Source organism: Pelophylax lessonae (genome assembly GCF_965119305.1).
Source record: "Pelophylax lessonae genome assembly, chromosome: 2".
Classification (NCBI taxonomy): domain Eukaryota; kingdom Metazoa; phylum Chordata; class Amphibia; order Anura; family Ranidae; genus Pelophylax; species Pelophylax lessonae.
The window spans coordinates 680,984,848-681,056,936 of NC_138769.1; the positions used below are offsets into that span (position 1 = coordinate 680,984,848).

The 72,089-nt window shown below is 46.8% G+C and overlaps 1 protein-coding gene across 1 annotated transcript; it reads right to left on the reverse strand.

Moving 5' to 3' along the window:
• Window positions 1-15,807: 15,807 nt before the first annotated feature.
• Window positions 15,808-55,791, reverse strand: ENDOD1 (endonuclease domain containing 1). The gene is made up of 2 exons (XM_082245637.1): window positions 55,325-55,791; window positions 15,808-17,093 (listed from the first exon to the last, which is right to left on the reverse strand). The coding sequence occupies exons 1-2, from the start codon at window positions 55,628-55,630 to the stop codon at window positions 16,044-16,046; spliced, it is 1,356 nt and encodes a 451-aa protein (XP_082101763.1). The 5' UTR covers window positions 55,631-55,791; the 3' UTR covers window positions 15,808-16,043.
• Between the last annotated feature and the right edge of the window lie 16,298 nt (window positions 55,792-72,089).

Genomic DNA, 72,089 nt, shown 5'->3' on the forward strand with positions numbered 1-72,089 from the left:
TGATTACCAACCCCTTCTGCTACTTAACTGACCAGATCAATATCCCAGATGTTTAATTAACTTGATGCTATATCCTGATTAAAAAGTGTTCCTTTTCATTCTTCCATTTTTTTGAAAAGTCGATGTGGGTTTCTCCGCATCCAATTCGCATGACAGGAGACTGTGACTGGTTACAGGGCGGCCTGAAATGCAGAAGGGTTCTGTGCATCTTCTGGTTTGTTTCAGGTCTGAGTTCAGGCAAAAACTCGGACCCGATTCGCACCTGAAACAACAGGGACGCATGGGACCCCATGCTGTGAGCCGTAGCTGCAGCTAGTGTGAACCCAGCCTTACACCCGGAACAATACAGAGTCTGGCTGGTCACCGCTCAGGCATTCATAGGCAGTTTCGTATTGTGTAAATGAATATAAAGCCTACTCTGATTGGCTGAGTGGGAGGGGTGGGCTAATGACATCACACTCTCAGACTCAGCCAATCAGAGGAATACTGGAAATCCCTTCGTTTTTAATCAGAGGAAGAGTTGCAGTCATTTACAGAATACAAAGCTGCCTATGAATGGCTAAGCGGCGCTCTGCCAGACTGATTTGTTTCAGGTGTGACACAGGAGGTCTTGGTCTCGCAAACTATGTACGGTATATACAGCATGTAACTTTAGCTACATAGTGTTTAACCACTTGCCTACAGTGCACTTTCACCCCCTTCCTGCCCAGACCGATTTTCAGCTTTCAGCGCTCTCACACTTTGACTGAGAATTACTCAGTCATGCAACACTGTACCCATACAAAAATTGTGTCCTTTTTTTCACACAAATAGAGCTTTCTTTTGATGGTATTTGATCAATACTGGGTTTTTTATTTTTTGTGCTATAAATAAAAAAAGACTGAAAATATCGTGAAAAAACGAATTTTTCTTTGTTTCTGTCATAAAATTTTACAAATTAGTCATTTTTCTTCACAAATTTTGGCCAAAATTTATACTGCTACTTATCTTTGGTAAAAATAACCTAAGTAAGTGTATATTATTTGGTCTTTGTGAAAGTTATAGAGTCCACAAGCTATGGTGCGAATCATTGAAAATTGATCACACTTGATCCCACCTGATGTACTGAAGGCCTATCTCATTTCTTGAGACACTAAAAAGTCAGGAAAGTACAAATACCCCCCAAATGACCCCTTTTTGGAAAGTAGACATTCCAAGGTATTTAATAAGGGGCATGGAGAGTTTTTTGAAGTTGTCATTTTTTCCCACAACTCTTTGCAAAATGAAGATTTTTTTTTTTTTTTTTTTTTTTTTTTACAAATTGCCATATTAACAGGTTATTTCTCTCACACAGCACATGTATACTTGCAACTACACCCCAAAACACATTCTACTACTCCTCCTGAGTATGGCGATACCACATGTGTGAGACTTTTTCACAGCCTGGCCACATACAGAGGCCTAACATTCAAGTAGCAGCGTCCGGCATTCTAGGAGCACAAATTACACATATAATTTCCTGACAACCTATCGCACTTTTGAAGGCCCTGGAGCACCAGGACAATGGAAACCCCCATAAAATGACCCCATTTTGGAAAGCAAACAGCCCAACGTATAATTTTTGAGGCATAATGAGTCTTTTGAATATGTCATTTTTTTCCACAAGTTTTTGGAAAATGTGGAAAGAAAATGAAAACACATTTTTTTTTACACAAAGCTGTCCATTTATGCAATATTTCTAACACATAGCATGTACATAGCAAAAATTGCACCCCAAAATACATTCTGCTATTCCTCCTGAGTATGGCGATACCACATGTGTAACACTTTTTCACAGCCTGGCCACATACATAGGCCTAACATCCAAGTAGCGCTTTACACAAAGTTGTCCATTTATCCACTTTAAGACCGGGCCTATTTTTGACACTTGGTGTTTACAAGCTAAAATCATTTTTTTTGCTAGAAAATTACTTGGAACCCCCAAACATTATATATTTTTTTTTAGCAGAGACCCTAGAGAATAAAATGGAGATCGTTGCAATATTTTTTATCACACCATATTTGCGCAGCAGTCTTCCAGATGCGATTTTTTTGAAAAAAATTCACTTTTTTTAACTAAAAAATAAGAAAACAGTAAATTTAGCACAATTTTTTTCCATAATGTGAAAGATAATATTACGCCGAGTAATTAGATACCCAACATGTCATGCTTCAAAATTGCGCATGCTCACAGAATGGCGCCAAACATTGGTACTTAAAAATCCCCATAGGCAACATTTTAAAAATTTCTGCAGGTTACTAGCTTAGAGTTACAGAGGAGGTCTAGGGCTCAAATTATTGCTCTCGCTCTAACGATCGCGGCGATACCTCACATGTATGGTTTGAACATCGTTTACATATGTGGGCGGGAATTGCGTATGCGTTTGCTTCTGCGCGCGAGCTAACGGGGACAGGGCGCTTTAATTTTTTTTTTTTTTTTTTTTTCCTATTTATTTTATTTATTATTTTTTTATTTTTACACAGTTTAAAAAAAAAAAATGTTTTGATCATTTTTATTCCTATTACAAGGAATGTAAACATCCCTTGTAATAGAAATAGGCATGACAGGTGCTCTTTATTGTGAGATCTGGGGTCAAAAAGACCTCACACCTCACAACTACACTAAAAAAGAAAAGAAAAAAAAAAAAATTGTTGAAAGAGGAAAAAAAAAAAAAGAAAAAAAAAAAGCGGCCCTTTAAACCGGTTGCTAGGCAACGTCTTTTGACGTAGCTCCGGTCCTCCAAGACCATAGAGTTGAGTGAGGGCCATCTTGCCCTCACTCGACTTCCTGTCTCTGAGGATCCGGGACCGGATAGTTTTCCCCGCTGCCGGCTGGTCCGGTAAGCTGGGAAAACGTCTGGGACGCGGCAGGAGGGGGGGGGGCACCTCTTCCCCTGCACCGTAAGGGTAATTCCGCGGCGAATCCGCCACTGGGACCACCCTTATCTGAAAGCCGACCGCCCGCCGTTTCAAAAAATACCGGGGTTATGGGGGCTATCTGCTGCCATAACCCCAGTATTTAGCTTTTAATGGCCGACGCATATAGTCGTTAGGCGATCAGTAAGTGATTGCATGTATATGGCAAACAGGTGACGATGACTGATGGGGTGACAGGTGACGATGACTGATGGGGTGACAGGTGACGATGACTGATGGGGTGACAGGTGACGATGACTGATGGGGTGACAGGTGACGATGACTGATGAGGTGACAGGTGACGATGATTGATGAGGTGACAAGTGACAATGATTGATGGGGTGACAGATGACAATCACTGACGGGGTGACATGTGACGATGATTGATGGGGTGACAAGTGAGGATCACTGATGGGGTGTCAAGTGACGATGATTGATAGGGTGACAGATGACGGTGACTGATGGGGTGACAGGTGACGATGACTGATGGGGTGACAGGTGACGGTGATTGATGGGGTGACGGGCGATGGTCACTGATGGGTGACAGGTGACGGGCGATGGTCACTGATGGGTGACAGGTGACGGGCGATGGTGCACGGCGGTACTGATGGCAGTCTCTGGTGACCGGTGAACTTTAGGCTATGTTCACATGTGAGCGTAGCGATCACGGGCAGAATCACTGCGATTCTGCCCGCGATCCAGAAATCATTGCAAATTGCGGGACGCCTATGCGTTGCCCGTGATTTGCAATAGCACCCCAAACGCTGTGCGATGTTGCTGCGATTTCTGCCTGCCGAATTGAGGTAACATCACGCAAACAACGCATGACGCCCCAAAGAAGCTCTTGTACCTTTTTTGGGCGTCATGCGTTGTTTGCGCGATGTTACCGCGATTCGGCAGGCGGAAATGGTGGCAACATCGCACAGCGTTTGGGGTGCTATTGCAAAAAACGGGCAACGCACAGGCGTCCCGCAATTTGCAATGATTTCCGGATCGCGGGCAGAATCGCGGTGATTCTGCCTGCGATCGCTGCGCTCACATGTGAACGTTATGGGTGTCAATTTCTGGGCACTGATGAGGTGACTGTTGGGTGACAGGTGACATTGGGGGGGGGCTGAGGACTGTGTGGGGGGACCTTTATTAGTGTGACTTTTACTTTTACATGTGTACAGAGCAGTAACTCACTATTTCTAGCTCTTCTCCCCTCATACTGGAAGCTGTATGAGGAGAGAAGAGCTAGTAACACTGAGTTACTGCTCTTTGTTTACATTTTCTGATCGGCTGTGAATGGATTCACAGCCGATCACATAGTAAACAGTCACTGTCAGTGACTGTTTACTACCGCCGGTGACAGCTGTGTTCCTACGGAACACAGTGCCACCGACATGACCGCGCTGCGCGCTCCCGATCGCGCATGCGCGGTCATCTCCCGGCCGCCTCCATTGTGATCGGCTGTGTCATTGGAACACAGCCGATCACGTGGGCAACAGCCACGCCCAGTGGCTGTTTCCCCCCTGCCGGTGACGGGGGGTGTCCCGGGGACACCCCGACACCGGCAGTGCACGGCGGCGCGCCCGCGATCGCGCGCCTGCCGTGCATTTCCTGGGTCACGTCATATGACGTCCGCCCAGGATAATAGCCGCACCGTCCCGCCGTCATATGACGGCGGGCGGGCGGTAAGTGGTTAAAGACACTGCAGCACTTAGTGAAGAAAATTGTTCATTTTGACCAGCCTGGTCCAAACAAACTATTTAAAATGACATGGACAACAGCTTTAATTAAAATTCGGCCTATAGATATCATTAAGGCCACCACACAGACTAAGCCAAATTTAAAAAAAAAAAAAGGAAATAAGGAGACAGTGTCTTATGTTGTTTATTTTTCTTGTAGTCATACATTTGAAAAAGTAGAACAGAAACATATATTTTACATACAGGACATAGTAAATGACCACATGACAGGTTTCACCAAGGGAGGGATATATAGCACAAGCACACCGGTCAATTCAGTGAGGTCTATTTAAATTGCTCTGCAGCAGATGGCAGTCTAAATTTGTGTCTGCACCACCCCATTGAAAAGCAACCTATGAGGTGACTTGATAGTGAACACTATTATATTGCTCATCTACTAGCGACACACAAGATTAGTATGCATCAATGTCATTGCTACGACTGCACTAGCCAGCCACTGCAGCAGTTCAGGCACCAAGATGGTGCTAGTATTTTAAAGAAGGCCTGTGGCCTATGTATTAAAGCAGCCATTTTTTATGCCGGGAAACCTTTTTGTCAGCTGGGCCAACATGGAGAATGCAGCTGCGCAAAAATGAAAAAACCTCACTTGTTCTTAAAGGTTAACGCCACCTTTTAGAAAATGTTACACCCATATGTATGAAACATGGTGCCAGTTTGGCCAGTCCCTGCTAATTGTGATTAGTATATGATCAGCCTTAGCCTTTAAAGCCCAACCTCAGGGTAAACCTTTTTTTTTTATTGAGTGGGAAGTTTACAACCTGCCAGGTGTGAACGCTTAAAGAGAGAAACAAATACAGGTAAGAATGGAAAACCAAAGTCCAATGAAGTATGAAATAAGGGACAAGGACTCACTGCTCAAGGTGGTGTAATTGCCTGATGACTCACACAGGTGCATGCCCCGGCTTGCCTCCGTGAAAACTTGATAAAGGAATTGGCAGTTTCCTTTATCAAGAATGAAATCATGTAGCCACCAAGGAGCATGATTTTTTAGAAATACTTTTGTTAAGAAGCTTTTGCAGTGTTTTTAGAAAAGCCATCTCCCTGGTTTATTACCTGGCTGGGGGATAGGTATAAGGCCTAAACATTTAAAGATTCCTGTCCTCACAGGTGTCTTCATGTGGAATTTAAATGACTGGAGGGAGACAATGTCGTGTAAAACAGGTGTGTAGGCGCTACAAACCTTCCCACATAACATCTCCACCCGGTGCTCAGACCTCGAGGCTGCCAACACCTCCAACATACCAGAATAAAGAAAAGGGGTGGTCAGCACTCAGGAGGACATCCAAAAATACTATTTCTTTATTGAAAAGACATGTACAAATGCTGTAAAAACAGCTAGGCTGTGTCTTTTCAATAAAGAAATACAATTTACTTATTTACCACAGTGTCATGTGTTGGGTGGTGATTCAGAAAAACGTTCTGATGTAATCACGAGGAATGCATGTTTGTGCATAAGGAATTTTGGACCTGGAATCGAACTCCGGCCTACAAGTCATCAATACATTTAGTGGCTCCTGCAAGTGAGGAGAGAAAAACAGTGGGGTAGAATATCAAGAACCTAGAAATTAAAGCCGTACACACACAACGAATTTCCGCCGACAGCTCATTCATCTTTTGTCCAGAGTGGTGTCTGTTGGTTGGAATGTGCTCTAGACTGCACACGAATTTTCCCGCACGACAGAATTCTACTTCAAGTGATGTCATGTGTTGGATTGCTTTGTATGTGTTCTTTCATCTCTGAGCATGCCTAGTCTTGCTCATAAGATTTTTCCCCATCGAAATCTGTACTAATGAGACGAAAATCGGATGTGTTTTGACAGTCGACAAAAATTATATAGCCTGCACAGCAGGATTTTTTAGGGCGAAAAGTCGGAGTCGGTTGTCGGAAGCATCATACTAACAAGCCGAAAATCGGCAGATCGGTCGGACGAAATTTCCCGGCCGAATTTCTACTCGTGTGTACGGGGCTTAAGGTAGGGGGCCTCTGTAAAGTAAGAGGAAAAGCAGTTTATGGCTCTTCACTGCAAAGAAAGTCACAAGCCAAGCAAGCAACCAACAAACAAAGCAAGAGTTGAAGGGTCAGGTGGTTGGACGCAAGGACGAGCAATCAAAGCTGCCGAACCTGAGAATCCACTGAGAAAGCCAGAAACCTAACCTGAAGATCCAGGCCATGAAAATGCAGCCCGTTCAGCTCATGAGGCAGATGAAAGATTGCAAGAGTTGAGGGTCAGATGGTCGAAAACAAGTCAAACAAGCAGTAAAAGCTTCTGAAACTCAAAATTCACAGACAAAACAGCAAACGTAACAGTGAAGTTCACCCTTTTGAAATAAATTATATAAATTACACATTTTTGCTGGGAAGAGTGCAGAGCATTGCACTTGCAATCAGCAGATCGTGGGTGCAGTGTCAGGTTGCTGTCAGCTTTGTGCCCATACCTCCGTATGGGCTTTCAGTTACAAAGCTGGGGGAAGAATGAAAGAGGAGCAGTTTCTTAGCGAAGCACAATCTCTTGTTTGCATGTCTAAGATAAGGATAGATGGATTTCAGGAAGTAATCCTCTTCATCTGCCCTTACTCAAGATGGCCACAGCCAGAAATACTAAGGAGGTGCTTTTTTTTTTCAAAGTGATTTCTCAACAAAATAAAGCATGGAAACATAGATGGATGAGTTTTCTTAGATTATTAAAAATGAATTAAATCCTGATTTTGGTTTGTGCTGCTTGGACGAAGTGTAGTTCTGCTTTAATCTAAAGATCCAATTCATGAGAATGCAGCGGGTTCAATTTATAAGGCAAGAGCTGGAAGGTCAGATGGGTGTACTTAAGAAAAGTACAGGCAGTCAAAATTCTGAATCCACTGAAAGAACAGCTAACAAGGCAAGAGTTGGAGGGTGACATGGCTAAACTGAAAGAAAAGAAGCTGAAGGTGAAGTCAAAGCATGTGGAACTATGAGAATCTGCCGAGAACCCAGCTACGAGGCAAGAGTTGGAGGATCACATGGCCAAACTGAAGGAAGTAGCTGAAGGGACATTCACAGCATATGGAACTGTGAGAATCTACTGAGAAAACAGCTACGAGGCAAGAGTTGGAGGATCACATGGCCAAACTGAAGGAAGTAGCTGAAGGGACATTCACAGCATATGGAACTGTGAGAATCTACTGAGAAAACAGCTACGAGGCAAGAGTTGGAGGATCACATGGCCAAACTGAAGAAAGTAGCTGAAGGGACAGTCACAGCATATGGAACTATGAGAATCTGCTGAGAAAACAGCTAACTAGGCAAGAGTTGGAGGGTCCCATAGCCAAACTGAAGAAAGTAGCTGAAGGGGAAGTCAAAGCACGTGGGACTATTAGAATCCATTGAGAAAACGTCTAACTTAACCTGGAGGTCTAGGTGATGCAAACGCAGCAGGTTCAGCTTATGAGGCCAATGAATGGATTCTGAGAAATTTTAAGAAAGAAAAATGCCATGTGTGGACTTTTAGATATTTAATACACAGAAGAGGAATGTGTTTTGTGACCATCAGTTGAGTGAGTGTGAATAAAGTTTGAATTCTGGACCTGGTATCACATTCCTGCTCGTGATCCTTTACTATAGACAATAGAGTTCCACAAGAAATAAATGGTTGGGTGTGTGAAGAAAACTATAGCTTTTCACCGCAGTCTTTCCTCCATTAGAGAGATTTCTCCTGAAACACAGACAACAAAAATATACATTTGAACCCTTTCACTCTTTAAAGAACACATTTCAGTACAAAATGGCTCCTTTATCTAGAAAATGGCTGCTTTAGGCTGAATACTGCCTTGGCTCAAATAATGGCTGCCTGCGCCAGAGGCCTACTTTAAACCTGACAAAAAAAAAAAACTCTTCTAAGAAAAGGACTCCTAGGTCCAGAAATGGTGGAATATAAAAGTTTACATGACAAACTTTACAAGTTATTTACAGCCATAATCCGCCCAGGATCCCCTCCCTTTGTAATTCGCTCCCCGTGCTACACTTGCTGCGTATAAACTAGAACTTGTAAAAGCACAGACGAGAAAGGACACTAAACCCATAAACTAGACAGACAAGAAGCGGTTATCGTCAGGTCAACTTCAATTACCAGAACGATTTAACACTGACTAGACGGCACATGGAGGAACCAATTACCTGGCTGCGGTTGGCTGCCCTCACATTGGGGCTCCGTTTTTTTTATTTAATTCAGCCACCGCGGCAAACTGGTAGCAATATTGCTTAGTGACAGAAACAGAGCATTTGTGTGGAGTATAAAAATATTCTCAAAAGATGGGACTAACTAACTAATTTACCCCAGACTTTATTAAAGCATCTCCCCATTGGCCAGGTGTTTTTGGTTAAAGGGTTAGCTCGCCTTTTCACAAAACATGATAGATGAACATCCTCGGACGATTATCTTTTACTGCCCACAGTACCTGATGTAACGGTCCAGCCATCTGACAGCCACGCTGTTCAATCTCTTTTTTCAAGGACAGCTCACGTGATGGCGCTGACGAATGCCCACTTACCATCGTTAGCATTATGATGCTACATAGCCTCCAGACCACTACCTCAGCTGGTGTGGGCATCAGAAGATAATCAATGAAGAAGGTAAAACGGGACCAGGGATGTGAGGAGAGGAGGGTGCTGGGAGTTCAGTTTTTCAAAAAGGTGAATTAACCCTTTAAAGATAACTCACACGGTAAGTTCTTGTGGCAATTCATACAGAAAGTTTGTTCTTGCGTCAACGGGTTTTTGATGATCTTTGACTGCCCACGGTCTAATCCTTGAGCCCTCGTTCACACAGAATGCGGCTTTGAAATCTTGTGACTTCATCTGAAAATCACACGATTTGAAAGCTGGAGGTGTAACTTCAGGTGCGACTTAGAAGACGTGTGTGGCTTGCGGGTAGTATGGTGGCTTTCAAAAGACTCTTAGACTTACATCTCAAGGATCAGAACATTCAGGGGTATGAGAGATGATTATGGCCACACACACCTACACAGGTTGAACTGGATGGACTATTGTCTTTTTTCAACCTCACCTACTATGTAACTATGTTACTATGCACTGATGTCTGTGCAAATCCCACCCAAAATTGCCAAAAGTAGTGCAGGAAATACTTTTTCAAATTGATGCGGCACCACAAAGACGGCGCCGTGCCCATTTGAACAGTGCCATTGCCAACGATAGGGTGCGACTTGTCAAAATGCATGGCAAGTTGCTCTGGTGTGAACGGGGGCTTAAAGGTAACACATACAAGTCTTTATGCGGTGACGACGGGCTTTGGTTGACTTGAAGTGTTTTCTATTCCCATACAGGTCTACGAGAATACAAATCCCTCTTAAAGCAGATCAAACGCACCTGTCAATGTACGAAGAATGAACTCATTTTGAGGCCATGAACACAAGTCCAAAGCCCATTAACAAAGGCGCCTACTGTCACCAAAAGCAAGTTTTAAAAAGTATTTAACCCGTTTTATACAGTGCTTATACAGTAAACCCCCTTTATATCGCGGTTCCGTTTTTGCGGTCCCAGTATATTGCGTTTTTTTTTCTGTAAGACCCATTACTGTAATATTTTACTAATTAAATCATTGTTAATTAAATATTTTTGTGTTTTCCATTGCTCTTGCTCTGTCTCTCAGTATCTTTTTTATGCGTTTAAATGTGTTTCTATTGTTTTAAAAGTGTGTTTAAAGAGGAAGTTGTACCTATAGGTACTGTAAATATCTCCTAAACATGTACCGTTACATGCAGCCAGTGACGTCACTGGCGCATGCGCTCTGAAGGAACGGCCGCTGGTGCCGTTTCTTCAGAGCCCCGTGCCTTGACCGTCGTCTCCCGCGTGCGTGCGCGGGAGTGATGTCACCGCGGCTCCGGCCAATCAGATGGCCGGATGCCGCGATCCCAAAAGACGGGCGACTGGACATGTCGCCCGTCATACAGGTAAGCGGACGGCACGGTGGGGGCTCGTTCTAAGGTAAGTATTTCATAATGAGCTAGTAAGCGGTGCATACTAGTTCATAATGTGTTTCTCTTTCAGGTTGCAAAAAGAAAAAAAACATTTTTGGGGGGTTTACAACCTCTTTAAAGACCTAAAATGCTTTTAAAAAAGTACAGTGAAAGTTATAAAAACATGCCTACAGTTTATTTAAATAGGGTCTATTTCGCGGGTGGGTCCAGAACGTAACCCCCGCGATGGAGGGGGGTTTACTGTATTTTTACTCAGTCTTCATTCCATTTTCAGCACTTTTTGAACAAATATAAACAATAAAATGAACTGAATGCAGAACCAAAAAAAACAAAAATGTGAACAAGATTAAAAACTGCATCATGCCGCAGCTTTAAAAAACAGGTAAAACATTGAGGCCTTGTTTACATCATGTTGGTTCACCTGTGTTTGTCTGCGTACCTCTGCACATGTATAGTGTGAACGGGGCACATAGAAAACACTGGTGTGCAGAAAAAAAGCAACTCAAGGGACATGGAATTAACAAGCTTTAATAAATAAAATCAGTGCGAAATAGGCAAAATAAAAATGTGTAATGCTGCAGTTTTCCTCCTGCTTTTAGGCCTCCTGCACACAGATGTAATAATTTACGGATGTTTACATTCAGGATTTTCCTGGCAGAAATATCTTGAGTAAAAAAAAAATTAAAATAAAAAATGCAAATTACTTTGCAGTTTACACACATATGTGCATAAATGGGCCTCATTCTCACCAGTGCATCGATCGGTACATTCGTACAAAAGGCCACCTTCAGCCACCTGGGATGTACAAGTGTTCAGTGCCGGCAGCCTATTGAAATCAATGACAGGCAGCCTTGCTTATCCCAAAGTGCACATCTGGATGCACATAGACTGTGTTCCGACCTATGAATCGAACTAACATGGATGTGCAATCCAGGATGTGCATGAAGGTCTGTATAATCGGCGTCTTGTCACTGATTTCAACAGCCTGCCTGCACAGATCCTATGCACTGGGGTATGCCCTTGTGAAGGAGTTTTGCTCTGAAGAAGGAGCTATATTCCCCGAAATGCGTCAACTGGTATGATGTTTGTTTGGACCTTACAAGTTCCATCGTATGAAAGATCTTTTTGGTTCCTGGGTCACACACAACGATGTTTCACTATTTACTCCTGCAAGTATGTACTCTTTTATCCTTTAATCAAGTGCTGTTGATAATGCACTAGGCCTTTGCATCCTTTTATTTTTATTTTGTTTGTGCCCGTGTAACTGAGGCCATATACTTGTGTATACATGAAAATAACTGCATTCAAACTTTTTTTTTTTTTTACCACTCTGAACACATTGCTGCATTAGGCCCCTTTCACACTTCTGCGACTTGTCATGAAATTTGTGCCTTCAAAAATCGCATGACAAGTCGTTCTCCATTATTTCCAATGAGTACCATTCATATTTGTGCGACTTGAATTCGCACCGACTTCAAAGTAGTCCCTGCACTACTTTGGCACGATTTTGATGTGTTTTGAGGTCCAAAGACATTCAAGCTCAGTCAAACTCGCATCAAATTCGCAGCAACAAAGTCGCGTCAAAGTCACAGTAAAATTGTGCGCCTTTGAAGTCGTACAAGTGTCTTTAGCAGCTGTGTGCATTGTCCCATAGACTACAACGCACTTGTGTTCAGATCTGTAAAAAAAAAATAAGACTACAAAACGCCCGTGTGCAAGAGGCCTTAAGGGAAACGCAAGCAAACTCCATCTGCTTGCAAGTAAACAAAAGGAGGATATGTGTCGAAAAAGGGTGTGTTACAAAACAGATGCCAATTTGGAGGTTGGACTTGTTTTCTCATTCCTCATCAGGGTGAGACTGCCAAAAGAAGGAATTTTGTTTGTTGTCAGCTCACATTCATACACTCATTTCCTTGTCTTTTTGCATGTCTGCTTAAAATGGAATAATCTATTCCCCATTAGTCGCATCACTGAGCAAGCAATATTTTTATTGGCAAGAGCCTTTGGTAGCGGGAAGTGCACATGAAGGAACTGGTTGGCTCCAGCAATGTTTCATAAACAACTCCCGCACAATACAACTATTACACTAGCTGCAAAGGCCATGCATAAAACAGTTGACAAAGCAATTGATAGGTCATATGAATAGCGTTTAAACCACCCTAGCAATTACTCCCGTGAATTATTTCTGTGCCGAAAGAAATAAGGCACACCCACTTAAAACTAAGCTTTAAAAGAGCCACTCCACCCAAAAGGTAGCTGGAAAGGTAATCACCTAACTTTTTTTTTTTTTTATGGGACTCTGGTGGAAGGATCTCGGTGACCAAGTTTCTGAGCCTTCGACAACCACAAAAGGGGGTTTCAACTGTCAAGGGAGTCTTCAAAGATACAAGAAACTAGCTGGTATTGTTGCCAACCAGGCTCAGTAACTGAAAAAATCCTTGGTGGATAAACCCTTTCACTCAGCTAATCTATTTATATTGATAGGCTTTGTATCTTCAAGTAAATGTATTACTATACACTAAGCAAATAGTCCTTGTGTGATGAGTAATATACATTTTTTTCCCATTCACAAAATGCTTGATGGCCTTGTAGCCATATGTCCCCATTGGGCCACAACTGGGAGCCTCACATGCTTTACCAAAACCATTTCAATTTTCCCTGACCCAAGTTGAGTAGAAAGCATGCCTTGTCCACAGAGGAGGGCCAAATGCTTTACTAAACCCTCTAAATATTCTCCAACCCAGGTTGGGTAGAGAGCATGCCTTGTCCCCAGAGAGGGCCAAAGGTGGAAGCCTGAAGTGTTTTACTAAAACCTCTTGAATGTTCCCTGACCCGGGTGGGGTTAAGATCATCCCTTGTCCCCAGAGAGGGCCAAACCTGGGAGCCTGAAGTGTTTTACTAAACCCTCTGAATGTTCCCTGACCCGGGTGGGGTTAAGATCATCCCTTGTCCCCCAGAGAGGGCCAAACCTGGGAGCCTGAAGTGTTTTACTAAACCCTCTGAATGTTTCCTGACCCGGGTGGGGTTAAGATCATCCCTTGTCCCCAGAGAGGGCCAAACCTGGGAGCCTGAAGTGTTTTACTAAACCCTCTGAATGTTCCCTGAGCCGGGTGGGGTTAAGATCATCCCTTGTCCCCAGACAGGGCCAAACCTGGCAGCCTGAAGTGTTTTACTAAACCCTCTGAATGTTCCCTGACCCGGGTTGGCTAGAGCGCATGCCTCAATGTTTTAAAGCATTCAGGAAAGCATTTAATCCACTGCATGCTACAAAGCGCTACAGTCAATGCAGGTTTCAAAGTCTTTAGTTCTCGTTCTTGAGCCTGAATATAATGCTGAAGCCAGGCCAGGGAGTTCAAATACACAAAGCTGAGTGTGCTGTACCCCACGTGCCTTTGTGGGAAGAGAAAAAAGCCCTCTTAGATGCACAAGGTTCAAGATCCCATTTAGTTATGTGTTCTGCACGTTTAATGGAAACCTGTACACAAAGCAATATTGAAGCCACCATAAAAAATTATATAGTCCTGCGAGCAACCAAGATGTGTAAAAATTAATGCTGCAGGCACTCCACTATCTCATAAGTTTAAGCAAATCTTCCCAAATAATGCCGTGCAATAAATAAAATAAATACAGGCTGTGTTTTAACCTTAAGTGCCGGTTCACACTACGTCTCTCCGACTTAGGGGGCGACCTGTGAAGTCGCGTGCATCGCGACTTCGGCGCGACTTGCACGGACTTCATAAATTTAATGCCTATGCAAGTTGCCTCCAGGTCGCCCCGAAGTAGTACAGGACCCTTTTTCTAAGTCGGAGCGACTTGTGTCGCTCCTATTAGAACCGGTCCTGTACTACTCAATGGACCGCGACGGTGCACGACTTGCCAGGCTGACCAAGTCGTATTAGTGTGAACCGGCACTTAAACATAGCCTGTACTTATTTTATTTATTGCGCAGCATTATTTTGGAATATTGAAGCCACAGCTGCTGATCATCTTCTAAAAATGCTAGTTACCTGGATGCCAGTCTTCAATACTTTGGGACACATGCAGACAGGTCAGGAAAGTCAAAAGTGACTTTACATATGGAAATCTGCATTATCCCAAGTCAATGATACAGAAAGTACTGAAGCTGTAAGATAAGCATACAGTCAGGAAATCTACATTTTCAGATCTAAAGATCAACAATGCCACTACTGGCTTTCTTTAGATCAGGGGTCTTCAAACTATGGCCCTCCAGTTGTTCAGGAACTACAATTCCCATCATGCCTAGTCATGTCTGTGAATGCCAGAGTTTTACAATGCCTCATGGGATGTGTAGTTCAGAGGGCTGGAGGGCCGTAGTTTGGAGGTCCCTGCTTTAGATAAAAGTAGATTCCCCCCCCCCCCACCATTAGGACCTCTCTATGGAGAGAGATGAAAGCTCTCCCAAATCATGGTCCGACCCCATAAAAGACAAACTGACCCCTACTTCTTCCCCAGACTAAAAAGCTGCCCACACCCCAGATAACCTTCACTCTGGAATCCAATGGCCATTTTAGCCCTCCAGAAAAGACACTTAAACCTAATACCAGTTATAAATGGACTGATCCTTTAACTTTATCATGAAAGAACTGCTGAACTAGGACTATCAGATGAATTCATAAAAAGATAACACTTAAGTACATTTTGTATCTGTGTAGATGAACAACGCAGCACTAAAACTGCAAACTTGCTCCACACAGAGGCAATCTTCACAGGAGAGGTACTTGGAATATGAAGATGATGCAAATTTAAAAATTTTCCTAAACTAACATTAATAAAGAGAACACCCATATGACATTAACTTACAAAACAATTGCACAAGTTTGGTTTTTTTTTTGTTCTAAAAAATAAATTAAACAGGCGATGCAAAGTCATGTCAAAATCCCCTCTCATAAAACATAAGCAAGTTACCTGTCTCGTTGATCCGCCTGCCAATACTGGCTCAACCTGGCTTTTCCCATGCATGTACCATATATATATATATATATATATATATATATATATATATTATACACACACATGTATTTTTTTATTACTCAGAGCTCGAACAGTGTATTTCAAACTACCATTGCAGAAGCTGAATTTTACAGCCATCCTCTGTCTATGAATAAACAGAAACTCAGTCATACCGGTGACATCTCAAAATCGGATGATGAGCTCCAAAGCTAGCTGGTTGTTTCTATTGAATATAATAAAGAAGCCAGTGTTCCTGGTGCCTAAACATGTTTAACTCCTGCGGAAGTACAATATTCTGATAGGATTAAAAGAAAAAGCAAATTTGATCTAATTTCCACAGGAAATTCAAATGACTTGCAGGAAAGTGCTAGCACATCAATCAGCGGTATGGTCACGGTTCTAGGTTAGTGAGACTAGTTAGTTTTCATAACCCTCAGACTGTCCAATTAACTTTGAGAAAAAACTGTTGCCCGCAAAGGAAGCCACAGAGAATGAGCCCCCAAAGGCGCCAAACACAGCATGGAACCCCAAAGCGATCACACCCCAGATACCACTTAGTATGTCAATGCCCACGTCTGGGATGGCACAAATTGTATAATATGGAAAGCAGGCCATGTCACACAAGAATCTTGTCGGCAGCCTAAGTACCAGGCAAACAGCAGAAAACACATTGTTAAGAATGCGGAAAAAGCCACAGAGGATATTTGCGAGAACTCTGAGGATGTCACATGGGATGTTCAACAAAACTTTGCTCAGAGCAAAAATGTAAGTGGTGGCTGCAGTCCAGATCCAGTACAGTCTTCCATAAACTAAATTAAGGACTTGTTTGACCAGGAACCACACTAGACTCAAGATGTTCTTCACAACCTCATAGACGATGCAGAAAAGGAGCTGGAAGAACCTAGAAAAGGCTCCGGGCCCAGCAGGACCCTCGTCTTCGGTTTGGGTGGCAGATTCAGATGTTCTTTGTTCAGCAGCCATAGCTCCTTCCCCATCCTGGCTGGAGAATAACTTTACATCATCACCAGGCAACCTTCTTTCCAGTTCTTCTAAAGTGACCTGTTCCAGACCATCTACATCTCCGACTGTCTTGATGACTCCTAAAGACCATGCCTCAGGAACACTGCAAAAAGCTGCAAGCCAGACATATTCTGGAATGCTCACTTTGTCTTTCATTTTATTACTAGACGGAACAGCGCCGGCAATAATATGCAAGTTCCCTTCGCTGCCACATTGAGGCATTACCTTCTCCTTAATCAGCTCATCCACATCCGTGGCCCATTTCTCCTTGAAGTTCTGAGGGAGTGGCACAGCATTAGTAAGCATGGCTGGAGCTCTGTGAAAGAGCAGTCCTGGCTGGTAATCCGTTGAGGCGTAATCTTCCTCTAAGGCCTGGTTAGTACCAAGTCCTTCAGTCTGCTCCGAGCCTTTGGTGGCTTCATCCAAACTGCTCTTTGAATCATCCAACTGCAGAAATAAGAACAAAAAGTTCTAAGCATGTCCTTAAAATACATACATAAAATACATTTTAAAAAGGTAATACCAGCTTTGAGAACTTACAAAAAAAAATATATACAGTAAAAAACTAGACCTTGTTTAAGAGCCGGTTCAACACTGGGGTTGACGCGGGTCGCCTGCCATAGATTAGCACAGGACCCGTTGTAATAGGAGCAACACAAGTCGCTCCGACTTAGGGTCCTGAGCTACTTTGGGGCGACCTGGAGCGACCTGCATTGACTTCAATGATATGAAGTCCGTGCATGCCGCTCCAAGGTCGCGGTGCGAGCTGCGCACCGTGACTTCACAGGTCGCCCGGCAAAGTCGGGTCGCGCCTATGTGAACCGGCTCTAAAAGTGATACTAAACAGAAAGCAAACAAACTAAAAATAGCAAGTGAATCAGCGCTTCATTGAAATACAGATTGCAAAATGATAGAACAGTCTATATAGTCCATAAATTGGCAAAGAAGACAGTGGGGGGTGGAATGACTGGATGTTAAATTAAGAGAAGGCAGCTCCTTATCAAGGTCTGGGAGTCCCTTATGAGCATATAAAGATATCAAAGAGGTGAAAGATCAGCATGGGCTAAAAGTAGTGATCGACCGATATCGGTTTTCCGTTGCCAATGCCGATATTTTGGTCAATGCATATCGGTATCGGCCGATATTTTCATACAAAAAACAAACCATTTTTTTTTTTTTTTTATTTGACAGGTACTCTTGTAGAGGGATCTGGGGGTCTAAAAGACCCCAAACCCCTCCTCTGCACTTAAAAGCATTCAAAACACCAAGTTTGGCTGTTTTAAAGGCTGTCATTTTTTTTAAATCTGGCGCCAGACAGTACCCACAAGTGATGTCACTCATGACGTCACTTCCGGGTTTTTACAGGGAGACCCGAATGCGGCTTTGATCGGGTCTTCGGCGGCCGTGCAGGCTGGTTGCCTGGGACTCCTGGTGGGACAGAAGACCCGGGCATGCCGCGGAAGGCGGCGGGGGGGTGACGTCCCCTCCCGCCCCTTGTAATGACAGCCGAGCGGCATCTCAGCAGCATCGGTTGTCATTACAAGACAGCTGATCGTCGGCTATGGACGCCGGTACCGGGGTGATGCCTCTAGCTGCAGGCTTCACTCGAGTACAAGCACTTTCCCGAAATATCGGCAATATCGGTAACCTCAGGGGTCGATTACGATATATCCGGGAAAGTGCATATCGGCCCTCCATATATCGGCTTTGCCGATGATCGGTCGATCTCTAGTTAAAACAACATACATTTATTGCAATCTGCAATAAATGTATGCTGCTTTTAACCCATGTTGATCTGGTGCCCTTTCTATTGCTTCTGATACTAAACACACACTGTTTATTTTTCTTGTCCCTTCTAGTTCTGTATATGGATGATGGCACTGTAATTATAATTTAAAAAAAAAAAAAAACATACCATCTAAGTACATTTTTCCTAATCTATATATTACAGCTGTCACATGACCCAGCTTTTTCCCAGCATGTCTGCAGGGAAACATAAGCAGGATGAGCTTCTAGTCCTCTATTTCTGGTCACATGTTCAAAAAAAAGAAAAAAAAAAAACCTTTGGAATATAGAGTAAAAAAAAATATCAATAAAAGGTTTTAAATTGGCATAAATATACGCTGCTCAAAAAAAAATTAAGAAACACTTTGAAAACACATCAGATCTCAATGAGGAAAAATATCATGCTGGATATCTATACTGGTATGGACTGGGTAGTGTTTTTCCGATCTAAAGGGTGCCCCATTGTTTGATGGAAATTAAAATTATCAACTCACAGAGGGCTGAATTCAAAGATACCCCGAAAATCTAAGTGAAAAAATGATGCAGCAGTCTAGTCCAATTTGATGAAATATTTCATTGCAGTAACTCAAAAATGGTACTCAGTAGTTTGTATGGCCCTCACACGCTTGTGTTGGGGCATACTCCTAATGAGACGACGGATGGTGTCCTGTGGTATTTCCTCCCAGATCTGGACCAGGGCATCACTGAGCTCCTGAACAGACTGAGGTGCAACCTGGCGGCGTCGGATGGACCGAAACATAATGTCCCAGAGGTGTGCTATTGGATTTAGGTCAGGCAAGCGTGGGGGTATCAATTCCTTCATCCTCCAGGAACTGGCTGCATACTTTCTCCAAATTTGTCCAGGCATTGTGGTGCACCAGAAGGAACCCAGGACCCCAGCATAGGGTCTGACAATGGGTCCAAGGATTTAATCCAGATACCTAATGGCAGTCAGGGTGCCATTGTCTAGCCTGTAGAGGTCTGTGCGTCCCTCCATAGATATCCCTCCCCAGACTATCACTGACCCACCACCAAACCGGTCATGCTGAACGATGTTACAGGCAGCATAACATTCTTCACGGCTTCTCCAGAACCTTTCATGTCTGTCACATGTGCTCAGGGTGAACCTGCTCTCATCTGTGAAAAGCACATGGCGCCAGGGGCCGACCTGCCAATTCTATAGTTCAATGGCAAATGCCAATTGTGCTCCACGGTACTGGCCAATGAGCACAGAGACCATTAGAGGAGGTTGGGCCCTTAGGCCACCCTCATGAATTCAGTTTCTGATTGTTTGTTCAGAGACATGTACATAAGTGGCCTGCTGGAGGTAATTTTGTAGGGCTCTGACAGTACTCATCCTGTTCCTCCTTGCACAGAGGAGCCGATACCGGTCCTGCTGTTGGGTTAAGGACCTTTTATGGCCCTGTCCATCTCTCCTAGAGTAACTGCCTGTCTCCTGGAATCTCCTCCATGTTCTTGAGACTGTGCTGGGAGACACAGCAAACCTTCTGGCAATGGCACATATTAATTTGCCATCCTGGAGGAGTTGGACTGCCTGTGCAACCTCTATAGCAGTTGTACCACAGATGATTTGGAACTACATTTCCCATGATGCTCAACTGCAGAGTGCATGAGCATCATGGGAAATGTAGTTCCAAAACATCTGGGGTGCCAAGGTTCACCATCACTTCTCTATAGGGTCACCTAATGCCAACAATAGTGACACTGACCCTAGCCAAATGCAAAACGAGTGAAAAAAATGTTTTGCCCATCTATTGCACCTGTTTATTTTATTAACACCAAAGCAGCTGAAACTGATTACCAACCCCCTCTGCTACTTAACTGACCAGATCAATATCCCAGGAGTTTAATTGATTTGATCCGATACTTTGATTAAAAAGTGCTCCTTTAACTGGTTTGAGCAGAATAGAATCAAATCTTTATTATTTTGAGGAAATAACATGGTGTGAGCAGATTTCTGACAGCAGCAGACACACACATCCATAGGTTGACCTGGATGGACTGTGTTCTTTTTTCAATCTCATTATGTAACTATGTACCAGACTGTGACACGTCCCTCCAGCCTGTGTTTTAGAATTAAGGGGAGGTGAAGCCACCATTAATCTACATGCAATATCCCACCCATATTGTGTTTAGCTGGTTAGTGGGCATGGAGGAGGAGTAGGGAGGTAGTGGACTGTTATTTACCACTGTATATACGCCCACGTGTGACTCTATAGTCACATGTGCTGCTCAGATATGACAAGGAGGAAATGCTCAGCATAGAAACTCACTGCAAACTGAGCATGTGCAGAATTGCCACCACATCTGTAAAAGCCCTAGCTGAATTGGGCACATGAACAGAAGGTGGAGAGTGTGCAGCAGAATCAACTAGACTTTTTGCAGAATACAGAAAACAAATCCCATAGTGACTGAGTGAGTATGAACAATATATAATACACCATTTATTGATAGTTTTTTTATGATTTGCGATTGCGTGCCAAATTTGCCTAAAAGCGTATGTATAGTTAAGTTGCCTCATTGAGGAGATCTCACTTACTATTCCAGAGATGCAACAGAAAGCCAGAGGAAATTTTCGATAAAAAAAGGCAAAATTTCCCATCACTGGAAAAGGTTTCCCCATTGGAAGATCAACGCTCAGCACTTATTCTAGTGACAACTCTAAAATTGTGTATCCCCCTCATTTTCTGTTCCAAGATCAATGGTCACCAAGGCAAACAGATGGTTAAATCTCCCCAGCAGGGACGCAATGACAAAAAAAAAAAATCCACCCAGCAAGAAACCACCATGTGGAGAATGCAAGTTCGAAAAGAAGATTGCAAACAGATGGGTAAGTTTGAGACGCAGAGCCTGTCTGCACCCAATTTTATTTATTTTATTTTTTTTTAAGAACTACAATCCAGTTAATGGTCACTAAAATTAAACCCACTTTTTTATTTTTTTTTTTTATGGTTTATTGGATTTTTGACATACAAACTTGAAACCAGAGTAAACAAGTACAAATCAACAATGGCAGTATAATCAAATATAAGGGGAAACGTCCCAAAAATGTACGAAAAGATCCGATGAGGAACTGGAAAAGAAGGAAAATTGAACCCTCTTAAAAAGCGGCACCGTTCCCATTGATACTTCAGCATTAAAAATCGGCACCATTAGACACCACTTGTTTGGTTTTTTTCCATCGGATTCTTTTCTCTGCTACAGACGGAATACTTATGTTCTGAAGACTCCTCCCCCACATCTGAGTCATTTCATACAGTTGCCGCAGGCAAGACTGATAGCAAACCAGCCCAGCCACTGACAGACGGAATGCAGGATAACAGCAGGCCGTGCAAAACTAATTTAGGACATTGTTTTGATGAAACTACGCAGCCCTGTCTATAGTAATAACCAGTAGCAATTTACTGGCAGTATTTCTAGTCTTTTTCCTGGACTGCTCCTTTAAAGGCATCAATTGGAAACACATTAAGAATAAAAAAAGAATTTGATTTTTGCTCTCGTCCTTAGATAATGACCTTGCCTGAATGACAGATCCTGTTTATTGCTCTTCTATGTGTCAGCACAGTCAATAACAACCTAAGGAAAAAAATCCAGACTCGTTGGTCTGAGCAACGAAATAAGCTTATGGCATCAATTAGGAAAAGCGTGCCCATTAAGAGGATCCAATGATGGATGTCTGTTTAACACCGCTATTAGATAATGTCCTGCAATGCAAGCTTTCAGAATCTCTTATTTCATCAGGGATGTCTCAACAGCTGACTGTGCAGCACAGATATTGATCTGGGACAATGACTTCTTCTACACAGCACAAGAAAAGAAAAACAGAAAATTGCAAATCCATACTTGGATCTCCTACTATATGAACACATGGCAAGGATTTGTACATTTACTCTTTTCCTTTTCCATATGGTGTCAACATATTGTGAACTCATGACTGGAGAGAAACAAACCTCAGGGGTTATGCGGCAGAGGTGCCCTTGGTAGCGTGGGGTGGTGGTCATGGAAGGGTCATAGTTATCAGAAGCACTGACTAGGCATTCATTGGTAACACCAAAGATGCATTGGAGGATTGCTAAACCTCTGTGAAACACCACAAACTCATGAGGTGATGTATAAGCCACAAAACACGCCTTTGGCGTTGTCAATAAATGTCTATTTATTCCTTCTGATGACTTCCACAACCACCACCCCACACTACCAATGGGGCCTCTGTAGCATAAACCCCTGAGGGCTTTCTTTTCTCTGCCCATGAGTTCTACCCACCAAACCTAACATCTCTCCTAAAGACCTAGAGCTGGGCCCCCAGAGTCATTGAGTGCAACCGCCAACTTCCTGCATGGAGTCAGGGATATTCTCCACGTGGAAGGTTGTGTTTACCATATATTTTGATTACTTGCAACCTTACCAAAATGTAAGAGTTTTTCATCTGTGCCAGGTCATTGCAGTTCCAAAAAAAAAACAATGGTTTTCTGGTGAGCTTTACAGAGTTTTTTTTTCCTCTGCCACAGCTCTTACGGAGGATTACCACCCTACAAATAATATATTGTGAAGTGCTTAACCGGTTGCCGACTGCCGCAAGTACATGTACTGCGGCGGTCAGCCCTGTCCAGGCAAAGTGACGTATGGGTACGTCACTCGCCTGTCACTTGCTTGTGAGCCAACAGCGGGCGAGCACGCGCCCGCCCAGACTCATTCCCTGGGAAGTCCGTGTGTGTGACTGGCGGACCCGATGTCCGCCGGTCACTCGCGATTGTCCGCCGTGAAGGGAGAAAGGCAGGTGGCTAATGTAAACAAGCCGCCTATCATTCTTCCCTGTGTAGGAATAGTGATCATACGGTTCTACTATGTAGGACCGTTGATCTCTGTTCCTACACCAGTAGCCATGTCCAATCACAGTTATAAGCACGCCCCTAGGGACACACTTAACCCCTCCTTCCCCAATAAAGTTAACCCCTTCCCTGCCAGTGTCATTTTGCAGTAACAGTGCATATATATATAGCACTGATTACTGTAGTAATGTCACTGGTAACCCCAAAAGTGTCAAAAATGTCAGTCAAGGGTCCGATCTGTCCGCCACAATGTCGCAGTACCGCAAAAAAAAAAAAAAAAAATCGCAGACTGCTGCCATTACGCGTTAAAAAAAAAAAAAACACCAAAAATAACAGAAATCTTTCCCTTAGTTAGTAAACGCAATAACTTTTGCGCAAACCAATCCAAAATCAGTCTTGAGATATTTCTTGGCCCAGTCTTGACGTTTCAGCTTGTGTGTCTTGTTCAGTGGTGGTCGTCTTTCAGCCTTTCTTACCTTGGCCATGTCTCTGAGTATTGCACACCTTGTGCTTTTGGGCACTCCAGTGATGTTGCAGCTCTGAAATATGGCCAAACTGGTGGCAAGTGGCATCTTGGCAGCTGCACGCTTGACTTTTCTCAGTTCATGGGCTGTTATTTTGCGCCTTGGTTTTTCCACATGCTTCTTGCGACCCTGTTGACTATTTTGAATGAAATGCTTGATTGTTCGATGATCACGCTTCAGAAGCTTTGCAATTTTAAGAGTGCTGCATCCCTCTGCAAGATATCTCACTATTTTTGACTTTTCTGAGCCTGTCAAGTCCTTCTTTGACCCATTTTGCCAAAGGAAAGGAAGATGCCTAATAATTATGCACACCTGATATAGGGTGTTGATGTCATTAGACCACACCCCTTCTCATTACAGAGATGCACATCACCTAATATGCTTAATTGGTAGTAGGCTTTCGAGCCCATACAGCTTGGAGTAAGACAACATGCATAAAGAGGATGATGTGGTCAAAATACTCATTTGCCTAATAATTCTGCACTCCCTGTAGTTTCTACCTTTGCATGTGGGTGCTTTTTGTTATTTATTAACAGATCAGCAGGGTAGCACTCTGTGAAGGCGAGACTCAGGAGATGAGGACGGGCTAGGGGTTCTTCTTCAAGAGAACCTGTCATTTTGCCTTAAGCAAGCCAAGTGACAGAAGCAATTCCAGAGAATGGCCAGAGAAATACTTCCTATACATGTGGTCGACGGCCGTTAAAAGCATTATATGTGGTGTGCTAAGGTGTGAACATGCTGGAGATGAGGCAATAAGCCTCTGTTTACACGAATCTTAAGTGTAGCACTCCTACTGTTTGTACAGTCGGGGAGAGGCACATACCTCACATTAATTCAAACTATTCCAGAACCAGAAACCACATTCCAGCTCAGTCTTTGAATAAGGGGGTTGGAGCCCACACTTATTCCCGATTTTCATTTGTCTGATTTTTTTAAAAACTTTGATCTGCTGAATACATCTATAAGCTTATGTGAGCATTTTATGATCACCTCCTTAGAAGTACAAATTGTTTATGGTAATCTATTAATTTTTGACATTGTAATGCTGCCAAACATTTTGCAATTTTGTCCTGCCAGTTTTGTGAACCAAAACTGTTTATATCCAGAGGTAAGGCGAGTGGTGAAGATTGTGGGATTGATTTACTAAAACGGGAGCATGCAAAATATGGTGCAGCTGTGCATTGAAACCAATCAGCTTCCAGCTTTTATTGTCCAAGCTTAATTGAACAAGCTTAGTTAGAAGCTGATTGGCTACCATGCACAGCTGCAAGAGAGTTTGCACTCTTTCATTCCTATGGAACGTTCTAAGGAAAGTGCACCAAAGCATGGACACTTGGGACAGGTTGGATGTTTTATTCGGAAGAGCTTCCGGATAACTAAAGTGATTGGGCTGGGTTTCTGGGGTACGTGTGTTATTCTTTCGGGCCCCGTATCTTCCCCCCGGTGTATTGCCTCTTTCACGACCGTATCTCTTCCAGGCTGACCTCTTTTCCTTTACTTTCTTGCCGCTCCATTGGGAGCAAACTTTTCTCCCCTCTTGAGTCTTTGTTCGGTTTCTATTGTTTTACTCATTTGCATGTTCAGGATGTGGCAGAACTAAGTTGGAATTCCTTTTGTTAGATGTCACGGAGCTGCCGGACCGCCCCGGGGGTTCCCCCGCGGGTGCTGGGCCCGGAGAGTCGAACAGGTGTTGCATGAGGTTCTCCTCCGTTTGGCTGATAGGCACACTATTCATGACGAGAAACCTGTCTTTTGTGTACCTGATCTCTGGTTATTGTATGGCATGCCACTATTGTTCAATGTTATACTGCCCATTTCTATTCTGTATTGCACTACTTTATTCACTTCAGTTTTTTTGAAAATATGAAAATAAAGATTATTCAAAAAAGAAAGTGCACCAAAATATGAAAATAAAGATTATTCAAAAAAGAAAGTGCACCAAAAATGTGACAAGCACTGCATCAAATTATTAGAGATGCACAGAAACTTCAGCAGCCAAAACATATCGGCCAAAAATTGTGTTTTCGCATTTTGGAGAGAATAAGGTGCGCACTGAAAATGCACGTGATTTTGCCACGGTTTTACCGCGCTTATAGTATGTTTTTCATAGTTCATGTGACTCAGAAACCGCATCAAAAATGTAACATGGGTGCATTACTGATGCGTTCTTGCTGCATTTTCAATGTATGTCAATGGGGAGGTGCGTTTTTGGTGCTGTTTTTTTAACTGACCAAAAATTCAGCAAGCAAGATTTAATACCACAACGGAAGCACAACGGACCAGTGTGAAGACATACAGTACATAAAATTGAAAGGGATGCATTTTTCTTGAGCTTTTCTTGCGTTAAGGTGGTGATAATGGCTGACAAATTTATATTCATTTAAATTCATGAAATTAAAAAAGTCGAATATGATGCAATTATATTAAAAAAAAATATATATATATATATATTATACATATATATATATATATATATACACATACACACACACAGGTCCTTCTTCTCCTTTAGCATATTGTGATAAAGTTCATTATTTTCTGTAATGTACTGATAAACATTAGACTTTCATATATTTTAGATTCATTACACACAACTGAAGTAGTGCAAGCCTTTTATTGTTTTAATATTGATGATTTTGGCATACAGCTCATGAAAAACCAAAATTCCTATCTCAAAAAATTAGCATATCATGAAAAGGTTCTCTAAACGAGCTATTAACCTAATCATCTGAATCAACTAATTAACTCTAAACACCTGCAAAAGATTCCTGAGGCTTTTAAAAACTCCCAGCCTGGTTCATTACTCAAAACCGCAATCATGGGTAAGACTGCCGACCTGACTGCTGTCCAGAAGGCCATCATTGACACCCTCAAGCAAGAGGTTAAGACACAAAGAAATTTCTGAACGAATAGGCTGTTCCCAGAGTGCTGTATCAAGGCACCTCAGTGGGAAGTCTGTGGGAAGGAAAAAGTGTGGCAGAAAACGCTGCACAACGAGAAGAGGTGACCAGACCCTGAGGAAGATTGTGGAGAAGGACAGATTCCAGACCTTGGGGGACCTGCGGAAGCAGTGGACTGAGTCTGAAGTAGAAACATCTAGATCCACCGTGTACAGGCGTGTGCAGGAAATGGGCTTCAGGTGCCGCATTCCCCAGGTCGAGCCACTTTTGAACCAGAAACAGCGGCAGAAGCGCCTGACCTGGGCTACAGAGAAGCAGCACTGGACTGTTGCTCAGTGGTCCAAAGTACTTTTTTCAGATGAAAGCAAATTTTGCATGTCATTCAGAAATCAAGGTGCCAGAGTCTGGAGGAAGACATTTGGCACCGTAGGCAGACTGACATACCTGTATACAGAAGTTTATACATACATAATAATAATACATAAAATAATACTCTGTGATTATACATATGTATGTATAAACTTCTGTATACAGGTATGTCAGTCTGCCTACGGTGCCAAATGTGAGACAAAACTATTTCCCCTTAAAATATACTTACATTTCTACATTGTAATGGCAATGACTATTAGGACCTAGATACACGGTCATTATTTTGTTATTGCCTATAGGACCTAAACTGTTATTGATGTCACGACGGATTGAGTTTGCTTGATGGAGAGACACACATCTCCATCTCTGCTTTGGGATAGCCCGGCACGGTAAGGCGGACGCCACTAGGTGGCACCCGCAATTTTGGCAATAGCCCATACCATCCAGCTCAATTCTCGAGCTGTGAGGCGCATGCCCAATGGACTCCGCCTTGCGTTTCACGCAGACGGAAGTCCACCACCGTGTCGGTGGGACGCATAGGCCGGTCCGGCTTCCGCCAGGTCATTTCCGGCTGGGGGCGGGCCCGGCGTACGTGACCCGGGGAACCCCACCGGCGACCAGCTGATTGCAATTGCCGTTCAGCTGAGATTAGTCTCAGCTGACCGACAAGCTCTTTATATCCTACATGCTCGGCATTGGACTCATATGTTCCTTTGCCGAGCATGACATAACACCTACCCTGCCACGCTGGATTTATTTATTTGCCCGGAAAAACTGACTCTAAAGGTATCTCTCTCTACTAATTTTTGGAGAATTTTATTTATAGCCTGGCTGTCCGACCATGACAGTAAGTCTTGGTTCTTCTTTTCGTTTCTTTTTAGACTTTGGCATTTTTTAGGGGATGCTTATTATGCTTTCCCCTCGAATCCTCAGTTAATTTTGTTTGGGACTTACAAGTCTCCGAGGAGATCTTTGCCTATAGATAACTTGTTTATACTGTTTGGCAATGGACAGACTTTTTTCCAGGCTAAAGAAATTTAATGACATTATCTGGCAATTTTCCAAAAATAAGAGATTGCTACAATTACTATTTTTCTGGCTATGTATAGAATTTACAATTCTAATTACTTGGCTTTTGCTCAGCAGGATTGCCCATTGGGGGTTCCAGCTATTCCCACCCAGCTTCCTTTTGGGAGTTTGGGTTGCAAGCAACCTCAACCACCTGTGACATCTAGGAAATTTTTCCCTTTGGGCCCAACATCTAGAATTTATACACGGCATCCCAGTTTGGCTCCTGTCGGCATACTGATCTCCTGTTTTTAGCCTTTATAGGCAGGCAAGTTCCTCCATTCATTACAGTGAATATGTAAGTGTTTTTTGAATTTTTGATAAATCATTATAATGTGTATGATTCTGATATATTGTTGTTTGACATATTACTTACACACTAATTATCTTTAGACCACCCCCTGCGGGCACCCCTGAAGGAGTTTGGGGTTCTACTCCGAAACGCGTCGGGTGAATACCCGTGGGTTATATGTGGTGCATTTTCACTGTGTATGTAATATATGCATAACTTGCCAACTATTTTAAACAATTTTCTTTGTATTATATATTTTTTCAATAAAGTTTCAAAAAAAAAACTGTCATTTTGAATCATATAGTGCCTTAAAAGTCCCGCCCCAAGGGGAACCCCATTGTTTTTGTATGGAGATGAAGATTTCATTTTTCAGCACGACCTGGCACCTGCTCACAGTGCCAAAACCACTGGTAAATGGTTTACTGACCATGGTATTACTGTGCTCAATTGGCCTGCCAACTCTCCTGACCTGAACCCCATAGAGAATCTGTGGGATGTTGTGAAGAGAGAGAGTTGAGAGACGCAAGACCCAACACTCTGGATGAGCTCAAGGCCGCTATCGAAGCATCCTGGGCCTCCATAACACCTCAGCAGTGCCACAGGCTGATTGCCTCCATGCCACGCCGCATTGAAGCAGTCATTTCTGCAAAAAGATTCCCGACCAAGTATTGAGTGCATAACTGAACATAATTATTTGAAGGTTGACTTTTTTTGTATTAAAAACACTTTTGTTTTATTGGTCGGATGAAATATGCAAATTTTTGGAGATAGGAATTTTGGGTTTTCATGAGCTGTATGCCAAAATCATCAATATTAAAACAATAAAAGGCTTGCACTACTTCAGTTGTGTGTAATGAATCTAAAATATATGAAAGTCTAATGTTTATCAGTACATTACAGAAAATAATGAACTTTATCACAATATGCTAATTTTTTGAGAAGGACCTGTGTATATATATATATATATATATATATATATATATATATATTTTTTTTTTTTTTTTAAACTGTAATTTTGGCCAAGTGCATCCTGGAGTTTCAATACTAAAATTTTCATTTCGGTACACCTCTACAAAGTATTAGTGTTAGTGGCCTATTCACATCAGCGAGTCGCAGAACACATGGTCACTGGTGTGTGCGGTGTGGCACATTGCCAATGCTCTGATTCGAGCACATCACACTGTGTACTTTTATTTCACCAAACTTTATTGAAATGTAAAGAGTGACGTTTCACTCCACCACGGCGGCAATGCAGTAGTTTGCCTTGCAGACCACTGTGGAAATAAGTGCAAGTAGTACTTTCTTTTATCACATACCACAGAGAACAGACATGATTGGGAACAAGGCATTTGCTATTGTGTTGGGGCTGCGCCAGAAATAGCTCCCAGCACAACCCCACCGTATCTGGGGTGAACCGGCACTTCACAAAGCTGTTCTTAAAGTGTAACTCCACTTTTGTTGAGAAAAAAAAAAAAACATTCCCCTCTAGGTGATCTCTGTACATTACAAGGATTTTAACAAACTTTGTTGCAGATTCCTACTTTTTGTTATTTGGAAGAAATCATTGTTCCTCTGTGTCCCTGTTCTGAGTGAGTCTAAATGGAGTGGTTTCATAATTATCAATCAGCTGTTCACCTGCAGGGCACTAAAGAGGAAAGTTGCTGGGCCTGCACCCCTTTAGTTGTGTTGCTATTGGGAGTATCTCACCAAAAATAACATTTTTGTTGCCGGGGATGCCTGAAATCTGACTTCTATCTTAGTGCAGACTTCTGGGAAAAACAGTGAGCCAATCACAAGCAGGAAATTATGTTTCTGGGGGGTAGTCTGTGTACAGAAGACCTCCAGGTGGCCATATTGCATTTTAAGAAAATTACAGAGCTGCAGATTGAAAAGGAAAGGTCATTTTTAAAAACATTCAATGACAATAGGACTTGTATCGCAATTGTATACGCTATATTTTTTCTTTGCTATTTTTATTTATTTTTTTTCCCCCACGAAAGTGGAGCTACCCTTATAAAATAAAAATACTTATGCTTATGTCTATTTAGGCCAACATAATGAATGACACAACGTGCTAATGCTCAGGATATGCATTTCTGTAAAGCGCATGTTAGCGCATCTGAAAAGCATGACTAGTCTAATTTTGCTGGCTGCATTTAATAGTACATTAGGTTATTTGCCCAGATCTTCTGAACACCTTTTCTCCTGGCAAGAGAAGTATAAAAACGCGCCTAAAGCTGCATTTTGAAATTGCGTTTAGGAGCATCAAGCATTTGGGCGTTCATTCATTCCGCTGGCAAGAATACTCATTTAATATGCCCATTGAAATGAATGAATGCTCAAGGCCTAAAATGTGCCCAATGATTAGATGCATTTAGGTGTTTTTTTTTTTGCCAAAATGCTTCTCTTTTGAATGCCCGTTTTTTTGTGAATACATACAGCGGGTAAAATAAATATTGAACACATCACCATCTTTCGAGGTAAATAGATTTCTGAGGGTGCTACTGAGATAAAGAATTTTCACCACATGTCAGTAACAACCCATACCATCCATCCATCCAAAGACCAAACATCCAAAGACCATCCATACAAAGACCATCCATACAAAGACCATCCATACAAAGACCATCCATACAAAGACCATCCATACAAAGACCATCCATACAAAGACCAAACATACAAAGACCAAACATACAAAGACCAAACATACAAAGACCATACATCCAAAGACCAAACATCCAAAGACCATCCATACAAAGACCATCCATACAAAGACCATCCATCCAAAGACCATCCATCCAAAGACCATCCATCCAAAGACCATCCATCCAAAGACCATCCATCCAAAGACCATCCATACAAAGACCATCCATCCAAAGACCATCCATCCAAAGACCATCCATCCAAAGACCATCCATCCAAAGACCATCCATACAAAGAAACCAAAACAAATAAGTTCATAAATTAGGTAATGTGTAATGAAATGGAATGACATAGGAAAAGAGTATTGAACACGCCAACTGAAATGTATCGAATACTTTCTACAAAATCCTTTGTTGGTAATGACAGCTTCAAGACGCCTCCTGTATGGAGAAACTAGTCACATGCATTGCTCAGGTGTGATTTTGGCCCATTCTTCCACACAAAGTCTTCAAATCTTAAAGGTTCCGTGGGCATCTTCTGTGAACTCTGATCTTTAGTTCTTTCCATAGATTTTCTGTTGGATTCAAGTCAGGTGATTGGCTGGGCCATTCTAGCAGCTTTATTTTCTTTCATTAAAACCAAGGGTCCTTTCACACGGCCGCTCCGTGTGAGAGCTCCGCTGCGGGACTTTTTTTTTTTTTTCCACGGAGCGGATGACATTTCTGTGCCCGCATATCATCCCATCCGTTTGCGGATGATATGCGGACATAATGTAAGTATATGGCACTGCGGATGTCAGCGGATGACACCGCTGACATCCGGATTTCCTTCCTTTCCGTTTTTTACACGGAAGAAAAAATGGGGTTCTGTTCCATTCGTAAAAACGGAACAGAACTGACAGGAGGAAAATCAGATGTCAGCGGATGGTATTCCGCTGACATCCGCAGTGCCATTCACTTACATTATGTCCGCAAATCATCCGCAAACGGATGGAATGATTTGCGGACACACGGAGCGGCCGCGTGAAAGGACCCCAACTGAGTTTCCTTGGCTTTGTGTTTGGGATCATTGGGGTTTATTTACTAAAGCTAGAGAGGGCAAAATTATTTACAATTCTGCAGAGAAACCAATCAGCTTCTAGGTTTTATTGCTAAAGCTTAATAAAACAAGCTGAGGTTAGAAGCTGATTGGTTTCTCTGCAGAATTGTGAATAAGTTTGCCCTCTCTAACTTTAGTAAATAAACCCCATTGTCTTGTTGAAATGTCCACCTTCGTTTCATCTTCATCATCCTGGTAGATGGCAGCAGATTTTTATCAAGAATGTCTTGCTACATTTTTCCATTCATCCTTCCTTCAATAATATGAGGTTTGCCAGTAACTTATGCTAAATAACAGCCCCACACCATGAAATTCCCACCTCCAAACTTCACTCTTGGTATGGGGGTGTTTTTGGGGTGATGTTCAGTGCCATTTGTGTATTCTGGCATCCAAAGAGTTCAATTTTGGTCCCATCTGAGCAGACTATATTCTCCCAATATTTCACGAGCTTGTCTAAATATTCTGCAGCAAACTTTAAACAAGCTTCTTCAGCAATGGAGTCTTGGGTCTCTTTCACACAGGCTTTTCGATCAGGTCCACCTGTCAGTTTTCAGGCGCACATAATTGGACGCTCCATGCACCAGCAGATGTCAGCGGTGACATGTCCACTGACACCCGCTGCTATCTGATCTGACCCTGCCTGTGAAATCCAGATGGATGGTAACCCTATTTTCCATCCGTCTGGAGGATCGGATGAAAACGGTCAGGCGGTCCATTTTCATACGATCCCCCCATAGAGTAGAGCAGGAATCTGTCTGTCTCCGCACAGTGAGCAGAGACGGAGGTGTCATCTGCCTGCTCAGCGGGGATCAGCGGATCGATCCCCCACTGAGCAAAGCGGAGAAAGGCGGGCGGAAAGCCGTGTTTAAGGACCCTTACGTTGTCAGCGTGCATACAGGCCATGGCGGTTAAGGGCATTACTTATTATTTTCTTTGAAACAATTGTACCTGCTAACTCCAGTTCTTTCTGAAGTTATTCCACAAGTGGTCCTTGGCTCTTGGACAACTCTTCTGATAATTCTTTTCACTCCTCTGTCAGAAATCTTGTGAGGAGCACCTGGTCGTGGCCAGGTTATGGTGAAATTATGTTTTTTCCACTTCTGGATTATGGCCTCAACAGTGCTCACTGGAACATTCAGAAGTTTAGAAATCCTTCTGTAACCATAAGGTTGCAAAGATCTTGAGAGAGCTTTTTGCTTTTACCCATCATTAGAGCTTTCTTGTGCGACACCTTGGTAATGAAACACCTTTTTGTAAGCCATCAGTTGAGACTGAACCAGCGGATAATAATTTGCACTGGCAAAGGGGCAGGATTGCTTTCTAATTACTGATAGATTTTAGCTGGCGTCTTTGCCTTCCATGCTTTTTTGAACCTCTCTTTCTTCATGTGTTCAATACTTTTTCCCTGTGTCATTCCATTTTATTACACATAATTTATGAACATATTTGTGTTGGTTTCTTTGTATGTATGGACCGCATGGGTTGTTAACAACATGTGGTGAGAATTTTATGTCAATAGCACCTTTAGAAATATATTTACCTAGAAACATGGTGACATGCTCAATACAAATTTTACCCGCTGTATTTGCAATAAATCGTAGTGCTTTCCAGATTTCCTCCTAGCTCAGATTTAATGGGAAAAACTTCTAATGTCAGCAGGGGTCGGCCGAAGTACAAGCAGTGCATGGCCTGCTTGAATTCTTAAAGATTGTGTAAAAGTAAACTAGATGTGAACTCAATCAGTCCAGTAGAATCTATAACATATTTGTAGCACCCTCCTAGTCAGGTGCTAGGTAAAAGCATTGGGTTGCTTTCATGCTCATCAGGGAGCAGAATTCCTAGTTAGGCCTGTTACATGTGTCCAGGTGTGATTCACTTGGTCTGAGGGAGTGTCCCCACTGTATCCAATAGGGGAGCCTGTTGGACAGTGGAGGAAACCCAGACAGTGACACACAGGCTTTTGTGGCAGTCCCAGTGGGAGGGCACAACTGCAGTGCATCCTGGGATTGACCATAAAAGAAAAGGGCACATGTGACAGGGTGTCTTTGGGTGGGAAAGCCAGGTCCCAGGAGGAGGGCACGGCTGTGTCTCCTTCCGCAGCTGGGAAAGGTGGTCACAGACAGTCGGCCTAGTGAACCTGAAGGTGTTGCTGAATGCAGAGGTCCAGTGGATGCGGACAAGTGGAGTTTGGAGGCAACAGTGACTCTGGAAAAACAGTGTCCGTGAGTACAGAGGAACTTGCCCAGGGGTCTGCCAGGAAGGGGACCACTCCAGAAGCTAGGGTCAGCGGACAGGTGTCAGCACACCGATGTTGAGAGTAAAGGGGGTGCCAGTTTCAGAACCCTGAAGAGTAACTAAAACAGGAGATTTTCTAAACATCTTCACCTTAGTGGCAAGGTGAAGCAGCGGCCTTGCCGCACACACTACAGCTAGTTGTCCCGAAGATTGTGCATAGTTCATAGTTGGAGTATCCCACTCATCACCTTCTCCTATCCCAGTTCCAAATAAAATACACAAAAACCAAATCTCCTGGACTGTTTACTAACTGAGGCAAGGACTTAAAGTAATAAGGATTTACAAGTCATTGCTATGGGTAACCCAGGGCAACCAGCTTTCAGCAGCTCCCATGGGAGTAGTGCTACATATTATTTCAATTTTAAAAGCCATTTCTTTTTAAATTTGCAACTTACACTAATACCTGGTGATCCTTCCAGGACAGTCTTTGTAAGGCACATTCTGTTATAGAGTGACAGCGCTGTGTCCCAGTCTCGTAACTGCTGTCCTGATGCATGGACTTCCAGCGGAGTCTACAAGTGACTGTACCAACTATACATTATGCAGACATGTCCACTGTTGTCCCCACCAGCAAATGGAGCTCCCCTCTGTTCTGGCAGTGGACTGTCCCTCAGCGTCCTTGCATCCAATGCAGGCAGGGCCGGTGCTCCCGCTAGGTAAACTAGGCCGCTGCCTATGGGTGCACTGCTGCCTAGGGAGGGTGCAGACCGGCCCGGCTGATTGGATGGATCATGTTGTTCTGCTGCCGGCGCCACAGGGCTAGACTCCGTGGCTCCACCGGCATACTGCTGCTGTCACTGTGCAAGTGTGAAGTTCAGGCCTTACCTGTGCTGTGTGCGAATTGGATTGGTTAATGGATCTAGATCGCATATAGGATTGGGCGGTAACTGGGCTGCCAGCAGTGTGCCAGGACAGGTGCCACGCCAGTCATTAAGGTGCTGCGCATGGCGCACCTCAACGTGACGTCATTTCCTCCTCCCACCCACAACAGAGCAGAGGAGCCTGCAGTCAGTCCATCCCACACCACACGGAGCTGGTAAGAGACGGGGACCAGTATCATCATCAATATTAGTAGTAATATAGAAGGGGACCAGTATGATCATTAATATTAGTAGTAATATAGAAGGGGACCAGTATCATCATTAATATTAGTAGTAATATAGAAGGGGACCAGTATGATCATTAATATTAGTAGTAATATAGAAGGGGACCAGTATCATCATTAATATTAGTAGTAATATAGAAGGGGACCAGTATGATCATTAATATTAGTAGTAATATAGAAGGGGACCAGTATGATCATTAATATTAGTAGTAATATAGAAGGGGACCAGTATGATCATTAATATTAGTAGTAATATAGAAGGGGACCAGTATCATCATTAATATTAGTAGTAATATAGAAGGGGACCAGTATCATCATTAATATTAGTAGTAATATAGAAGGGGACCAGTATTATCATTAATATTAGTAGTAATATAGAAGGGGACCAGTATCATCATTAATATTAGTAGTAATATAGAAGCAGCAGTCTTGGGTGATTCCCATTCCCCAATATTATATACAGGGCCGCTGATGGGGGGGTGGGGGACCACTAGTCCTGCTGTAGGGGACCCTCAACAGCACAGGGAATCGGTGCGGTCGGGGGAAGGGGAAATTACAGAAGGATGCCCGGTGCGGCTCCCAGCAGCAGCTGAAAGCCTGTTTCTCCCCCTCCAGCCAGCTTTCACCTGCAGCAGGGAGAGACACAGACACAAGGCATCATTCCTGCAATGGCTTCTCTGACACCGATTCCCCTCCCTGCTTCTGATCCCCCCTTCCAGTGTGCCCCCCTTTCACTGTGAAGCCCCCATCCCTGCATTGGTCTAGATGACATCAGAGGACTGTTGGGAGTATAGTGAAGAGGAGGCTGCATGGACCAGTCTAGAAGCACAAGAGGAGCCTGCAAGAGCAGAAAATCAGATAAAGTAAAAGTGCTGTTCATGGTGCCCTTGACATAAACAAGCATTTAACCATTGCAGTGCAGATGCATTCCCACTGCAAGGAAGGACTTTTTAGATTTTCAGAGTTCAGCTTTAAGTCAAGGTCAATGTAATCATACTTAGCTTGGTTATACTAAGGTTCTTTTTAAGAAGACCCGGCAGACCCTGCTGACTATTGTATTGTCTCATTCAGCTTGCGTGTTGTGAAGGAGATTAATTAACACCAGGCTATACACATCACAGCAGTAAAATAACTCAGCAGATGTGTAAAGAACTGCCTAAGATGCAGCGCCTTGCAGATTCAAGTGTACTTTCCAACATAATGTTTAAAAATGATATTAAAAAAGTGCTAATCTTGGGTGTACTTTCTAATGGCGTATATATCAACCTGTATGATATCCTTTTATTATTGTAGTAGATAATGTATATTGCCTTTTGTTCTTTCCTGTACTGCTAGTTCATTATAAAAAATAAAATAAAATGCTAATATAATCTATTTAAATAATAAAGCTCTCTTCTGCCAAGACCTGTCACTCATGTAACATCCATCGACTACTAGGGGAAGCGTGGCGATATACTATGAAATATTGTTTCTAGAATCATTTTGTAGAAAGCCTGGTCTTTCTAGATGCAGAATTTATTTTATTATCCTGTCAACACTGCTGAATGGAAAGGCTTTGTCAGACAATATTTTTACCATACAGTTTTTTGATTAATTTATAATTTCAGAAGAAAAAAGAACCTTCATCACATCATGCAATGTACATTAATTTGGTGGTTATGACAAAGCCTAATGCATTGCAGCCATCCAGGAGATGACATCATACTTAATAGGGTCTGCAACCTCAAAATGGCTTTCTGCTTAATTGAATCAGTTCAATGAATCCATATCCATAATTACTTAGATTGAGGAAAAGAAAGCCATCAAGTATAACCTCTCATGAACTCCTACAGTTCCAGGAGAAAGCAAAGTGAAGATGTCAGGGGCAACGAGAAGCAATTCTTCTTTACCCCACACACTCCTCAGAAGCAGCAATGTTTGTTCAAACTGAATGCCATGCTGGGCAATTTCATTAAATTGCCACCTTCCAGTATATGCTTTTGTCTAGGGCAGGGGTCTCCGAACTTTTTAAACAAAAAGGGCCAGTTTGCTGTCCTTCCGACTTTAGAGGGGCCGGACTGTGGTCACGGGGAGAAAACAAAATAAAAAATAAATACTTAGCACCTGTGGTCAGTAGAAGGAGTAGTTGTGCCCCACTGGTGGCAGCAGGAGGAATGGCGCCCCGTCACTGGTGGCAGCGAGAGGAATGGCACCCCGTCACTGGAGGCAGCGGGAGGAATGGCGCCCCGTCACTGGAGGCAGCGGGAGGAATGGCGCCCCGCCACTGGAGGCAGCGGGAGGAATGGCGCCCCGCCACTGGAGGCAGCGGGAGGAATGGCGCCCCGCCACTGGAGGCAGCGGGAGGAATGGCGCCCCGCCACTGGAGGCAGCGGGAGGAATGGCGCCCCGCCACTGGAGGCAGCGGGATGAATGGCGCCCCGTCACTGGAGCCAGTGGGAGGAATGGCGCCCCGTCACTGGGGGCAGCGAGAGGAATGGCGCCCCGTCACTGGGGGCAGCGAGAGGAATGGCGCCCCGTCACTGGGGGCAGCGAGAGGAATGGCGCCCCGTCACTGGGGGCAGCGGGAGGAATGGCGCCCCGTCACTGGGGGCAGCGGGAGGAATGGCGCCCCGTCACTGGTGGCAGCGGGAGGAATGGCGCCCCGTCACTGGTGGCAGCGGGAGGAATGGCGCCCCGTCACACAAATACGTTACCCAAGCATCTGCAGAACTGCACAAGGGGCTAAGGTCGAAAAAGGCTTTGTAAGGAAGACGGTCACACAGCCAAAAGTTTAATGACAACCAAGGGCGGCCTGGAATTTTTGAAACAGTGATACTAAAGTCCTACCTGCTCTGTAAAGTGATTTTGCACAGAGCAGACCCGATCCCCCTCTTTGGCTCTCCTAGCCCCTCCCTCCTGTCGAGTGCCCCCACAGCAAAGCCCCATCTCCCTGTGTCCATTCAGACAGGGAGCTGCGGCCCAGCCCTGCCCCCTTTCTCTCCTATTGGCTCACTGACATTGATTGACAGCAATAAGAACCAATGGCACTGCTCTGCTGTCTCAGCCAATGAGGAGGGCAGTCCCGGGAGCCGAGGCACTCCTGCAACATTGCTGGATCTAGATAGGGCTCAGGTAAGTATTAGGGGGGCTGCTGCACACAGAAGATTTTATCTTAATGCATAGAATACATTAGGATAAACAATTCTGACTTTACAACCACTTTAAGTTTACAAATATTTGCAAGTGTAAGAAGACTGAGAAGACGGAGGGCAGCATATCGAAAGCCAAGAGCTACACGAGTGAAGTATTTTTATCCAAGTTGGAGTTCTGCTGTAAAGCCATGTTATGCTGCCCATAGGGGAAATCGAAATTCGGCTGGTTCAGCAGAGACCGGCTGAATTTTGATCCATCTATGGCCTCTTCTACTAGGCAGCAGTCGACGTAATGATTGACAGGAATGTTGGAAAATTTTCGTTCAATCAGCGGCTGCACTCCATTGACTGCAGCGCTGATCACTGTCAGAATACAATAGCACAGCATGGAGGATTCCTCCATCCACCTCACTTGTGTGAATGGGGAATCCATTTGGTTTTTTTTTTCCTTCCCCCATCATCTCCCAGGCTGATGGATGAGGGTGGGGAAGACCCATGTGTGCCCAAGCCTTAAGCCAGCCATAGATGGTTTAAATCTGTGTGATTCAATACATCTATGGGCAAGCTGATCGTACCCAAGTTGATCCATCAATTGACTTGGGTACAACCAGCATTTGGGATTACTAGCATGTGATTATTGCCATATTATAGTGAAAATCATTGTGTTCTCCCGGCAGGGATAGCTTCCTATGATTGCAGGAAAGAAAATTACATAATCTATGGCCTGCCTTAGGCTTCATGCACACGGCTATACAGGGGCTGCAGAGCTTGCGTAATGCCTTCTGAAATCTGTTGCCGCCGCATTCAGTGGCCCACGGCAACCGTATGCGCATAGATGTTTATTCCGGATGCAGATACAAAGTGCATAGAGGTGCTTTGTTCAACACCCGACACAAGACTACGTCCAGCTGCCTTTTCTCATTTGTTATGGAGACATTACCCAGGCTATGCACATTGTCCGGTCCCTGTACGGCCACGTGCATGAAGCCTAAAGCTGGCCATACACTAGTAGAATCTCATCAGAACATTTTCACACGGTGCGATGTCCTAGGTTTGTTCTCTGCTCAGCGGGGGATCGATCCGCTGATCCCCGCTGAGCAGGCAGATGACAGCTCCGTCTCTGCTCTGTGTGCAAAGATGGAGCTGTCAGATCCGCGCTGTCCTCTATGGGGAGATCGGATGAGAACGGACCGCCTGTCTGTTCTCATCCAATCCCATCTGATCCGCCAGACGGATGGAAAATAGGGTTTCCATCCGTCCGGATTTCACGGACAGGATCGTAATCGAATAGCAGCGGGTGTCAGCGGACATGTCTCAGCTGACACCCGCTGCCCCATAGGGATGCATGGAGCATCCGATCAGGTCCGCCTGAAAAAGTGACAGGCGGATCGGATCGCCTGTGTTAAAGGGGCCTAAGAATGTTCTCTTGATGTTGTTGTTAGTGGTATCAAATCTGCATTTGTTTTCTACCACAGCGACGAGAAATCTTGAAAGAGCATGATGGAAAATTTCTCGAAGAAACCACTTTCTAATAGTGAATGTGGTATTCACTTGCAAAAGTAAATTTATTCCAAAATCCAACATTAAAAGCAAATGAGATTTTGAACCATGTTGGCCAAGCCATCGAATGCACTGAGAAATTCATGAATGTTTGTAAGAAAATCTACTAGTTTATGGCAAACTTAGGGTACAGTTCCAATAAAATAACGAGAAAGACAGCTCTGTGAAATAGGCCTTAGGTATCATGATTGACCTTTAAACGATGTATGTGAACCAGTAGTTAAAAAACGATTGCACTAGCAAAACCTGAAAATAGAGGAGAATAAAACTTAGACAAGCCCAGCGATCAGAGAGGGCAAGGTTTGCTGTGGTTCCCCATATGGCAGGGTGGAGTCATGTTCTAGGCCTGAATTAAAGCAGGAATAACAGGAATGTGGAGAAAGACCAAACCTGCAACATTCACCTAAAACAAACTAAACTGTCCTATCCTTTACATCAGAGGACGATGCACTGAGGCGCATAAAGTTCAATGAAACGTTTGGAAAAGTAAACCGCGCAATGCGTTTTAACCAGTTTTGGACCGGAAGGATTTGCCCCCTTAATGACCAGGCCTTTTTTTGTGATTCAGCACTGCATTGCTTTAACGGACAATTGCGCGGTCGTGCGACGCTGTACCCTAATAAAATTGATGTCCTTTTTTCACACAAATAGAGATTTATTTTTGTGGTATTTGATCACCTATGCCATTTTTATTTTTTTTGCGCTATAAACAAAAAAAGAGGGACAATTCTGAAAAAAAAAACAATATTTTTCACATTCTGCTAAATAACATTCCCAAAAAAAAAAAATGAAATGAAAAAATCAAAAGGTTTCATCCTTTTATGCCAATTTGTATTCTGCTACATATTTTTGGTGAAAAAAAAAAAAAAAAAAAAAAAGATCGCAATAAGCGTATTTTGATTGGTTTGCGTGAAAGTTATCACATCTACAAACTAGGGGAAAGATTTATGCAATATTAATTTTTTTTTACTTGTAATGGCGGCGAGCTGCGATTTTTAGCAGGACTGCGACATTGCGGATCGGACCCCTGACATTTGTGACACTTTTGGGGGGACCAGTGACATTACTACAGTAATCAGTGCTAAAAATATGCACTGTTACTGTAATAATGAAGCTGACAGGGAAGGGGTTAACCTAGGGGTGATCAAAGGGTTAATAGTGAGCCTAGGGGAGTGTTTTCTAACTGTATGGGCGATGGACTTGTGAAATGACCACAGAGACCTGTGATCCTATATAGAAGGATCACAGGCGCTCTATGATCATTTCAGAGAGAACAACGGTCAGCTGTGTTTACAACAGCTGACCATCCTCTCTCAGTGAGGAGCGATCACTGCCGGCGGCCCCATGGATCAGCATTCCCGCTGCCTAGTGCCGGCGTGCTCTTCCCCCCTAGCACCGCTCCCGCAAACCAACGTACCCATATGTGGATTCGCGCAGCCAAACCAGCCCGCTGCAGTATAAGTGCGGCGGGCGGTCGACATCAGTTAGTAACATTTTACAGGAAGTAGCTGGAAAAGATCAGCAGTGTTGAGATGTTTGTGATAATGGAGATAGAATTTATGAAAAAAGACCAAATCAATTTTTGTCGTCACAGACAAGACAACCCACGGAACCAATTTCAGCCAACATTCGATCTGTGTAAGGCCAGCATAAGGTCTATGTTCACACTGGCACTATTGGGTTTAGGTCCAGTCCTGCAGGCTGTCAAAGTCTATGGCAGGCTGAAATATGCTGTGGTTGGACAGTGTATCGAGGGGGATGCGTTTGGGTCGCACACATTCAGAGATGAGTGCCCAGAACACGTGTATTGTATTCTAGGCCAGCCTTTTTCAACCAGGGTGCCCTGAGGTTTCTTCAGGGGTGCCTTGGCAAAATGCCTAAAAATTGCCCCAAAAATCCCCGGAAAAAAAAAAAAAGACAAAAATCTTTCCCTTTGTTAGTAAACGCGATAACTTTTGCGCAAACCAATCAAAAATACGCTTTTTGCGATTTTATTTACCAAACATATGTAGCAGAAAACAAATTGGCCGAAAATGTTAAAAAATTTTGATTTTTACATTTTTTTGGGGGGGAATTTCATATAAAAAAATTTAAAAAATATTGTTATTTTTGCAAAATTGACGCTCTTTTTTTGTTTATAGCGCATGATCAAAAAAAAAAAAAAAAAAAAATCGCACAGGTGATCAAATACCACCAAAAGAAAGCTCTGTTTGTGGGGAAAAAAAGGACGTCAAATTTGTTTGGGTACAGCGTCGCACGACCGCGCAATTGTCCGTTAAAAGTCACGCAGTGCCGAATCGCAAAATAGGCCCTGGTCAGGAAGGGGGTAAAATCTTCCCGGGCTTAAGTGGTTAAGCCACATTCCCAGTGTCTGCTCTGCACCTGAATGCACAGAATTGATTTAATTTAATTTCTAAAAGCAGATAAATTCACAGTGAATAATACCATTTAAAATCATTACATGTATTTAGAAATGTCCTATAAACACATATAATCACAGGTTTGTCAATGCCAGTATGAATGAGGCCTAAATGTCATCTGATTAAGGATTTAAAACTCCTTCAATGACGCATAAAGAGAAAGAAATGAAAAAGGCGTTTTATACATTTGCCTGAAATCGTTATGCAAGATCTACTTTAGATGATTCATCACCTTAACAGGTAATCTTAAAATCCCGTCAAGCAAGTTAACTTGTGCAAAAAAACTTTGGGTGTTCATATCATATATGACCTGATGTCTGATTCCAGCACCGCTTGCTGCGCCCAGGTGACAATACGGAGATGAGAAGTTCCTACAAGTATCAGAAGCATATGTAATAAACAGGAGTTTGGACAGCCGCACACCTGAAAGAGTCCCCCCTTTATTCAATCATATAAAAAATAAAAGTAAAAAAAAAATGTAAATAAAAAAAATGAATAAAAAAACACCGCAGCAAGACACTGTGGGGCATGAGAAAAGTCTACGCCTTTCACACGTCATCAGCACTTTATGACGACTCCCATGCACGTAGACTTCTCCCATGCCCATCATGAGTGTATGGCTAGTTTATACATACTGGTGTTACATCGGTACAGCTTGGGCCAATGTAACTATGTATATACCATACCTGGCTGAAGTCCTTGGAAGCTGGAAATGGCTGAAGTATACACGCTACTCAAGTGATCTCCACTGGCTTCCGCATTCATTGCCAAGGCTGCTGCCCTGCTGTATTCTGAACACAGGAGGTCAGATCCTTCACATGGGTGCCATTCTGGACGACATGGAGAGGAGACTGGTGACGTCACAATGAGAAAACATTCTCTGAATGACGCCCAAGCTGAGCAACCAGCCTTCAGTGTTCAGAATGGAGCAGGGCAGCCGCTGGGCATGGCACCCAGAACCAAGTGAAGATCACTGGATTAGCGGGGTCTACTTCCAGGGGCATCAGCCAGGTATGTATGGTATATACAAGCTGGACCAATGTAACTATTTATAAAACATCCATATCTGGAATTCCTATTTAATGTCTATGTGCATTAGAGCCTTATCACTTACAAATTTGGACCAAGCTCTATAGAGAATCCAGAGGTAAATAACCAACCTCCTTGATATCTTTGTGGGCAGATATTACAATAGTTCCAAGGCCAGGAATTGGAAGCTCAATGCCGTTGAGTACAGGAACTACAAACAATGGTTTTTTAGCAGCTGTGGAGAACTTTGTGGATTTCTTGTTTCCCTGAATGGAGAATATGAGAAGCATAAAGAAATGTTGTCCTACCGACTGAAATTGATGTGAAGATCTACACCTTTACTATTTCCTCAAAATAAAGGTTTTCACCGCCCCTCCTAAGCCTGGAGGAGAATTAAAGATTGATTTTAGCTTACAAAGCAAATAAACTAGAACTTCTCAATAGCTCTATCTATTGCATAAACATGCACTCTTGGAATAGCCACACAGGTGTGTTTAAAGAGGCTTACACTGCCATGTTCTACTTAAATGAATATTACTCCTCATCTTTTTTTTTTTTTTGGGGGGGGGGGGGGGGGTGAATATCTTATCTATCCTTGTCTATCTACAGTATCTCACAAAAGTGAGTACACCCCTCACATTTTTGTATGCTGGTCACTGTGCATTGAAAGGAGGCCCGCTGGTCTCTCTGCCTTGAAAGGGGGCCCGCTGGTCTCTCTGCCTTGAAAGGGGGCACGCTGGTCTCTCTGCCTTGAAAGGGGGCACGCTGGTCTCTCTGCCTTGAAAGGGGGCACGCTGGTCTCTCTGCCTTGAAAGGGGGCACGCTGGTCTCTCTGCCTTGAAAGGGGGCACGCTGGTCTCTCTGCCTTGAAAGGGGGCACGCTGGTCTCTCTGCCTTGAAAGGGGGCACGCTGGTCTCTCTGCCTTGAAAGGGGGCACGCTGGTCTCTCTGCCTTGAAAGGGGGCACGCTGGTCTCTCTGCATTGAAAGGGGGCACGCTGGTCTCTCTGCATTGAAAGGGGGCACGCTGGTCTCTCTGCATTGAAAGGGGGCACGCTGGTCTCTCTGCATTGAAAGGGGGCACGCTGGTCTCTCTGCATTGAAAGGGGGCACGCTGGTCCCTCTGCATTGAAAGGGGGAACGCTGGTCTCTCGGCATTGAAAGGGGGCACGCTGGTCTCTCGGCATTGAAAGGGGGCACGCTGGTCTCTCGGCATTGAAAGGGGGAACGCTGGTCTCTCGGCATTGAAAGGGGGCACGCTGGTCTCTCGGCATTGAAAGGGGGCACGCTGGTCCCTCTGCATTGAAAGGGGGAACGCTGGTCTCTCGGCATTGAAAGGGGGCACGCTGGTCTCTCGGCATTGAAAGGGGGCACGCTGGTCCCTCTGCATTGAAAGGGGGAACGCTGGTCTCTCGGCATTGAAAGGGGGCACGCTGGTCTCTCGGCATTGAAAGGGGGCCCGCTGGTCTCTCGGCATTGAAAGGGGGCCCGCTGGTCTCTCTGCCTTGAAAGGGGGCCCGCTGGTCTCTCTGCCTTGAAAGGGGGCCCGCTGGTCTCTCTGCCTTGAAAGGGGGCCCGCTGGTCTCTCTGCCTTGAAAGGGGGCCCGCTGGTCTCTCTGCCTTGAAAGGGGGCCCGCTGGTCTCTCTGCCTTGAAAGGGGGCACGCTGGTCTCTCTGCCTTGAAAGGGGGCACGCTGGTCTCTCTGCCTTGAAAGGGGGCACGCTGGTCTCTCTGCCTTGAAAGGGGGCACGCTGGTCTCTCTGCCTTGAAAGGGGGCACGCTGGTCTCTCTGCCTTGAAAGGGGGCACGCTGGTCTCTCTGCCTTGAAAGGGGGCACGCTGGTCTCTCTGCCTTGAAAGGGGGCACGCTGGTCTCTCTGCCTTGAATGAAAGGGGGCACGCTGGTCTCTCTGCCTTGAAAGGGGGCACGCTGGTCTCTCTGCCTTGAAAGGGGGCACGCTGGTCTCTCTGCCTTGAAAGGGGGCATGCTGGTCTCTCTGCATTGAAAGGGGGCACGCTGGTCTCTCTGCCTTGAAAGGGGGCACGCTGGTCTCTCTGCATTGAAAGGGGGCACGCTGGTCTCTCTGCATTGAAAGGGGGCACGCTGGTCTCTCTGCATTGAAAGGGGGCACGCTGGTCTCTCTGCATTGAAAGGGGGCACGCTGGTCTCTCTGCATTGAAAGGGGGCACGCTGGTCTCTCTGCATTGAAAGGGGGCACGCTGGTCTCTCTGCATTGAAAGGGGGCACGCTGGTCCCTCTGCATTGAAAGGGGGCACGCTGGTCCCTCGGCATTGAAAGGGGGCACGCTGGTCCCTCGGCATTGAAAGGGGGCACGCTGGTCTCTCGGCATTGAAAGGGGGCACGCTGGTCTCTCTGCATTGAAAGGGGGCACGCTGGTCTCTCTGCATTGAAAGGGGGCACGCTGGTCTCTCTGCATTGAAAGGGGGCACGCTGGTCTCTCTGCATTGAAAGGGGGCACGCTGGTCTCTCTGCATTGAAAGGGGGCACGCTGGTCTCTCTGCATTGAAAGGGGGCACGCTGGTCTCTCTGCATTGAAAGGGGGCACGCTGGTCTCTCTGCATTGAAAGGGGGCACGCTGGTCTCTCTGCATTGAAAGGGGGCACGCTGGTCTCTCTGCCTTCAAAGGGGGCACGCTGGTCTCTCTGCCTTCAAAGGGGGCACGCTGGTCTCTCTGCCTTGAAAGGGGGCACGCTGGTCTCTCTGCCTTGAAAGGGGGCACGCTGGTCTCTCTGCCTTGAAAGGGGGCACGCTGGTCTCTCTGCCTTGAAAGGGGGCACGCTGGTCTCTCTGCCTTGAAAGGGGGCACGCTGGTCTCTCTGCCTTGAAAGGGGGCACGCTGGTCTCTCTGCATTGAAAGGGGGCACGCTGGTCTCTCTGCATTGAAAGGGGGCACGCTGGTCTCTCTGCATTGAAAGGGGGCACGCTGGTCTCTCTGCATTGAAAGGGGGCACGCTGGTCTCTCTGCATTGAAAGGGGGCACGCTGGTCTCTCTGCCTTGAAAGGGGGCACGCTGGTCTCTCTGCCTTGAAAGGGGGCACGCTGGTCTCTCTGCCTTGAAAGGGGGCACGCTGGTCTCTCTGCCTTGAAAGGGGGCACGCTGGTCTCTCTGCCTTGAAAGGGGGCACGCTGGTCTCTCTGCCTTGAAAGGGGGCACGCTGGTCTCTCTGCCTTGAAAAGGGGCACGCTGGTCTCTCTGCCTTGAAAAGGGGCACGCTGGTCTCTCTGCCTTGAAAGGGGGCACGCTGGTCTCTCTGCCTTGAAAGGGGGCACGCTGGTCTCTCTGCCTTGAAAGGGGGCACGCTGGTCTCTCTGCCTTGAAAGGGGGCACGCTGGTCTCTCTGCATTTAAAGGGGGCACACTATACCTTAATTACTGAAGGCCCCTTTCACACTTTTGCAACCTCAAAGTCACGCAATTTTTTACAGCGTTTTTTGCCGCAAAGCAATGCCAATTACATTTTTCTGTTTGCGCTAGACCAGGGATTCCCAAACTACGGCCCTGCAGCTGTTGCAGAACTACACATCCCATGAGGCATTGTAAAACTCTGACATTCACATACATGACTAGGCATGATGGGAATTGTAGTTCCTGAACAACTGGAGAGCCATATTTTGGGAATCCCTGGCCTAGGCTATAAGAAGATTGCCAAGACCCTGAATCTGAGCTGCAGCACGGTGGCCAAGACCATACATCAGTTCAACAGGACAGGTTCCATTCAGAACAGGCCTCGCCATGGTAGACCAAAGAGGTTGAGTGCCCGTGCTCAGCATTATATCCAGAGGTTGCAGCCCCAGACCATGAGTCCTGCCAGCACTGGGGAGCTACAGTTCATTGAGGGAACCATGAATGCCAACATGTACTGTGACTTACTGAAGCAGAGAGTAACAAATTTAACACACCTGCTCCCCATTCACACCGGAAACCTTATAACACAAACGAGTCACATGACACCAGGGAGGGAAATTGGCTAATTGGGCCCAAAGTTGGAAATTTTTACTTAGGGGTGTACTCACTTTTGTTGCCAGCGGTTTAGACATTAATGGCTGTGTGTTGAGTTATTTTGAGGGGACAGCAAATTTACACTGTTATACAAGCTGTACACTCACTACTTTACATTGTAGCAAATTGTCATTTCTTCAATGTTGTCACATGAAAAGATATAATAAAAAATTTACAAAAATGTGAGGGGTGTACTCACTTTTGTGAGATACTGTATATCTGGTGAGCACATGAAGAGAGTAACATTCCTTCTCCACCTCCCCCGAACATTCCTGGGATACCAACATCAAGCATTGCAAGATGCTTTGAGCCAATGTAGAACAGACTGCATATGTGCACTGGGACGTCATCAGAGGGTTAGGCCCCAGAAGAGACAGCTGGCTTCAAATGACTTTAGCAAAAATGGAGGCACAGGCCCCGGCGTGTGGTGGCCTTCCACAAATTACAGGAGGACAACACTGGATTATCTGGACATGCGAGTACAGAAAATCAGGCAAGAGGGGAAAAAATAAAATAAAATGTAAACACAGGGGGTTGAAGACCCTCCAAGTCAATACAACATGCAGAGACATTACCAGGCACTGCAAGGCCAACTTCGCTCTGGGGAAACGGCATCTGGACAAAACTATAGCTGGATACACACTATCCAACTTTTGTGGTTAGATTTCCTTCAGATTTACCTTTTCTATGTAGTACAAGGGCCTGCCAGATTGCATACAAATTGAAAGTGTTTAGGTTTGACCTCATATTATATGGTTTTGGTAAGTCTAAAGGAAAAAGTCTTCAGAAAATCTTATAATGTGTATGGCCCATATGCAGCTTGGTTGAATGCAACTTCCAGAGACTGGTCCTCCTCTGGTGTCTGGTGTGTGTGGTCTCCTGGTACTCTACTTCAGTGCGCCAGCATCATCCCTCCCATTAACCACTTAAGCCCCGGAAGATTTTACCCCCTTCCTGACCAGGGGGTATTTTGCGATTCGGCACTGCGTGACTTTGACAATTGCGCGGTCGTGCAACGCTGTACCTAAACACAAACAGAGCTTTCTTTTGGTGGTATTTGATCACCTGTGCAATTTTTTTGATCATGCGCTATAATCAAAAAAAAGAGCGACAATTTTGCAAAAATAACAATATTTTTCACATTTTTTTATATGAAATTCCCCCCCAAAAAAATGTAAAAATCAAAAATGTTTTAAATTTTTGGCCAATTTGTTTTCTGCTACCTATGTTTGGTTAAAAAAAAAAAAAAAAAAAATCACAATAAGCATATTTTGATGGGTTTGCACAAAAGTTATTGCGTTTACTAACTAAGGGAAAGATTTTTGTCATTTTTGTTTTTTAACGAGTAATGGCGGCGATCTGCGATTTTTTATTTTGCGGGACTGCGACATTGCGGCGGACAGATCGGACCCTTGACTGACATTTTTGACACTTTTGGGGGTACCAGTGACATTACTACAGTAATCAGTGCTATACATATGCACTGTTACTGTAAAAATGACACTGGCAGGGAAGGGGTTAACTTTATTAGAGATGCAGTGACTATGTGTGTCCCTAGGGGCGTACTTCTTACTGTGCAGGGATGTGGCTGTGTGTGTAACAGCACAGATCAACGGTCCTACATAGCAGGACCATTAGATCAGTGCTTTTACACAGGGGAGAATGACAGGCGGCTTTGTTTACATTAGCCGCCTGCCTTTCTCCCTTCACAGCGGACGATCGCGAGTGACCAGCGGACGCGCACGGAGGTGTCCGTGAACGAGCCGAGGCGGGAGCGCGCCTCCGGCGGCGCGCGCTCGCCCGCTATTGGCTCCCAGGCTAGTGACGTGTATATATACACGTCACTTTGCCTGGCCGGGGCTCACCGCCGCAGTAAATACTCGTGCAGAGGTCGGCAACCGGTTAAACAACGCTGTCCAACTGATCTTGGGGGAAGGAAACTTGAGTCATTGAGTTGGATCATTTTGGCATAAGATGTCAAAACCAGGAGGTGCCTAGCAGCGCTTTTCCACTGCATGGAACCGTACCGGTTCGGCACGCTTTTGTGCTTTTTCCACTGCGGTACCGCATGGTATAGGGTCGGAACGGTTCGGTACGGTACGGTATAGGTTTGCTTTTCCACTGCATGGAACCGAACGGTAGGGTACGGCTCTGAAAAAACAGTACCTACTCGATTGTGGTTCCAACAGGTACCAAACTGGTACCATATCCCACAGTCCTTTGCATGCAGTCACTACTAGCCACTGTTTGGTCATAGAATCACACCCACCCCGTTGTTATCCCACCCACTTAACTTTAGTACTACTTTAGTGGAAAAGCAAACCTATACCGTACCGTACCGAACCGTTCCGACACTATACCATGCGGTACCAGCAGTGGAAAAGCAAACCGGGCCAAGCAGGGCCGAGTAGAGCCGAGCCGGTACTAGCCGGTACTTGCAGTGGAAAAGTGCCAAAAGAGTACTACCCATCTTTCGGACATAGGGCTCCATCTATGAAAAGGTAAATCCGGCAATTCAATCACGCCATCTTCCCCTAAGATGCCCACTGATATTTTAATTTGAATGTCTATTAGCCACCTGCTTATAATGCCAGCTCACGGGTTAGAAAACCTTTGTTCGACCAATTTTGTCCCTCTGACAAACCTGTAGTAAGAGGTGTGCTTCCCTTCAAAGGCTTAAACACAAGCCACCAGAAGGTTGTTGGCACACACTGGTACCATTGTGCAGGCACATGGCACTGCCTCTTTAGTAACTATATCCAGCTGAAGACCTGCTTAGCTGATTCGTCACCTGAGCATTCCTCTAAAACCACACAATGTAACCACTGCCTAGGAGGCCTTTGTATATCTAACCAGGTGACCGTGTCACGCATTGTAACCACCGCCAAAAAGGCCTTTGTCTTTCTAATCAGGTAACCAAAAGACAGTTTATGTTTCTATAAAAGGCTTTTTACAGTTGCAAAACACGTACTGTGCCTGCCCCCAGCCATGTAGCATTCATTCCCTTTGGAATTAAATGCAGTTGACATTCCCTTTGATCAGAGTTGCAAAGCTTGTATGCCTTCCTATGGCATTCCTATGGCTTTTACAAGGGTTTATTTTTCTAAACAAAGCTGTAATGGTTATCCCTGTAAAAGGCATTGTTTGATGTGCCTAGCAATGTGTCACTCACAATGACACCAGCGCCAGTCACAAACACAACCAGCAGGGAAGCCAGGCGTGGTGACAATACCCCTTATTCACAGGTGACGTCACCCCGATCTGCCACAATAAATACAAGAACATAATTCTTTTCAGCTGATCCACCAAGATTCCTTTCCCCCCCCCCCCCACCCCCCCTACTGTTGTCACAATATGCTGTGTCACATTAAAGCTGTCAGCCGGATTTCCATAAATAGCGGAAAGGCATGCAAAATAGAGCGATTATTTTAAAAACCCATTCTGTGCTGTCAGTGAAAGTGCTTGTCAAACCCACATGTCTGTGTAATGAAGGCTGGCCTGAGAGGCAAGGTGGGGCGTGCAACAAACGCTGATTATTCCAGCTACGTGCAAAGAACCCGCAACGCTGCAATGAAATAAGCAAACGGGTACAATCATGAATCAAATACATTTACAAGAGAATAATCAGGCTCAGTGCGGCGGCTGCAGATTAACTGCATTGAGACCTTTATATTCTGTATACAGATAGCAAAGTAAGCAGCCCTGTACACCAGTATATTCCATTATAAACCTATGAAGGGAAAATGCAACATTGTAAAGATATGATTTTTAGTCTATTTAGGACAGTACTGCCAGGGAGTGCAATCTATTCCTTTATACTAATGCTGCGTAGATTGATGTTCATAGAATACAAGAACTCACTGACATTCCTATACAGAGATTGTATTATACAATTTGTTAGTTATAAAAATCTGTGTTATTTCCAGGGACAAAAGCTTAAAATCCAGGGACCGGCCAGAAATTAGGAACTGCTGATATGCGACCTGCAGATATGCGTAATCTGCGTCTGTTCAGTGTCAACTGCATTTCAACCCAGTGACCAACTGACAGGGCTTGCTGAGATTTTAGTTAACATTTAAATGGATAGCCAAGCGGCTTAGGATCACTAAGAAAAAAAAAAAAAATACTGGCTGCCATCAGAATAATAAAATTGAATTTAAAAAATAAATAAAAATACATTAAAATTGAAAAGTAAATATACCAATAAAAGTAAACGGAAATGTAATAATATATAAAAACAAAAATGTACATTAAAAATGAGAAGAATAAAAAATGAAAAAGAATTTTAAAAAAAATGCAATGTTAGCGTTATCGGTCATATAAAAAAAATCATAAACCGCAATCTGTAGGACAAAGAATCCAACACACTGAAAATAATCCCACTGCCACTGCTCAGGCCTAACCCACGGCTGTCATTTATATGTAGTATGATCATTTAATCATGTTTACCGACTGTTAGTGTTTTCTGTTGTCAGTCCATTGATAACCAGAAAGCTTACACAGCCTGTGATGTAAATGTATTCCTTAATGTGTGTAAGTAAATAATGCACTGGCAGCCTGGCACGTAGCAACTAGTGACATAAAGGATGCACAAGCCATTTTAGATTAAGATTTTAAGAAACTTCAAGGTACAGATCACTGGAGTGCCCCCTGTATACAGTGCTGAGCCCTGGGGTGGCCCCTCTATACCGTGCTGAGCCCTGGGGTGGCCCCTCTATACCGTGCTGAGCCCTGGGGTGGCCCCCTCTATACCGTGCTGAGCCCTGGGGCGGCCCCTCTATACCGTGCTGAGCCCTGGGGCGGCCCCTCTATACCGTGCTGAGCCCTGGGGCGGCCCCTCTATACCGTGCTGAGCCCTGGGGTGGCCCCCTCTATACCGTGCTGAGCCCTGGGGTGGCCCCTCTATACCGTGCTGAGCCCTGGGGTGGCTCCTCTATACCGTGCTGAGCTCTGGGGTGGCTCCTCTATACCGTGCTGAGCCCTGGGGTGGCCCCTCTATACCGTGCTGAGCCCTGGGGTGGCCCCTCTATACCGTGCTGAGCCCTGGGGTGGCTCCTCTATACCGTCCTGAGCCCTGGGGTGGCTCCTCTATACCGTGCTGAGCCCTGGGGTGGCTCCTCTATACCGTGCTGAGCCCTGGGGTGGCCCCTCTATACCGTGCTGAGCCCTGGGGTGGCCCCTCTATACCGTGCCAAGCCGAGCCCTGGAGTACCCCTCTATACCGTGCTGAGCCCTGGGGTGGCCCCTCTATACCGTGCTGAGCCCTGGGGTGGCTCCTCTATACCGTGCTGAGCCCTGGGGTGGCTCCTCTATACCGTGCTGAGCCCTGGGGTGGCTCCTCTATACCGTGCTGAGCCCTGGGGTGGCCCCTCTATACCGTGCCAAGCCGAGCCCTGGAGTACCCCTCTATACCGTGCTGAGCCCTGGGGTGGCCCCTCTATACCGTGCTGAGCCCTGGGGTGGCCCCTCTATACCGTGCTGAGCCCTGGGGTGGCTCCTCTATACCGTGCTGAGCCCTGGGGTGGCTCCTCTATACCGTGCTGAGCCCTGGGGTGGCTCCTCTATACCGTGCTGAGCCCTGGGGTGGCCCCTCTATACCGTGCTGAGCCCTGGGGTGGCCCCTCTATACCGTGCCAAGCCGAGCCCTGGAGTACCCCTCTATACCGTGCTGAGCCGCACGGCTCAGCAAGGATAGCAATGCTGGTATATAGTGTGCAGCTGGTCTATGACCAGTGATTACAAGACTGCTCGCTATTGTCTCCAGTTGATCTGTGGTCAGTAGTAACTGAACTAAGCAGTCATTACAGGACCCCCACCCGTCCATTATCTCCAGAGATCACAGGACCCCCATCAATTCTCTCCACTGATCACACATGGTCTATTAGTATTGATTAGAAGGCCCTTCATCTACTGTCTCCAGTGGATCTATTGGCAGCAGTCAACCCCCCCCCCCCCACCACCACCACCACATTATCCAGTGATATATGGACAGCTGATATATAGGCTGTTGACCAGCCCATCCGTGGCCCCCAGTGATCTATGGGAAGTGACCAGCCCATCCGTGGTCCCCAGTGATCTATGGGCAGTAACCAGCCCATCCGTGGTCCCCAGTGATCTATGGGCAGTAACCAGCCCATCCGTGGTCCCCAGTGATCTATGGGCAGTAACCAGCCCATCCGTGGTCCCCAGTGATCTATGGGCAGTGACCAGCCCATCCGTGGTCCCCAGTGATCTATGGGCAGTGACCAGCCCATCCGTGGTCCTCAGTGATCTATGGGCAGTGACCAGCCCATCCGTGGTTCCCAGTGATCTATGGGCAGTGACCAGCCCATCCGTGGTCCCCAGTGATCTATGGGCAGTGACCAGCCCATCCGTGGTCCCCAGTGATCTATGGGCAGTGACCAGCCCATCCGTGGTCCCCAGTGATCTATGGGCAGTGACCAGCCCATCCGTGGTCCCCAGTGATCTATGGGCAGTGACCAGCCCATCCGTGGTCCCCAGTGATCTATGGGCAGTGACCAGCCCATCCGTGGTCCCCATTGATCTATGGGCAGTGACCCACCCATCTTTGGTCCCCAGTGATCAGCCCATTTGTGGTCCCCAGTGATACATGGACAGCGATTAGCCCATACGTGGTCCCCAGGAATCTATGGGCAGTGATCACCCCTGGTCTAAGAGCAGTGATGGCCTCGTCCACTGTTTTCAGTGGTCCATGGCAATGATCCTCCATGGTTTCCAGTGATCACACCTGATCTATGGGCAAAGATTACCCCTCCCTCTCCAGTGATCCATTGGCAATGATCCTCTATTGTTTCCAATTACTTGTGGTCAATGATCAGCCTATACACACTCTCCAGTGATCTGTGGGGAATGTCCCTCCATTGTTCCCCGTGATCCTCTATAGTCTCCAGGGATCACATCTGATGCATAGGCAGAGATCTTCTATGGTCTCCAGTGATCTAGAGGCAGTAATCACACCTGGTCTATGGGCAGTGACACTCCAGGGATCTATGGGCAGTAATCACACCTGGTCTATGGGCAGTGATCCTCCATTGTCTCCAGGAATCTATGAGCATTAATCACACCTGGTCTATGGGTATAGATCACACCTCCATTGTGTCCAGCAATCCACAAATACTGCTCAGTGGTCAGTCCTTAACTATGGTCAATGATCGGCCTATCCATGGTCAATGATCACATCTGGTCTATGGTCAGTGATCCTCCATTATTTCCAATTATCCATGGGCAGTGGGCACACCTGGTCTATGGGCACACCTGGTCTATGGGCAGTGGGCACACCTAAGGGCAGTGGGCACACCTGGTCTATGAGCAGTGGGCACACCTGGTATATGGGCACACCTGGTCTATGGGCAGTGGGCACACCTAAGGGCAGTGGGCACACCTGGTCTATGAGCAGTGGGCACACCTGGTATATGGGCACACCTGGTTTATGGGCAGTGGGCACACCTGGTCTATGGGCAGTGGGCACACCTAAAGGCAGTGGGCACACTTGGTCTATGAGCAGTGGGCACACCTGGTATATGGGCACACCTGGTCTATGGTGAGTGATCCTCCATTGTCTCTCTTACCTGCGGCTCCAGCATCCAGTCCTCTGCCCCCGGTGTGGCCCCCTCCTCCCCCCGGTAGATGAATGCGGAGTAGAGGGGGATCCGGTGCTCGGTGCTGTAGAGGGTGGCGAAGTGCTGCTCCCCCCGGTACCTCTGGCAGATGCGGATCTGTCCCGGGTGGGTGAAGCCCTGCGGCGGGCTCTCCCGGTAGAAGAAGCGGTTGCACTCCGCGAAGCCATCCTCCCCGTCCTGCAGCACCCGGCCGTACAGCACACAGGGCAGAGCCGCCAGCAACAACACCAGCGCCGCCACCGTCATCATCATCATCGTCCTCCCCGGAGTCCGCACCGCACCGCACACTACCTGCCGGCCGAGGAGGAGGAGAGGAATGCGGGAGGAGAAAAGACAAGAGAGCCGCTCCCCTCCTACAATACACAGCTCCGCAGTGTGACCGAGACTGACTGCAGAGCGCACAGCCTGCCGGGAGATCCCTCCCTTCTACTGACACCATTCACCCATCCCTCCCTTCTACTGACACCATTCACCCATCCCTCCCTTCTACTGACACCATTCACCCATCCCTCCCTTCTACTGACACCATTCACCCATCCCTCCCTTCTACCGACACCATTCACCCATCCCTCCCTTCTACTGACACCATTCACCCATCCCTCCCTTCTACTGACACCATTCACCCATCCCTCCCATCTACTGACACCATTCACCCATCCCTCCCATCTACTGACACCATTCACCCATCCCTCCCTTCTACTGACACCATTCACCCATTCCTCCCTTCTACTGACACCATTCACCCATCCCTCCCATCTACTGACACCATTCACCCATCCCTCCCTTCTACTGACACCATTCACCCATTCCTCCCTTCTACTGACACCATTCACCCATCCCTCCCATCTACTGACACCATTCACCCATCCCTCCCATCTACTTACACCATTCACCCATCCCTCCCATCTACTGACACCATTCACCCATCCATCCCTCCCTTCTACTGACACCATTCACCCATCCCTCCCTTCTACTGACACCATTCACCCATCCCTCCCTTCTACTGACACCATTCACCCATCCCTCCCTTCTACTGACACCATTCACCCATCCCTCCCTTCTACTGACACCATTCACCCATCCCTCCCTTCTACTGACACCATTCACCCATCCCTCCCTTCTACTGACACCATTCACCCATCCCTCCCTTCTACTGACACCATTCACCCATCCCTCCCTTCTACTGACACCATTCACCCATCCCTCCCATCTACTGACACCATTCACCCATCCCTCCCTTCTACTGACACCATTCACCCATCCCTCCCATCTACTGACACCATTCACCCATCCCTCCCATCTACTGACACCATTCACCCATCCCTCCCTTCTACTGACACCATTCACCCATTCCTCCCTTCTACTGACACCATTCACCCATCCCTCCCATCTACTGACACCATTCACCCATCCCTCCCTTCTACTGACACCATTCACCCATTCCTCCCTTCTACTGACACCATTCACCCATCCCTCCCATCTACTGACACCATTCACCCATCCCTCCCATCTACTGACACCATTCACCCATCCCTCCCATCTACTTACACCATTCACCCATCCCTCCCATCTACTGACACCATTCACCCATCCATCCCTCCCTTCTACTGACACCATTCACCCATCCCTCCCTTCTACTGACACCATTCACCCATCCCTCCCTTCTACTGACACCATTCACCCATCCCTCCCTTCTACTGACACCATTCACCCATCCCTCCCATCTACTGACACCATTCACCCATCCCTCCCATCTACTGACACCATTCACCCATCCCTCCCTTCTACTGACACCATTCACCCATCCCTCCCATCTACTGACACCATTCACCCATCCCTCCCTTCTACTGACACCATTCACCCATCCCTCCCTTCTACTGACACCATTCACCCATCCCTCCCTTCTACTGACACCATTCACCCATCCCTCCCATCTACTGACACCATTCACCCATCCCTCCCTTCTACTGACACCATTCACCCATCCCTCCCTTCTACTGACACCATTCACCCATCCCTCCCTTCTACTGACACCATTCACCCATCCCTCCCATCTACTGACACCATTCACCCATCCCTCCCATCTACTGACACCATTCACCCATCCCTCCCTTCTACTGACACCATTCACCCATCCCTCCCTTCTACTGACACCATTCACCCATCCCTCCCATCTACTGACACCATTCACCCATCCCTCCCATCTACTGACACCATTCACCCATCCCTCCCTTCTACTGACACCATTCACCCATCCCTCCCTTCTACTGACACCATTCACCCATCCCTCCCATCTACTTACACCATTCACCCATCCCTCCCATCTGCTGACACCATTCACCCATCCCTCCCTTCTACTGACACCATTCACCCATCCCTCCCTTCTACTGACACCATTCACCCATCCCTCCGTTCTACTGACACCATTCACCCATCCCTTCCTTCTGACACCATTCACCCATCCCTCCCTTCTACTGACACCATTCACCCATCCCTCCCTTCTACTGACACCATTCACCCATCCATCCCTTCTACCGACACCATTCACCCATCCCTCCCTTCTACCGCCACCATTCACCCATCCCTCCCATCTACTGACACCATTCACCCATCCCTCCCATCTACTTACACCATTCACCCATCCCTCCCATCTACTGACACCATTCACCCATCCATCCCTCCCTTCTACTGACACCATTCACCCATCCCTCCCTTCTACTGACACCATTCACCCATCCCTCCCTTCTACTGACACCATTCACCCATCCCTCCCATCTACTGACACCATTCACCCATCCCTCCCATCTACTGACACCATTCACCCATCCCTCCCATCTACTGACACCATTCACCCATCCCTCCCTTCTACTGACACCATTCACCCATCCCTCCCTTCTACTGACACAATTCACCCATCCCTCCCTTCTACTGACACCATTCACCCATCCCTCCCTTCTACTGACACCATTCACCCATCCCTCCCTTCTACTGACACCATTCACCCATCCCTCCCTTCTACTGACACCATTCACCCATCCCTCCCATCTACTGACACCATTCACCCATCCCTCCCTTCTACTGACACTATTCACCCATCCCTCCCTTCTACTGACACCATTCACCCACCCCTCCCTTCTACTGACACCATTCACCCATCCCTCCCATCTACTGACACCATTCACCCATCCCTCCCATCTACTGACACCATTCACCCATCCCTCCCATCTACTGACACCATTCACCCATCCCTCCCTTCTACTGACACCATTCACCCATCCCTCCCTTCTACTGACACCATTCACCCATCCCTCCCTTCTACTGACACCATTCACCCATCCCTCCCATCTACTGACACCATTCACCCATCCCTCCCATCTACTGACACCATTCACCCATCCCTCCCTTCTACTGACACCATTCACCCATCCCTCCCTTCTACTGACACCATTCACCCATCCCTCCCATCTACTGACACCATTCACCCATCCCTCCCATTTACTGACACCATTCACCCATCCCTCCCTTCTACTGACACCATTCACCCATCCCTCCCTTCTACTGACACCATTCACCCATCCCTCCCTTCTACTGACACCATTCACCCATCCCTTCCTTCTGACACCATTCACCCATCCCTCCCTTCTACTGACACCATTCACCCATCCCTCCCTTCTACTGACACCATTCACCCATCCCTCCCTTCTACTGACACCATTCACCCATCCCTCCCTTCTACTGACACCATTCACCCATCCCTCCCATCTACTGACACCATTCACCCATCCCTCCCTTCTACTGACACCATTCACCCATCCCTCCCTTCTACTGACACCATTCACCCATCCCTCCCTTCTACTGACACCATTCACCCATCCCTTCCTTCTGACACCATTCACCCATCCCTCCCTTCTACTGACACCATTCACCCATCCCTCCCTTCTACTGACACCATTCACCCATTCCTCCCTTCTACTGACACCATTCACCCATCCCTCCCTTCTACTGACACCATTCACCCATCCCTCCCATCTACTGACACCATTCACCCATCCCTCCCATCTACTGACACCATTCACCCATCCCTCCCTTCTACTGACACCATTCACCCATCCCTTCCTTCTACTGACACCATTCACCCATCCCTCCCATCTACTGACACCATTCACCCATCCCTCCCATCTACTGACACCATTCACCCATCCCTCCCATCTACTGACACCATTCACCCATCCCTCCCTTCTACTGACACCATTCACCCATCCCTCCCTTCTACTGACACCATTCACCCATCCCTCCCTTCTACTGACACCATTCACCCATCCCTCCCATCTACTGACACCATTCACCCATCCCTCCCATCTACTGACACCATTCACCCATCCCTCCCATCTACTGACACCATTCACCCATCCCTCCCTTCTACTGACACCATTCACCCATCCCTCCCTTCTACTGACACCATTCACCCATCCCTCCCTTCTACTGACACCATTCACCCATCCCTCCCTTCTACTGACACTATTCACCCATCCCTCCCTTCTACTGACACCATTCACCCATCCCTTCTGTCATGCCGAGCGCTCCGGGTCCTGCAGCGTCCCCGGAGCACTCGAGGCATGCTGCGGGTAGCAGCGCTCCGGTCACCTTCCCCGACCGTGAGCACCGCTCCCCCGCACTCCTCACTCAGTCGGTCCGCGCGGCGGGACGTTCCCGCCAGCGGACTCCACTCACCTCCCGTTCGGTTTCCTCCCGGCGCGCGCGGCCCCGCTCTCTAGGGCGCGCGCGCCGCTGGTCTGAAATTTAAAGGGCCAGTGCACCACTAATTGGTGCCTGGTCCAATCACTCCAAATGCTATAAAAAACCACTTCCCCTTCCTGTCCTTGCTGGATCTTGTTGCCTTTGGTACCTTGAGAAAGCTTTTGGTGTATCGTTCCCTGCCTGTGTATCTGACCTTCTGCTGTTGCCCCTGACTACGAACCTTGCCGCCTGCCTTGACCTTTTGCTCCGTCTGACCTTGCCTTTGCCTTGTCCTTCTGTACCGCGTCTGAATCAGCTGTCTTTGAGGTTGAGCCGTTACCGGTGGATACGACCTGGTTGCTACCGCCGCAGCAAGTCCATCCCGCCTTGCGGCGGGCTCTGGTGAAAACGGGTAGTAACTTAGAACCGGTCCCCTGGTACGGTCCACGCCAATCCCTCACTGACACAGAGGATCCACCTCCAGTGCCGTCACCTGCCGCCAGTCCGGACCCTGACAGTAGATCCAGCCATGGATCCCGCTGATGTGCCGCTGCCTAGTCTCGCTGACCTCACTACCGTGGTTGCCCAGCAGTCCCAGCAGATTGCCCAACAAGGACAACAACTGGCACAGTTGACCGCCATGCTGCAACAGCTTCTTCCCGCTCCGCAGCAGCCGCCTGCTTCTGCTTCTGCTTCCGCTCCACCTCCGCAGCCGGTGGCCGCCACCTCCGCTAGAATCCGTTTGTCTCTCCCGGACAAGTTTGATGGGGATTCTAAGATGTGCCGGGGATTCTTGTCCCAATGTTCCCTGCACCTGGAGATGTTGGCCGACCAGTTTCCTACGGAACGATCTAAGGTGGCCTTCATGGTCAGCTTATTGTCTGGGAAGGCCTTGGCCTGGGCCACGCCACTCTGGGACCGCAATGATCCTGCCACTGCCTCCGTCCAGTCTTTCGTCTCTGAAGTCCGCAGTGTCTTCGAGGAACCTGCCCGTGCCTCGTCAGCAGAAACGGCCTTGCTAAACCTCGTCCAAGGAGACGCTACAGTAGGCGAATATGCTATACAATTTCGCACACTGTCCTCCGAATTGACTTGGAACAACGACGCCCTCTGCGCAACTTTTAAAAAAGGTCTATCCAGTCATATCAAGGATGCTCTAGCCGCACGAGAGATACCTGACTCCCTGACGGAACTCATCCACTTGGCTACTCGCATAGATATGCGCTTCCTTGAAAGACGCCAGGAACTTCGCCAAGAAAAGAATCTGGTTCGCAACAGGCGTTATCCACGCCTGGCACCTCTCTTCCAGCAACCTTTGCAACCGGTTGCTGCGCCTCCCGCCGAGGAGGCCATGCAAGTGGATCGGGCTCGCCTGACCCAGCAAGAATGGTCTCGTCGGAGGAATGAGAATTTATGTTTATATTGTGGGAGTTCCGAACATTTCTTAAAGGACTGTCCAGTTCGTCCACAGTGTCAGGGAAACGCTCGCACCTAGTGAACGTAGGAGAGGCGTCGCTGGGTGTAGAGTCTTCCTCTCCACGCTTGTTGGTTCCAGTACGGATTTCTTCTGCCGCTAAAGTCTCCTTCCCTGCACAGGCCTTCTTGGACTCTGGTTCTGCAGGAAACTTCATTAGAGCCTCCTTCATAAACCGCTTTAAAATTCCTGTGATTCGTCTCGTCAAGCCTTTCTTAATTTCCACAGTTAACGGTGAGAATCTAAACTGTACCGTGCGTTATCGCACAGAACCTGTGCTCATGACCATAGGAGTCCTCCACCAAGAGACCATTGAATTTTTTGTTCTACCGAACTGCACCTCTGACGTCCTTCTTGGTCTGCCCTGGCTCCAGTGCCACTCTCCTACCCTCGACTGGACCTCTGGGGACATTAAATCATGGGGGCCTACCTGCCACACTCATTGCCTCAAGTCGGTACCGACTAGACAAGTCTCCGTTTCCTCACCCCTGCTCGGCCTTCCTAAGGCTTATCTGGACTTCTCTGACGTCTTTTGCAAGAAGCAGGCGGAGGTCTTACCACCACATAAACCCTATGATTGTCCCATTGATTTGCTTCCTGGTACCACGCCACCACGTGGCAGGATTTACCCTCTTTCCATCCCTGAAACCAAGGCCATGTCAGAATACGTTCAGGAGAACCTTAAGAAAGGTTTTATCAGGAAATCCTCTTCTCCTGCCGGAGCAGGATTTTTCTTTGTTGCCAAAAAGGATGGGTCACTACGCCCATGTATTGACTACCGCGGTCTTAACAAGATCACGGTAAAAAATCGCTACCCTTTGCCACTCATCTCGGAACTCTTTGACCGTCTGCGCGGAGCAAAGGTCTTCACCAAGCTTGACCTCAGGGGCGCTTATAATCTCATCAGAATCCGTGATGGAGATGAGTGGAAAACCGCTTTTAATACCAGAGATGGCCACTTTGAGTATCTCGTCATGCCGCTCGGCCTGTGCAACGCTCCTGCAGTCTTTCAAGTCTTTGTCAACGAGATCTTCCGGGACATGTTGTATACTTGTGTAGTGGTCTATCTCGACGACATCCTAATCTTCTCCTCCACCCTGGAGGAACACCGTCGCCATGTTCGTCAAGTGCTTCAGCGCCTTCGTGTCAACCATCTGTACGCCAAAATGGAAAAATGTCTTTTTGAACGTAGCTGTCTGCCGTTTCTGGGATACCTAGTTTCTGGACAGGGTCTTCAAATGGTCCCTGACAAACTCTCTGCAGTCTTGGATTGGCCACGCCCCTCAGGCCTTCGCTCTATTCAGCGCTTCCTTGGATTCGCCAATTATTACCGTCAGTTTGTTCCCCATTTCTCCACTATCGTGTCGCCTATTGTGGCCCTAACCAAGAAAGAAGCGAATCCGAAATCCTGGCCTCCCCAAGCTGAAGAAGCCTTTACTCGTCTTAAAGCCGCCTTCGCCTCCGCTCCAGTCTTGAATAGGCCTGATCCGTTGAAACCATTCTTCCTGGAGGTAGATGCCTCCTCTGTTGGAGCCGGAGCGGTTCTTCTTCAAAAATCTGCTAAAGGGAGAAACGTCACCTGCGGTTTCTTCTCAAAAACTTTTTCTCCTCCTGAAAAGAACTACGCCATCGGAGATCGTGAACTACTAGCCATTAAGTTGGCACTGGAAGAATGGAGACACCTTCTGGAAGGATCCCCTCATCCGATCACCATCTATACTGACCACAAAAATCTCTCGTACCTTCAGTCTGCCCAGCGCCTTAATCCACGCCAGGCCAGGTGGTCATTGTTCTTTGCCCGATTCACCTTCCAAATCCATTTTCGTCCTGCTGATAAGAACATTAGGGCGGATGCCCTATCACGCTCCACCGATGCCTCCGAGGATGAGACCATTCCTCAACACATCATTCCTCCTGAGTGTCTAATTTCAACTGCTCCTGCTTCACTGGTACCAGTTCCTCCAGGGAAAACATTTGTTCCTCCACAACTTCGCCTGCGGACTCTCAAATGGGGTCACTCCTCTCACCTGGCGGGTCATGCTGGAATTAAAAAGACGACTCAACTAATTGCCAGACACTATTGATGGCCTTCCTTTGAGAAAGATGTAACGGAGTTCGTTCGGGCCTGTACTGTCTGCGCACGTGATAAAACTCCCCGCCAGAAGCCTGCAGGTCTTCTTCTCCCTCTGCCAGTGCCTGAACAGCCTTGGTCCCACATAGCAATGGACTTCGTCATGGATTTTCCTGTATCCCATGGCAACACAGTCATATGGGTGGTTGTCGACAGGTTCTCTAAAATGGCACATTTTATCCCGCTTCCTGGTCTCCCTTCTGCGCCACAGCTGGCGAGGCAATTCTTTTTACACATTTTTCGTCTCCATGGTCTTCCTACACACATCGTCTCCGATAGAGGCGTTCAGTTTATCTCAAAGTTTTGGAGAGCTCTCTGCACCCAATTGAAGATCAAATTAAACTTCTCCTCTGCCTACCACCCTCAGTCCAATGGACAAGTGGAGAGGGTTAACCAGATCCTTGGTGACTACCTGCGACATTTCGTCTCCTCCCGTCAGGATGATTGGGTCGACTTGTTGCCCTGGGCCGAATTTTCTTACAACTTTAGAGACTCTGAGTCATCCACCAAATCTCCGTTTTTTGTGGTGTACGGCCGTCACCCGCTTCCCCCCCTCCCCATCCCCACTTCTTCTGGAGTTCCTGCTGTTGATGACTTGACCCTGGACTTCTCCTCCATCTGGAAAGAGACTCAAAAGTCGCTCACCCTGGCCTCTTCTCGCATGAAGAGACATGCAGATAGGAAAAGAAGAACTCCTCCTGTCTTTTCTCCTGGGGACAGAGTGTGGCTCTCTGCCAAATACATCCGGTTTCGGGTCCCCAGCTACAAACTGGGTCCACGTTATCTTGGGCCTTTTAAAATCAAAAGCCAAATTAATGCTGTCTCTTACAAACTCCATCTTCCTCCTTCACTCCGTATTCACAACTCCTTTCATGTATCCCTCCTCAAACCCCTCATTCTTAACCGATTCTCCCCCAAGGTCATCGTTCCTGCTCCTGTCTCTGGGTCCTCTGACGTCTTCTTGGTGAAAGACATCCTCGCCTCCAAAGTTGTCAGAGGTAAAAAAAATTTTCTTGTTGACTGGGAGAATTGTGGTCCCGAAGAGAGGTCGTGGGAACCTGAGTCCAATATCCTCGACAAAGAGCTCATCCACAGGTTCCTGGGCTCCAAGAAGAGGGGGAGACCAAAGGGGGGGGGGGGTACTGTCATGCCGAGCGCTCCGGGTCCTGCAGCGTCCCCGGAGCACTCGAGGCATGCTGCGGGTAGCAGCGCTCCGGTCACCTTCCCCGACCGTGAGCACCGCTCCCCCGCACTCCTCACTCAGTCGGTCCGCGCGGCGGGACGTTCCCGCCCGCGGACTCCACTAACCTCCCGTTCGGTTTCCTCCCGGCGCGCGCGGCCCTGCTCTCTAGGGCGCGCGCGCGCCGCTGGTCTGAAATTTAAAGGGCCAGTGCACCACTAATTGGTGCCTGGTCCAATCACTCCAAATGCTATAAAAAACCACTTCCCCTTCCTGTCCTTGCTGGATCTTGTTGCCTTTGGTACCTTGAGAAAGCTTTTGGTGTATCGTTCCCTGCCTGTGTATCTGACCTTCTGCTGTTGCCCCTGACTACGAACCTTGCCGCCTGCCTTGACCTTTTGCTCCGTCTGACCTTGCCTTTGCCTTGTCCTTCTGTACCGCGTCTGAATCAGCTGTCTTTGAGGTTGAGCCGTTACCGGTGGATACGACCTGGTTGCTACCGCCGCAGCAAGTCCATCCCGCCTTGCGGCGGGCTCTGGTGAAACTTAGAACCAGTCCCCTGGTACGGTCCACGCCAATCCCTCACTGACACAGAGAATCCACCTCCAGTGCCGTCACCTGCCGCCAGTCCGGACCCTGACACCTTCCTTCTGACACCATTCACCCATCCCTCCCTTCTACTGACACCATTCACCCATCCCTCCCTTCTACTGACACCATTCACCCATCCATCCCTTCTACCGACACCATTCACCCATCCCTCCCTTCTACCGCCACCATTCACCCATCCATCCCTTCTACCGACACCATTCACCCATCCCTCCCTTCTACTGACACCATTCACCCATCCCTCCCTTCTACTGACACCATTCACCCATCCCTCCCATCTACGGACACCATTCACCCATCCCTCCCTTCTACTGACACCATTCACCCATCCCTCCCATCTACGGACACCATTCACCCATCCCTCCCTTCTACTGACACCATTCACCCATCCCTCCCTTCTACTGACACCATTCACCCATCCCTCCCATCTACTGACACCATTCACCCATCCCTCCCATCTACTGACACCATTCACCCATCCCTCCCTTCTACTGACACCATTCACCCATCCCTCCCTTCTACTGACACCATTCACCCATCCCTCCCTTCTACTGACACCATTCACCCATCCCTCCCTTCTGACACCATTCACCCATCCCTCCCTTCTACTGACACCATTCACCCATCCCTCCCTTCTACTGACACCATTCACCCATCCCTCCCATCTACTGACACCATTCACCCATCCCTCCCATCTACTGACACCATTCACCCATTCCTCCCTTCTACTGACACCATTCACCCATCCCTCCCAGAGGCGTAACTAGAACCTTCTCGTTCCGGGGCCCATTATTACGGTCCCGCAGCGGGACCCTTTCACAAGTTCTGCAGTGGGTCCCCTTCCTGCCATCTTGGGGCCTCCCTACGATGGTGGAATGCCAGGGCCCTGTCGCAAATGTGACCTTTGCAATCCTGGAAGTTCACCCACTGGTGTCAGTAGTTTTTATTTTTTGGTATTTTAATTGTATTATTTTTTATAATTTTATTTTATTTTTTTTTACAATGTCACTGACTATGACTCTGTCCATTCAGAAAAGGAAGGAGCTGGTAAATTACATATTTACCGACCCCTTCCTGGTTCTCTATTGTGACATATCCCCTGTAGCAGCCGGCAGGAGAGGGAGGGGAGCACAGTGGGGGTAGGGGGGGCCAGGGGAGCACACAGGGCCCAGAGACAGCAGAACACAAGTGAACTGGATAGGAGGAGTGGTGGGGGCAGCATACAGAGGAACCAATCTCCTCCATTATCCTCCTGCAGCTACAGGAGGAAAAAGGAGGACAGTGATTTCTCTACATGCTGCCCCTGCCGCCCCTCCTATTCAGGTGTACAGGGGAGCCACATGGGCCCCCTTGAGCATGGGGCCCGATTGCGATTGCAACCCCTGCAACCCCTGTAGTTACACCCTGCTTCTACCGCCACCATACATCCATCCCTCCCTTCTACCGACACCATTCACATCCCTCCCTTCTACCGACCGACACCATTCACCCATCCCTCTCTTCTACCGACCGACACCATTCACATCCCTCCCTTCTACTTACACCATTCACCCATCCCTCCCTTCTACTGACACCATTCACATCCCTCCCATCTACCGACACCATTCACCCATTCCTCCCTTCTACTGACACCATTCACCCATCCCTCCCTTCTACTGACACCATTCACATCCCTCCCATCTACTGACACCATTCACCCATCCATCCCTCCCTTCTACTGACACCATTCACCCATCCCTCCCTTCTACTGACACCATTCACCCATCCCTCCCATCTACTGACACCATTCACCCATTCCTCCCTTCTACCGACACCATTCACCCATCCATCCCTCCCTTCTACTGACACCATTCACCCATCCCTCCCTTCTACCGACACCATTCACAACCCTCCCTTCTACCGACCGACACCATTCACCCATCCCTCCCTTCTACCGACCGACACCATTCACATCCCTCCTTTCTACTGACACCATTCACCCATCCCTCCCTTCTACTGACACCATTCACATCCTTCCCATCTACCGACACCATTCACCCATTCCTCCCTTCTACTGACACCATTCACCCATTCCTCCCTTCTACTGACACCATACATCCATCCCTCCCTTCTACCGACACCATACATCCATCCATCCCTTCTACTGTCACCATTCACCCATCCCTCCCTTCTACTGACACCATTCACCCATTCCTCCCTTCTACTGACACCATACATCCATCCCTCCCTTCTACTGACACCATTCACATCCCTCCCATCTACCGACACCATTCACCCATTCCTCCATTCTACTGACACCATTCACCCATTCCTCCCTTCTACTGACACCATTCACATCCCTCCCTTCTACTGACACCATTCACATCCCTCCCTTCTACTGACACCATTCACCCATTCCTCCCTTCTACTTACACCATACATTCATCCATCCCTTCTACTGACACCATCCACCCATCCCTCCCTTCTACTGACACCATTCACCCATCCCTCCCTTCTACTGACACCATTCACCCATTCCTCCCTTCTACTGACACCATTCACATCCCTCCCTTCTACTGACACCATTCGCCCATTCCTCCCTTCTACTGACACCATTCACCCATCCCTCCCTTCTACTGACACCATTCACCCATCCCCCCTTCTACTGACACCATTCACCCATCCCTCCCTTCTACTGACACTATTCACCCATCCCTCCCATCTACTGACACCATTCACCCATCCCTCCCTTCTACTGACACCATTCACCCATCCCTCCCATCTACGGACACCATTCACCCATCCCTCCCTTCTACCGACACCATACATACATCCCTCCCTTCTACCGACACCATACACCCATCCCTCCCATCTACTGACACCATTCACATCCCTTCCATCTACTGACACCATTCACATCCCTCCCATCTACCGACACCATTCACCCATTCCTCCCTTCTACTGACACCATTCACCCATTCCTCCCTTCTACTGACACCATTCACCCATTCCTCCCTTCTACTGACCGACACCATTCACATCCCTCCCATCTACTGACACCATTCACCCATTCCTCCCTTCTACTGACACCATACATCCATCCCTCCCTTCTACCGACACCATACATTCATCCATTTCTTCTACTGACACCATTCACCCATCCCTCCCTTCTACTGACACCATTCACCCATTCCTCCCTTCTACTGACACCATTCACCCATTCCTCCCTTCTACTGATACCATACATCCATCCCTCCCTTCTACTGACACCATTCACATCCCTCCCATCTACCAACACCATTCACCCATCCCTCCCTTCTACTGACACCATTCACATCCCTCCCTTCTACTGACACCATTCACCTATTCCTACCTTCTACTGACACCATTCACATCCCTCCCATCTACTGACCGACACCATCCATCCCTCCCTTCTACTGACACCATTCACCCATCCCTCCCATCTACCGACACCATTCACCCACTCCTCCCATCTACCGACACCATTCACCCATCCCTCCCTTCTACTGACACCATACATATATCCATCCCTCCCTTCTACCGACACCATACTCCCATCCCTCCCTTCTACCGACACCATACATCCATCCCTCCCTTCTACCGACACCATACTCCCATCCCTCCCTTCTACCGACACCATACATCCATCCCTCCCTTCTACTGACACCATACATATATCCATCCCTCCCTTCTACTGACACCATACATCCATCCCTCCCTTCTACTGACACCATTCACCCATCCCTCCCTTCTACTGACACCATACATCCATCCCTCCCTTCTACCGGCACCATTCACCCATCCCTCCCTTCTACTTACACCATTCACCCATCCCTCCCTTCTACTGACACCATACATCCATCCCTCCCTTCTACCGACACCATTCACCCATCCCTCCCTTCTACTGACACCATTCACCCATCCCTCCCTTCTACTGACACCATTCACCCATCCCTCCCTTCTACTGACACCATTCACCCATCCCTCCCTTCTACTGACACCATTCACCCATCCCTCCCGTCTACTGACATCATACATATATCTATCCCTCCCTTCTACCGACACCATTCAGCCATCCCTCCCTTCTACCAACACCATTCACCCATCCCTCCCTTCTACTGACACCATTCACCCATTCCTCCCATCTACTGACACCATTCACCCATCCCTCCCTTCTACTGACACCACACATCCATCCCTCCCTTCTACCGACACCATACATCCATCCCTCCCTTCTACTGACACCATACATCCATCCCTCCCTTCTACCGACACCATACATCCATCCCTCCCTTCTACCGACACCATACATCCATCCCTCCCTTCTTCTGACACCATTCACCCATCCCTCCCTTCTACCGACACCATTCACCCATCCCTCCCTTTTACTGACACATACAGGCCCCCTGGAGCATGGGGCCAGTGGCAATTGCAACTCCTGCAACCCCTGTAGTTACACCCCTGGACTTACCTATAGGTACAAACAGTACTCAGGGGTTTACAACCTCTTTAATACAAAAGATAAAAGATGACTAGAATACCAGTCAAAGGGAAGCTGATTTCACAGGACACACGTGGTGTATGAAAAACAACTAACTTCAATTAGGGGAATACAAAATAACTTTAGAAATGTCAAATATTGAATGAAAATAGTATCAAAATTCACACAAATACCCTTCCGCTACAATGTTGTCTTTTTTATTGGTGGAAGAAGGGTATTTATGTATGTGTGTTTTTTTATACTATTTCCTTCCAATATTTGACATTTAAAAAGATATTTTGTACTTACACACCGAATAACTAAAGGAAAAACTTTTTTTTTTTTTTAGTTTTACTTATGGCGCTTTTCCACTGCATGGCACGGCTCAGTATGGCTCGCTTTGGCGCTTTTTTACTGCATGGTACCGCATGGTACGTGTTTGAACGGTTCGGTACGGTTTGGTACAGCTGCGCTTTTCCACTATATGATACGGCTCGGTATGGCTCGCTTAAACAGTACCACCTCGGTTGGGGTTCCAAGCGGGGCGTACCTGTACCATACCCCACAATCCTTCGCATGCAGCCTTGATTGCAGTGGCGGGCCGGTGTAATGAGGGCGCAGGGGCGCCGCCCCCCCCATCCATGCATCCGGCCTCCTAATCTGCATGCAGGGGTGCCGGACGCATGGAGCTTAATGGGTTTTTTTTTTAAAATCACCTGATCAGAGCCAGAGGCTCTAATAGGGTGATGCAAAGGGTGGAGCCGGGGCGCAGAGCAGTGCGCCCTAGGCCCACCCATTGTGTGACAATAGCGAATGAAAATTCGCTATTGTCACACCGATCCTCCTCCTGGCCAATCAGGAAGCGCGTCCGATACGTGCTTCCTGATTGCCCGCAAGGCAAACCCCATGCCATTGGCCGAGGAGGAGGCAGGGGGGGGGAGCTGGAGGAGACGCACCGCCGGGACTGAGGAGTAGCCGCGCCGGGGGACTGAGGAGAAGCCGCCCGCTGCCGCCGCTGCTGCTCCAGGTAAGTAAGGGGGCATGCACGCTGATCTCTGCATTGGGGGAATGGTATGCTGTTCACTGCATTGAAGGGGGCACGCACGCTGATCTCTGCATTGAAAGGGGGCATGTACGCTGGTCACTGCATTGAAAGGGGGCATGTACGCTGGTCACTGCATTGAAAGGGGCATGTACGCTGGTCACTGCATTGAAAGGGGGCATGTACGCTGGTCACTGCATTGAAAGGGGGCATGTACGCTGGTCACTGCATTGAAGGGGGCACGCTGGTCACTGTTTTGAAGGGGGCACGCTGGTCACTGTGCATTGAAAGGGGGCATGCTGGTCTCTGTGCATTGAAAGGGGGCACGCTGGTCACTGTGCATTGAAAGGGGGGGTCACTGTGCATTGAAAGGGGGCACACTGGTCTCTCTGCATTGAAAGGGGGCACGCTGGTCTCTCTGCATTGAAAGGGGGCACACTATACCTTAATTACTGAAGGCCCCTTTCACACTTTTGCAACCTCAAAGTCACGCAATTTTTTACAGCATTTTTTGCCGCAAAGCAATGCCTATTACATTTTCCTGTTTGCGCCCCCCCCAAAAAATTTTAGCACCACCCGCCACTGCTTGATTGTTTGTCACGTTGTAATCCCAGCCACTTACTACTTTAGTGGAAAAGCAAACCGAGCCGAGTAGAGCCTATACAGTGCTGAAAGGTGCCGACTCGTACCACGCAGTGGAAAAGCAAACCGAGTCGAGCAGGGCCAAGCAGGGCCGAGTGGAGCCGAGCCGGTACTCGCAGTGGAAAAGCGCCAATAGAGTGGAGAGGTATTAGGCCCCTTTCACACAAGAGGTTGGATTTCAGCTTTTAGCTGCGGATAGAGGAACTTATTTACCGCAGCTAAATGCAGACAATGCATTCCTATGGCCCTATTTAGCAACATTTTGATAACATACGGTTTTGTGCATTTAAGAAAAAGAAAGGTGACAGCGTCCAGGAGCGATAAACGCAGTTATTCGCAGTACAAAGAAAGAATAAGTAAACAGTAAGGCCTCTTTCACACGGCCGCTCCGTTTTTTTTCTCCGCTCCTGCACTTTTTT

What these genes read in the sequence shown, in the direction of transcription:
- ENDOD1 (XM_082245637.1), bottom strand. Translation starts at nt 55,630, where the DNA reads ATGATGATGATGACGGTGGCGGCGCTGGTGTTGTTGCTGGCGGCTCTG. An exon ending in ACTGGATGCTGGAGCCGCAG is followed by an intron (nt 17,094 to 55,324) that starts GTAAGAGAGACA and finishes TTATTTCTGCAG; the next exon opens with TTGGATGATTCAAAGAGCAG.